General features: G+C 41.7%; 1 protein-coding gene and 2 pseudogenes across 1 annotated transcript; 1 reads left to right on the plus strand and 2 right to left on the minus strand.

Annotated features, from left to right (window-relative positions):
* Nucleotides 1-10,340: 10,340 nt before the first annotated feature.
* LOC147450395 (uncharacterized) lies at nt 10,341-31,913 on the minus strand (annotated as a pseudogene).
* A 22-nt stretch (nt 31,914-31,935) lies between these two features.
* Nucleotides 31,936-32,724, minus strand: LOC147450396 (uncharacterized; annotated as a pseudogene).
* Nucleotides 32,725-37,081: 4,357 nt separating this feature from the next.
* LOC147450397 (uncharacterized) lies at nt 37,082-38,510 on the plus strand. The gene has a single exon (XM_086519640.1). The coding sequence runs from the start codon at nt 37,578-37,580 to the stop codon at nt 38,118-38,120; it is 543 nt and encodes a 180-aa protein (XP_086375766.1). The 5' UTR covers nt 37,082-37,577; the 3' UTR covers nt 38,121-38,510.
* The last annotated feature ends 33,579 nt before the right edge of the window (nt 38,511-72,089 follow it).

The raw sequence follows: 72,089 nt of genomic DNA on the forward strand, positions 1-72,089 counted from the left end.
AGCTATCCATCATCAACGTTATTTGCTTCTAAGCTTGCATGCATTAGTAATCTTTGAAAAGTCAAATTTTTGAGATAACCTGCAATAAAAAGGCTTCAGTAGAAATTTATTCATGGTTGAGTGAGGCTAGGCATAAAAGAGCACATATGCAAGAGATCTGGATGAGAAATTTGTAATTTCTTTTTTGTAGACATCATACGCATGTGATGTCTTAGGTCCTAGAAGGAGATAGAATTTGACAAAAGAGACTGTACCAGAGTGTTCTGAAGGGGTGTTAAACCGTAAGTACACCTTGGGACTAAGATTTTGACCAACATTTGGTCCCCAAAAAGAAAAAATTCGAGTGTGGAAATAGAAAAAATAGGAAACTTGTGGTTCAATGCATATTTTTGTAGTAAAAATTTGTAAGAGTTACTTGGGGGCAGTACTGAAGACTTGGGGAAACCTGTGCTTGCGTTTTGGACCAAGTCTCCCCTACAGACATCATACACATATGATGTCTCAAGAGTACATCTGGCAACAAAAATGGGAATTTGACTTGACACCCCTAGTCTACATATTATATAGAGCTCATACACCAAGTTTCATCTCATTTGGGAATATGAACTAACTATTGAGGAGTTTTACTCTTTTCGAGAAACTTCTTGAGAAAAAGTGGTGGTAAGGTGCAATTTTGATATCTAAACTTTGTTGTAAGCTCTTTTGTAGGTTGACACCTCAAGGGACACCTAGGAGGGAAATAGAAATTCATTCTGACAATTTAGACATCATACACATATGATGTGTAGGACGCCGGATTTTGGGCCAAAAGGAACTTTTGTGTGAACCATTGTGTTTAAGAGTATCTATAGAGTAAATAGGTCAAGCTCCATTGAACTAGGAGTATTATAAAGCTAATAGAAACCAAGAGATGGAGTTAAGCAAAGTGGATGATTGATCTGACCATATCTAGCACAATAGGTATTGAGATAATTACATTCTTCAGGCAGTGAGTTTCTTATGTTCTCGGTATCCTCTGGAATGAGATTCACTCCATTTTGACTAGGTAAACATCATACACATTGTTAGCCTACAAATGAGAAGGAAAATGAATGCCCCTAAAGCCTTGCACGAGCTACACCGTCAGAACGAAGAACTATTGCACGGCCAAAAACACATGTGGTAAACACCTGTAGAGATTTATGCAAAACCCCCCAAGCATAGAACCCACTCAAAATTAGGAGAAATAAAGGACATAATGACGAAGCTCGCCTTGTGGAGATGTCCATAGAGTATCCCTAGGAAAAAGATAGAGAAGAAACGAAGAAGTTATGGCCGCTCGAACCTGGAGGTGTCCTTTTTCTTTCTAAAAAATGAGCTCTCTGGAAGTTTTTGTAGGTCTACGCAAAATTGCAGGTATTAAAAAGGGGAATTTTTTGGCTCTCATCCCAAGGGATTTTCTCTCTCCTCTTAGTCGACATGGTTCTCTCCTTGGGCGCCTTTTAATTGGTCCAATTTTGGTCTTTTTTGGGTGAAAAATGACATGTCGGTGACCCTTTCACCAAGAAATGGGGTGGGGGCAAGTGTTCGGGAACCAAAAAAAGTGGGAAGGTGCTTGGGTAGCTTGTGTGGACTGATAATTTTTCCATCCCCTTCCCCATGAGCCCACGAGCCCCCAAAGCCAAGCCTTGAGAGAGCTCCACTCACCTTTGATACACCATAATGGGCTCCCAAAGTTTCCTATGCACCCTCCACTTTCCCCTTTCCTCTTCCCATGTAGGAATACATCCATGCAACATGGAAACTCTTTCCAAGCTTCCCAACTTCCCCAAAAAATCCCAGCTTCTCCCAACACATGGGAGGACTTCCTGGACAATTTTCTCCGAGGCATACCTTGCTGCTCCGGTCACCGAATGATGCACCGTAACACACGGCTTGAAACCCATCACCTCAACTATCTCCAAAAATATAAAACTTTAGAATTTCTAATCTTAGATTCCCAAGTTGGCCTAGTTTTCCTTCTCACATGCACCTGCAATCACCTTCTAAGTTGATTCCGTCCGCTTTGGATGCTCATAACTCATGATGTACAAGTCCGATTCACAAGCTATGAAGCACGGCTGAAAATACTTATTAAAAACCATATTGTGGAGTCTTGAACAACCCAGAACATCAGCATTAAAGCTTGCCAAAATCACACCTTTGTACATGAATTTTTATAGATCCACTTCCAAAACTCGTAGGGCTATGTACACTTATACACATGAGGCTAGTGGGCAAGATTTTTAGCATGAGTTAGTGAGTTTATGCTCATCCAAAAAATTCCTGACATAGCTTGCCAACCCTTCGAGCGTGCTTAGTCATTCATGACAAGCAGAGGTTCCTAGGGTGAACAATTGTTGCATTTCATCCCCAGAAACCTCATCTACATCCTCAGATGTCTCCACATTGTCTCCCTCCATTGATAACATCTCATTTATCACAATTGTCATCAAATGCACCATATACTTCTTCAGTCTATAACTATTAACACGATATTTATATTGTGCACCGCTCAAATCTGCCAATTGATCTGTGCCATTTTCAAATTTGTTCACAACAGTAAAAGGACCTTCCTATTTGATTTGAAACTTCCTCTGAAAGGTATTGTCCAACTTACTATTGTATCACAACACCAAATCACCCTTTTCAATTTTCTTGTCCTCCACGCATTCATTGGATTTTAGCTGAGCCTTCTTTGATACTTCCTCATAGTAGCTCAAAGCTAAAACTCTGTCCAATTGCAAACATTGTAAATCCAAAAACCTTTTCTTCCAGGCATTTTCTTGCTCTTCATCTCCCAATGATAATAACTTGAGTGCAAGAATCTCCACTTCAACTGGCAATAAAGCTTCCTTGCCATAAACCAAGTGATCAGAAGAAAATCATGTGCTCGTTTTGATAGCAGTTCTATAGGCCCATAATGCACAGGGCAACTCTGAATCCCAAGTCTTCCCATGTGTCTGAATCATCTTTGTCAAGATCTTTATCAACTCTCCATTAAATCTCTCATTGAGACCATTGCATTTTGGATAATAAGGAGAACTGTTCCTATGCTGCATTTTGAGTTTCTCCCACAAGAAAGCAAACAGCTCTCCTCTAAATCCTGGTCCTCTATCAGAAAGTAGCTCTAGGGGTACACCAAATTTGCAACATATATGCTCATAAACAAATTTCCCCATCTCCTTACTGGTAATCTGTTTGATAGCTTTGTCTTTTGCCCATCGTGACAAGTAATCCACTGCTGTCAAAATGTAAGGATTTCTTTTGCTAGTCATAGGTAAGGGTCCAATAGCATCAAGACCCCATTTTTCAAACACATCAAAAGCTAGAATTGTATGTCGCAATTCGGGCTTTAAAATTCTCTTTCCCATCTTTTGGCAAGGCAAATATGACTTGCACCAATGATTAACATCCCGTTGAATGCTTGGCCATACATAGCCTTCTTGCAAAATTTTATGTAACATAATCTTCGTGGCAAAATGGCCTCCACAAAATCCCTCATGATTTTCTTCCAAAATTTTGTAAACTTCCTCTTTCCAGGGCACACGAAGCAAAACCAAATCACTTCCTTTTATGTAAAGCACATCATCAAGCAATTTGTATTTCTTGGATTTTCTTATAAATGCATACTTTTTGGAGGATGGTAAACCTTTAGGAAGAATACTTATCAACAGAAAATCCATCTCCTTTGATAAGACTTCTCTTTCATGATATAAAGGGGCATTTGCCTTCAATACATACACACAAGTGATCATTTCTTGGGCAGCATCATGAGCTTCTTCATTTTGAGACCTCTCAATATGCTGCAAACTCCATGCTTTGAACTTTTTGAGCAATGATTTCATCTTGAAGCATAAATTCTTCAGTTTGGGATTCTTATTCTTCCATACTCCCAATACTTGCTTTACAACCAACAAGGCATCTCCTTTGATCTGTAAGTGTCTAATTACCAATTGTAAGAAAACGTTCAAACCACCTTCAAGGGCCATGTACTCTGCTTCATTGTTACTCTTTGCATCAAGTTTTAGCCCTTGTTTTCTTACAAGCTTTCCTTGTGCATCATATATGACAATGCCTCCTGAAGCAGCATCATGAGTTCTTTGGTAAGAACCATCGAAGTATAACAATGAAGCATCAAAGATGGCAAGAGTCTCAATTTTCTTCTTTTACACTACTTCCTTTTTAACCAAAACAGGAGTATCTTTATAAGTGAGTAAATCTGCCAAGGTAGCTCAAGTACTCTCTTCCACCAAAAAGGTAAATTGAAACTCTTGAAGTTCAATAACCCATTTCATCATTGTTTTTGATATATTTGAATTATTGAACAGTTGGGAAAGCAATGAATAACTGGTAAGAAAGGTGAATGACTTTTGCGGCAAGTAGTGTCTCAATTGCCTGCAAGCATAAACCATACTAGTCGTCACCAATTGCCTACAAGCATAAACCATACTGGTCATCACCAATTCAGTTTTTAAAAATCCCTTTCATGAGGAGTCTTTACTCTGCTAGCATAATGAACAGGCTTCATATACTGAGATTCTTTTCCTTTTTGCAACAACATGGCCCCAATGGCATCATCTCCCACTAATGGGTTAACATAAAACTCCTTTTCCCAGTCAGGAGCTTGTATAGTAGGAAACATACTCAAAACCTCTTTAACTTTGTCAAAAAAATCATCACAATCACGAGACCATTCCAAGGGATCATTCTTAACTCTTTGATGCAATGGATACAATAGCTGTGATGCCAAAGGTATGAAACGAGACAAATATTCAGCCTTTTGTATGAAAGTGTCCAATTGTCTGGTATCTTTTGGAGATGACAGTAACAACAAAGCCTCCACTTTCTCTAGATCTAGTTCGATTCCATTTTTTGAAATCATATGTCCAAGAAACTTTACCCTTGGATGTGCCGAGGAAATTTTCTAGGATTGAGCTAACCCCCGCATTCATCATACCTTGCAAAATTCATTTCAAGCTTTTGAACATGCTCCTTTCTTAAACTGTATACACAAAAATCATCTATAAACCCTTTAAAAAACTTCTTGAGGAACAGGGTAAGGACCCAATCCACTTTCCTTTCAAAAGCACGAAGCCCATTTGTCAACCTAAAAAGAAGGCAACAAAAGCAAAAACAACCCCATGGCATGACAAAAGTGTTCTTTTTCCGGTCTTCAGGAGCAAGGATAAGCTGAAAATATCCCGAATAAACATCGTGGACACTGTATCTTTCAAGACCAGCCACTGCATCTAGAATTTGATCAATGGAAGGCAAAGGGTAAGGATCTTTCTTGTTCACTGCATTCAATGTCTTGTAATCAACACAAACTCTCCAATGCCCATCTTTCTTTGGAGTGACCACTACAGTCTCACCCATTCAGCATTATCAACTGGCACAATGAACCCTACATCCAATAGTTTATCCACTTCTTCTTTTAAAGCATTCATCTGCTCCTTACCCATTTCTTAATTTCTATCGTACTGGCTTGGCCCTTTCAACTAGCTCAATCTTCACAAGATCCCCAACAAAACCCCTTATTTCCTGGTATGAAGTGATGAAAAGATTTGAAAACCTGTCCAGCATTGTTAAGTAATTCCTTCTTTCTCCTTTTGTCAAATTAGTACTCGACATATTTTGAATTAAATCTTTCTTCACTGGCAATTTCTGTTTTGGTTGCATCAACTCTTCTAGTTTCTCTAAACAGCTTGAAGCTTTCATATTTCTTGATAATTGTAGCACTTCACTAACTTCTCCCTGTTCCTCGTCCAACAACAAAAATGACACTTCACCCTCATCACTGGAACTCAAAGGAGTGCTACTCTCTGAGTCTTCAGAACTATTATCTCTAGTAGTTTTGGATTCATCATTCTCACTCACATCTTCAAGTGCCATAGGTTGTTTGGTAGTCATATCAAACACTCTCTTTTCACCCTTCTTGCCATGCACACCAATTTTTCCCTTCCCCCAATCTTGCACGGCATCAATAGCTCTCAACCAAGGTCATCCCAGAATGAGAGGAAAGGCTCTCAGACCAGTTGGCATCACATGAAAGTTTACCATAACCTTCACGTTAAAGACTTCAACTTCCAAATTCTTGATCATTCCCAAACATTTCACTTTGTCGTGGTTTGCTAGTTGAATCCAAAACCCAGAGCTTCTGCATGTAATGAAACCCAGTCTCTCGACACATGACTATGTGATCACACAAACTTGAGCACCTCCATCAATGTAGGCTTCTCCCATGCCCACACCTTTGTGCCAAGCGTTCACCACAGGATATATGTTGGGTAACTCTCCCACAGAAAACACTCTAACTTATCCATGCTTCGGCTCTTTCTCTAGATTCACTAATGACTTCCGCTACCTTTTAAGTTTGGGCACCATATTCAATCATCAACTGTCCAAAAGTACAATCTACTTTCCTCCCAATCCGGTCTTCCTTTAAACTATAATCTGTTTGGCCTTCTCCCAAGGTAAAATCTGCCACTTCAAATCTTCTACGAGGTTTTCTTTTCCTCTTGGCTTTCACTTCTTCACCCTCCTTCTCCTTCACTTTCTTTCTGCTAGGCCCTGGTGCAGCATAGCCTTCCCTCTTTTTTTGGCCTACTGGCAACACATCTGCGTATTTGTTTTCTACCCGCACAATACCCACATGACCACCAGAGGTTGAGGCTTGATTTTCATGTTCAGCTACTTGATCTCCCAGTATATCCAACGCATAATCATTAGCCCTGCTAGGAATTTGTTGAGGAAGTGGAAACATATCACCTCCCATCCTTGTTGGCTTTGAACAATAAGTGCTAATATGACAAAGTTCACTGCAATTATAACAAGTGGGGATGAACCTCCTCTATGGCTCAAAACCGCCTTGACCACGACCAACATTTGCATTAGGCTGAGCTTCACATGCCTGAGCCATTCCTCTACTACGTCCACAACCATGTCCACGACCACGACCACCTCCTCCAAGAACACTAAGTCACAATTCTTGCATCATGGTCATCATGTCTTGCATATTTTGTCATAATTGTTCGGTATTAGCAGCCCTTTGAATAGCTTGGCCTCGAGCTTCTGGCTTATTCTCCTTCTTTTTGCTACCGTTATTTTGTACAGGGACCACTTTTCCATATTCATTAAGTCTTTGATCCTTCCATTCTTTCTCTCTGGCGATAGCGACTGCCTCTTCGAAGGTGACGGGTCTTTTTTAGCTTGACTTTGAACTTCAGGCTTTCTTTTAAGTTTTCCACAAAACAATCCTTCTCTAACATGGATGGAGGGATCTCATTTCCCAAAGCCCGAGCCCATTTACCCCATAAACAGGTGAACTGCATGAAAAAATCATCAACACTTTGATTAGCCCTCTGAGTGTACCCCATGATTTCATGCCAAACTTCATCAGGTACTTTGATGGATCGGTATTGTGCCAGGAAAGCTTGCTTCACAAGATTTTAGTCCAAAACTACCCTGGATTTTGTGCCTGCATCAACTCCTTATAATTGTGTAACCAAACTTTTGCCTCCTGTAAACTATATTGCAGCAGCAGCCACAACAATATAGCTTGGTCTAGTATATTTTGCAATAAGCAATTGATTTCCAATTTTCAATAAAATTATCTGCATTCTCATTAGGCAATCCATGAAACTGTGGGGATTCCTTTGCCATGTTTGATTGCCACAAAAACACTTACATGTGACGTCGAAACTCAAGGAATATCGATGGATTGCTACAGTACCTAATCCACCTCACACTGGGTAACACGATCCCCCAGTGCTTGGCTTCACAAAACCTCATGACCCTCCAAAGGCTGCAATCCAATTATACAACTACCTAAAGTGTTGTCCACAATTTGCACATACATAGGTGGTTGTCTGTAAAGGACCCACATCCTTTTTACATTCACTGCCTGCAGAATAAACATGTTTCATAGAAATGGGAGCAAAAGGGTGCTTTCTCCTTAGTTGTGGGCACCAAAACAATATTAGCATGCAAACAAGAGGTAAAATGAATTCCCCTATAGCCTTGCACGAGCTACATCGTCAAAACGAAGAACTATTGCACGACCAAAAACACATGTAGTAAACACTTGTAGAGATTTATGAAAAACCCTCCAAGCATGGAACCCACTCAAAACAAGGAGAAATAAAGGACATCATGACAAATCTGGTCTTGTAGAGATGTCCGTAGAGTATCCATAGGAAAAAAGTAGAGAAGAAACGAAGAAATTATGGTCGCTCGAGCATGGAGGTGTCCTTTTTCTTGCTCAAAAATGATCTCTCTGGAAGTTTTTGCAGGTCTATAGAGAATTGCAGCTATTTAAAAGGGGGATTTTTTGGCTCTTATCCCAAGATATTTTCTCTCTCCTCTTAGTCGACATGGTTCTGTCCTTGGGCACCTTTTAATTGGTCCAATTTTGGCATTTTTTGGGTGCAAAATATCATGTCGATGACCCTTTGACCAAGGAATGGGGTGGGGGCAAGTGTCCCACGTTAGGCACCTGAGCAGCTGGTGTGGACTAAAAATTTCACTGTACCCTTCCCCATGAGCCCACAGGACCCCATAGCCAAGCCTTGAGAGAGCTCCTCTCACCTTTGATACACCATAATGGGCTCCGAAAGTGCTCTATGTACCCTCAACTTTCCCCTTTCCTCTTCCAATGTGGTGTTGGAATGAGGGTTGCAGATAAACACACACAGCTTGGAGAAGATGAAGGAAGCTCAAGGCACACAATAGAGAGTGTGTTACTTAGTATGCAATGGAAAGATAGATAGCCCTAGAGTGATGGGCGTATATACAATGCTCGGGGGAAAAAACCTCCTAAAGAGGGAAAAAATGCCCCGGCGGTCCTAATGTGTTCACACACATCACTACCACATGTATATGGTAACAAATCCCCCCTGGAGTGATGCAGTGAACGAGAGTTGGCACATGAGTAGAGGGAAGTACCATGCCTTGAGGACATGATCAGTCCACAAAAGGAGTAAGCCCAAAGCTTTGCGGAAAGCTTCAAGCTTCTCACAAGATAATCCCTTTGTGAAAAGATCTGCAAGGTTGTCCTGTGTTGGTACATAACCAAGCTGATCTCTCCTGCTAAGAGCCTCTCCTTGACATAGTGGTAATGCACCTCAATGTGCTTTGTACGAGCATGAAAAACCGGGTTCCTTGCAACTGCCAATGCGCTTTCACTGTCAGTGTAGATAGTGTTGGCAATGTTGTGTCCAACATCCAAATCAACCATAAGGCGTCTGAGCCATACACACTCAACCGTAGCTGTGAAGACTGCCCTATACTCAGCCTCACAACTTGAAGTGGCCACAGTAGGTTGCTTCTTGCTCAACCATGATATACATGAACTGCCAAGCATGAAACAAAAACTAGTTGTGGACACTCGCGTGTCAAAACAACCAGCCCAATATGAGTTCGAAAAAGCATGTAAGTCTGGCGCCAATGAATAAATCATGTAAGCCTGGCAGCAATGATCCCCTCTTGGGATAAAACAAGCCAAGATGTAAAGTGCCACTAAGGTAGCGGAAAATCCTCTTGACAGCCTGCCAATGCTTAGACCCTGGGCTATGCATAAATCTTCTGACCTGTGAGACTGCAAACTGAATATCTGGCCTCATGTTGCATACATAAATGAGGCAACCAACAGCAGTTTGGTAAAGAGTGACAACAGCAGAATTGCCAGCATCATGTAGACTCAATTTCAAACCTGTTTCCATGGGAGTGACAATAGGTTTGCAATCCTCAAGTCCAAACTTACATAGCAATATCTCTATGTAACTTTTTTGACACAAGGCAATACCACCATCACACTGCTTAAACTGTATACCCAAGTAATGATGCAACAGCCCCAAATCTTTCATCTTGAAAGTAGCATTCAAATCAGCCTTAAATTCAGCAATATGTCTCTCATTTGGTCCAGTGATCAGCAAATCATCGACATAAAGAACCACAATGAGAAGTACATCATCCCCACGCTTTACATACAATGTGCTTTCTGTTTGAGTGTTACAAAAGCCTCATTTGACCAAATAAGTGTCAGCTTTCTCATACCAAGCACAAGGAGATTGCTTCAACCCATGGAAAGCCTTCTTACATTTGCACACTTTGTCCTCTTGTCCTTCTATGACAAAACCGCGGGGCTGCGTTACAGAAACTTCCTCAAATATGTCACCATTCAAGAAAGGAGTAACAATGTCTGATTGATGTACATCCCAACCAAAATAAGCTGCCAATGCACATAGAAAATGCACAGTAGAAATACGACAAGTGCGAGCAAAAGTCTCTTCATAATCTATGCCTTTTTGTTGTGCATAACCCTAGGCAACAAGTCGAGCCTTATGGCGATGGATATTACCATCCGGCTTGCGTTTCAACTTGTAACCCCACTTCGTACCAATGGCTTTTTTGCCAGGAGGAAAATCACATAAATTCCATGTGTCATTTTCTATAAGTGCATCATATTCTGATTGCATGGAAGCCATCCAATTTTTTGAATTCTCTACTTCATCAAACGATAGAGGCTCCTCAGCATCATGTAAGCTAGGCACAGCCAAAGCATAACAATCTGATGCATAAGATGCATGGCAAGAGCCTGAACGAGTACGACTAGACAAATGTGCATCCAATTTACTGTCACACAAAGTGTGCACCAGCCATTTTGGCATACCTCTAGCCTACTCATTTTCAGCCCTTTCCTCATCAAGTACATGATGTACATCTGCATCAGTAATAGGCTGATCTGTAACATTTTCAAAAACCTCCATAGGCTGTACATTTGTCTCATTGGAAATTACATTTGTATTTCTAGCATTGAAAAGAGGCAACAAAGTGTCATAAATGTCCTGTGAGCTTACATTACTGTCTCTAGTACATGATAGCAAGGGCTGAATAGAATCTTCCACAAACACTACATCCCGTGAAACCAGAATACATTTAGTTTGCGGATGATACAACCTGTAACCTTTGCTTTCAGCACTATAACCAACAAAAATACATTTGACAACCTTATCATCCAATTTTATCCGCTGTGTTTGTGGCATCAAAGCATATGCCAAACAGCCAAAAACATACACGTGTTCAACAGAAGGCTTTCTATCATGCCATGCTTTATATGGAGTAATAGACTGCAAAGCTTTCATAGGACACCTGTTAAGTACATAAGTGGCACACATGATGGCCTCAAGCCAAAAAGAATGCAGCAAAGCTTGACTTTTGACCATACATCGTGCAAGGAAAGTGTCCATATCATCTTCCTCATGCATAATCTTTGACTCCAGCTCTTTACACAACAAAGAAATTTTAGCCTCATTGTGGCTTGCATAAACACCTGCTAGAATATTGCAAGCTTGTTTTACATATTTTTCTGAACGAATGTGAGGAACAATGGTGTGCTTCACAGACAGCACAATAAATGATGTTGGTCTCCATAGCTTCCCGATCCCTTGGGGTCCTTGCCGTATCGTTTTTGTTGACTTTGGCTTCACCGAAGCTCCGTTTGGCAATTTGTCACTCTAAAAGCACCCGTGGTTGTGTTTACATGTCTTCGATGACTTGTGGTGGTCTACCACCATAGGACTTGGTTGTTGATGGTCTAGGAAAGCCACTCGTGAAGTTTGGTGGCAAACGGACATGTGGTTTGGCCGTGAGAGCTATTTGACGCTTTGTGTATCTGATGCCGTTTCTGAAGTTTAGTGCCACTTCGGGTCACCTTTTGGTCATGTGGGCTATATAGACTTTTCAAGCATGTCACGATGCTCCTACCCATGAATTTTGGTAGCATTTTGGCGCCTCTCCGCCGATTTCCCATTTGGTGGCCGCTTGCGGGGCTCTAGGAATTAGGGTTTTTTTCGATGGTTTTCTACTGCCTTTGGGCATCCAAGACTGGTCTCCTATGCTAGGGTAAGCTGCCGATGAAGTCTCATTGCTTTTGGGTTAGCCGTTAGGTGGCCACTTCTACTTGTAGGTCTCTACTGCCCGCTTTTTGTGTGAACCCTATGCTAGTTTTCGCGACAAAACCGACAAACATGCGCGAAAAGCTCAAGGTGGTGAGCCTAACTCTCATGTTTGAAGCCCGTCAGGTAGTCGTGCGCGTCGTAGAAGCTGCTGGAAGTTCCGTTCGCTCTAGGTGGCAGGAGCTCTCTCTCAAAGGTCAATAGTGGAAATGAGCTTAAAATGAAGTGAAAATTTCTTATAATGGGGGTCCCCGAACCACTTTTCATGAAAATTGACATGTGCTCCCAACTTCTTGCAAGATGGGGTTTAGGCTCAAAAAAAAATTTATTTGGACTCCATTTGCCCAATTTCCGAGAAATTTGACATTTCGGTCAAAATCTGGCCAAATCACGCTTTCCGCTTCATTCACATAATTGCACCCCCATTGTACCATAGGTTGTCCTATATTCACTGATCATCCCCATATTTTTTGTTTTTCATTACGAACATTTTTCACCTGCTTTTTGTATTTTTGAAGTCTTTCTGCCGAAAATTAGCAAAATTAAAAGGAAAATAGCAAATCAAACCCAAAAAATCTCCAAAAATCATAATAAATCAAAAACATCATCACAAAACATTATATACACTTACATGCAATTTTTATGGCCGGATTTCTCCGTTTTACCAATATTTTGCTCGAAAAATGGTTTTTTTACTTATATACACACACCTAGGGGTTTGATTTGGCGTTTGGCGCCATATACCTGTAGATTCATGCTGTATAAGGGCATATGTACTTGGGTTAGTCCAAAAAATTTTGCAATCAAACAACAACCCTTGAAAATAGTTGAAAAACATGCCCTTTTTTGCTCTTTCTGCCATTGGGTCCGCATTTGAGAATGCCTCCCCCCCTCCTAGCTGGAGTCCTCCCGGACGACAAGGAGTATGTGTCGTGCAGGGGTTGAAAAAATTTGTGCTAATGCTTGGCCATGTAATGTGGCCCTATATAATGCATACTCGGTCAATGCATGTAAATATTAATGTTGTGCAAGAGAAGGGTATAAGCAAGATGCTTATTGGCATTCGCCGTCGAGGTTTCCTGTTTGTTGTAGATTTGGTGGGCGGAGTTTCTTTGTAAGTAAAAGTTGTAACTCCACCGCTCTTTGTCTGATTATCTTTCTTGCAAAAGTTGCTTGCTTTGTTGCTACTATTGATATGGCCATAGTTGTCTCCTTGGAGAGAATTTGGTGGCGGAATCGGCCATAGACCTTGTTTTTTTTTCTTTCCATTTGTAGCTTTGCCTTGTCGGTTTCTGTAGGTTTATGTCTCCTTCCGCGGTTGTCATTGTTTTGTTGCTGATTCGCATCCACATAAGTCGGTTTGTTGGTTTCATATGCAGTTGTTTGCCTTTCGATGTTGCTTGTACTGAAGGGAGTTCCTTTTGCTTTGGTTTCGGAATCCAAATGCGAGTCGCATTTGAGTTGTTGCTGAGCATTTTCTTTGGGATCCATATCTGTTTTATTCCCTTGGTTTTTGGTTGAACTATCTGCTTCGGTTGAATTCTTCCGTTGTATTGTGGTTTTTCTGCCATGTCATTTCTATCCTTCCGCACCCATACTTGTTTTTCGTGTGTTGGTAACCTTGATGTTTTCAATGCTGTTGGTGACTTCTTATGCCTGTAGTGAACATGGTTGGGAGTTCTCTGTTTGTTAGCCGTCGGTATCTTGTTGTTCTTTAGTGGAACCCTTCCTTTTGGCTTTTTATCCAGTGATTGCATTGCTGGCAGCTGATTCTTTCGGGGTTGCTGAGCAAAGGCTACCACCTGTTGTTCTTGTGCATGCTGAATTTTGATTGCATTTGCACTCCAATCTATCTGCACATTGTACTCTTTTTGCCAAGGTTGTCCCAACAACATGGGATGTTGTGTGCTTTCATTCTCGACCACATAAAACTTGTGTGGGTAAATATATTGATGTATTTTCACATGCAATATAGTCCATCCCAATGTTTTCAACGAATATGATGTACTACTTTCCAGCACTTGTGGAGTAGGATGAAGTTGACCTATGGGCTTGAGCTGTTTGTATAATCTGTAAGAGATCAAATTTGCTTGAGCTCCAAAATCAAGCAATACCGTCGATTCAACTTGATTGCTACCCACTTTGAGTGCAAATATTGGCTCCACTGTGTCTTCATCAAAATTCGTTAGTCGAATGGCATTGATTCACAACGGTGTTCCAGTATGGTGTTGTTGTCGTAGAAGCCTTCTTTTTGCAATGCGTTCTTTTGCTTCTTCTTGAGCTTCTTCTCTTACCCTCTGTTTCTCCTTCATCCGTTGTTTTTCATGATGGATTTGTTGAAGCATATCCTGTGTTAGCGGTAAATGATATTTCTTCAATCGACACCCACTAATCCAATTTGTCATTTCTTCACCAGCTAATGTAGCAAGCTTCACAGCTCCTCTTTGTGATAGGTCACTAATCACAAAGGGTCCCATCCCTCGCTTTTTAAGTTTCTTGGCATGTTGCTTCAATGTATAAACAAGTACATAATCACCTATTTTGAACTCTTTCGTTCGCACATGCTTGTCAAAACACTCTTTTTGTCTTCTCTTTTTAGCATAGATCGAAGCTACAGCTCTCAAGCGAAGTTCATCTATCTTTTCAAGATCATCTATTCTTGAAGAGAGCTCATGTCCTGTCCATTCTAAGCGTCTCGCTACTCGTAGAGTTGGGATTGAAAACTCTATGGGTAATATAGCATTTAGGCCAAACACCATGTTGTACCGTTTCGTTCCTATGGATGTTTTGTAAGCTACCTTGTATGCCCATAGTGTTGAGTGTAGCTGCTAATCCCAAGCTATTCTTGACTCTAATACAATTTTAGTGAGAACCGTGTATAGTGTTTTATTTGTGGCCTCAGCTTGTCCATTTGCTTGTGGATGATATGGAGCAGATTTTCTATGTATGACCATGAATTCCTCTAGCAGATATTCAATGACTTCATTAAGAAAATGTGTTCCTCGATCACTGACAATTTCTATTGGTAATCCGTATTGTACAAAGACATTCTCATACAAAAATTGTGCAGTGGTTCGTGCATCTGCTTTTTGTGTTGCCTTGGCTTCCGCCCATTTCGTGAGATAGTCCGTAGCCACAATGATATATTGGGTATGGGTGCGATATGCAGGGGGTGAAATAGGTCCCACAAAATCAATGCCCCATTTTGCAAATGCCTTTGCTCCCATCATTGGCCGTAGTGGCATCTCATCCCTTTATTGGCACCTTGGTGCGCTGGCATGCATCACAACGCTTTACAAACTCGTCAGCATCCATATGCAATGTAGGCCACCATATTCCTACGGTGGTTAAGACAATTTTTTTCGTCTTATCGCTTGAAAAATGGCCTCCACTTATGCCTCCATGTGCGTGCTCTAGAATCAGCAGGTATTCACTTTCACTTGCACAGATTCTAATTTGATTTTCCTTTCCTTGCTTATAGAGTTGGTTTCCAATTAAGTGAAAGTCACTAGCCTCCAGCTCTATAGCCCTTTTCCGTGCTCTTGTTATGTTTTCAGGAAACGGCCTTGTGGTTAAGAAATCAATGATATATTGACTCCATGCAGGTGCAATGTTTACCTGAAACAATGTTGCATGATCCACTGGTCGTTTGGCACTACAAATAGTACAACTGTTAACATAAGCATGTGTGTCTGCGAACATAGTTGGCCAATAAACCCCTAACTGTTTTAGTCTCTGGTGTGTTTTCACTGTTGAACAATGAAATACACAATCCTGGACATGGGCTTCTTCAAGATAACACTCAAAATCCTCCGGATCTATACATAGTCGTAGAATTTGGTCCAAGCCTAGATGATACAGCCATCCTGCAATCAACTGGAAGTTTTTGGTTTGTCGAATTGCTTGTTGTTTGGATCTGTCTTCCGTGTTATCAAACCTACCTCCAAAGGAAAGAATGCTAACAATTTCTTGAGACCATTTGGGTATCATTTCAATATTGAAAAGATAAGCATCTGGTATGTCATCATCTACTCCTTCAGGAGCTTCCCCATTGTGTAGCCTTGAAAGATGATCGGTGAGTTTTACCCTTTTTGACCACCACTGTGAAATCAAACTCTAGCAATATAATAAACCAGTGTACAATTCTCCCAGTATTGCATGGTTTATTCACCAAATACAAAAGAGCTTGATGATCTGTGAAGAACACAAATTTGTTTGCGAGCAAATAATGCCGAAATTTCTTTACAGCATAAGTCATTCCTAACCCCTCTCTTTTGGTGGTTGTGTAGTTCTTTTCCGCACTATTTAACTGTCGGCTTGGATAACAAACTGGAAAATCCATTATTCCGTCTCCACGTTGAGCCAGAAATATCCTGATTGCATATGCAGATGCAATCAATGTGAACATGGAATATCTTTTCCAAATCCGGCTCTTTAAGTTCAGGTGCTGATACAAGGTTTTCCTTCATCTTTTGGAATGAAGTTTCACACTCCTCAGTCCAGTCAAAACTGACTAACAAACGATACAAAGGTTGTGCGATGATTGCATACATATATATGAATCTTCGATAATATCCCGCAGTGTCCCATGAAGGATTGCACTTGTTTCGCATTAGTAGGCCTGGGCAGGTCTACGATGACTTTGATTTTGTCTAGGTCAGTGGTTATGCTATTTCTTGAGACAATGTGTCCTAAGATGCGGCCTTGCCTAACCATAAAAATGCACTTTTTCGGGTTAAGACAGATTCGATATGTTCTATATTTTTCAAATACCTTTTGCAAATGGTCAATATGTTCCTCTCGTAGAAGAGAGTGTACACATAGATCATCCATGTATATTTTTAAGAATCATCTCATGTATTCTTTGAACGCATGCATCATTAACCTTTGAAAGGTAGCTGGGACATTAGTTAAGCCAAAAGGCATAACTCTATGCGCATAGATTCCCCATTCTGTGGCAAATGCTGTTTTGTGTTGATCCTCTATTGAAATTGCCAGTTGGTTGTATCTTGAAAACCCATCTAGAAAGGAATAAGCTCGTTTCCCGGCCACCATCTCAAGTACATGTTCTGTGATCGGCAAGGGATAATTATCCCTTATGGTGGCTGCATTTATCTTTTTGAGGTTTACACACACTCGCAGTTTTCCATTCATTTTGGGGACTACCACAATGGATGACACCCAATCTGTATGTTTGATTTCATAGATGAATTCAGCATCCATCAGCTTGTCAATCTCTTCTTTGTTTTGTTTAGCAAATGTGTCATTATATGTATAAGGACTCTGTTTGCTAGGTTTGGCATCTGATTTCAAAGGAATTGTATGTTGATATATCAATGGATCAACTCCTTTGAGGTCTTTGTAGGACCATGCAAACACACCTTTATACTTCTTGAGAAGTTGTGTTGGAAGTTCTTCTTCTTCAAGCTCTAAATCAGTTGCTATATAGACCGGCTGAGGCTTCTCACCTGGTTCAACGAGGTTTATCCTTTTTGCATTTTTTGGTCCATCGTAAGATTCCTGGTTTATTCTTTCCCTGACTGGTGGTGTCATTATGATTTTTTTGTCCTGGATGGTGAATTTCCGATAATGTGATGGTACATTCATGTTTCCTTCTTCTGACTCCCCCTTACCATCACTATCTCCCTCAGTAGTCCATACCTCTCGTAAAGACCGTTTTAATTCTTGGTATTCTTGTTTTTGGTCCACTTTGGGTCTTTTGTTGTTTCTTGTTTTGATTTTTGAGATTTTTGTGATTTTGTTTCTGTTTTGGCTTTCCGTACTTGTTTTATTTCCTCTCGCGTTCCTTCCCTTTGAACCCCATTTCTACCAATGCTTTAGACTGGAACCCGTCACTTGCCTCATCTGTCGTATTTGGTACTATGATAGGCTCTCCCCTAGACTCATAGGCATTCGTGAGTCTTTCCTTCGTTTGTACTTGTTCCTTTAAAGTTGGTTTGATAGGGGTTGGGCTGGTACTTCATGCCGATTTGCAGGTTTACCAAGCGGGTTTTCTATCAAGGATTGATCTCTTTCAATCATCCTTTTACACATTTTCAACCTCTGTTTTTCTATTTTAGCATATGGATAAGTCATCCATCTTTGCTCTTGGGTTTGGTTCTTTTTTAGTCTGGCTTCGTAAGCTTTTAAGATTGCATCTAACTGATCATTTACCTTGTCCGTCAGTACTCATCCGCATGATCCTGCACTATTGGGTTCTACTATTTCCTTGGGTGCTATGGTTGTCGCAGTGTGTGAGCTTAGGCTAGCTAGATCCTCTAACCGCTCTAATCTATCTTTTGTGTGTTTTAACTCCTCGGATAGAGCCGTTTGCTCTCGTTCTTTCCTGGCTTTCATACACGTCTTTCTAGCTTTCCAAGTGCTTCTCTAATTTTTCATTTTTGAACTTGGGGCATCGGTTTTTGGCTCTTCAATTATGGGTTCGTTCGTCATTCTTTGAGCTTGGGCTCGCGTCACTGCTTGAATAGGTATTATTGTCTCGTTTTTTGACCCTCCGCTGGAAGGCACTGCTTCCAGCATGTTCAAGGTAGTTTTTGCTCCTTTGCTCGGGTTCTTATGGCAATCAGGAATCAAATGAGTAACTTCACATTTGGTGCAATATGAGTTGACTCTAATGATTTCATCATGAGGACAGTCTCTTAGCCAATGGTCTCCACCACACTTGTAGCAGGGTCCTTTAGGCTCTTGAGGTGCTCCTTGAGCTCCTCTTTATTGGTATGCATGTCTCTGTCCGCCCATGCCTCCGTTGGCTATGAACAACAATGTTCGTTCATTCAAGCTATATCTTCCTTCTCCTGCCTATGCAGTAGTTGGTGGTCCTGTATTTCCTACAATGCTCCATGGTTCTAGTGTTGAGGGTTCTTTCGGTGGATAATAGGCAGTATTTGAAGCATATCCATTCGGATCTTCATAATATGCATGCATAGGTACCAAAGCCTTCTCTTCTGATTCGGTTACGGTTGGTGTGTATCTTATGCCGACTGGTCGTAATCCTGGTAGGGGTGGTTGTTGCCCCAACACTGGTTGTGGTCTTTCTACACCTACAGGTCCTGGTAGATTGCCTGCTTGATACCTAGGCATCGGTTGAATCTACGGACATGCTACCTGAGCTTGGGGAGCATAAGGTCTCTCTCTCACATATCCCTTGTTATAATAACATTCCTCCATCCCATGGTTTGTCCATTTTTATTCTATAGCACACCACTTGGGCTGTTTGCTGGGGTCTGGCATACAAGTTAATCTTTTTTAGCACTTCCTCTACAAGCTACTCCTGATTTGCAGCTACTTCTCCTTTCTGTGTTGTCTTAGAAGACTTGCTTCCACTTTGTTGTGAGGATGAATCATCGTCAAGATCCTTGAACTCACCCTCTTTGTAGACCGCACAATTGTCCACAAGGTAAAGATCATCCTTAGTTAACTCATTCCACGCCGTGCTCCTCTTCATATGTAAGTCCTTCTGGAGATCTGCATTCCTTAGTCCTTGGATAAATATAAGCATAAGTCTAGACTAAGTTGGCAGTTCTTCCACAAGACAGAACTTAACATATCTTTTTAGTCATATGGCTGCCTTTCGAACAGATTTCCCGTCTTTCTATTTGAATTTATGGATTTGTGAGACTGTATTATGAGCTATCCCCCTTTGCGAGAATTCCTCGATGAACTCGTCAAACACCTCCTCCATAGACTCAAAGTCTCTACGCTCCACAGAGTCAAACCAAGTAGCAGCGTCATCCTCTAGGGTTAGTCCAAACCCTGCCAATTGGGTAGGAAAGTTTAACACCTCTTCAGCTCTAATTACACGCACAAAGGCTGCTACATGATCTCTCGGATCTTTGTTTCCCGTGTATTTCTTGTTTACCCATTTTTGCACTTGAGAAGGTCTAATTCTACGATGGTCTACAAATCTCATCATTGGATCTCCTCATCCCAATCTATATATCTCCTCTGGTCTTCTGTAGTAGGTTGGTTCCTCTCCCAATGGTGCTCCTAAGCCATAATTTCTAACAGTTCTTGCAAGATATGGTTCATCTCTTCGAGCTTGTTCTATGGGTGGTCTTCCATTCTTGTAAATTCCTTAGCCCTCGTGCAGCTTGACAACCATCTCGGTTTTGGTCTTGCTCTAATGTTGCACTCTGTTGAATCCATGCCTGCAAAGATGGCTGGGTTGATGGTTCATTTTGGTTGTTGAATATCTGCGGTCGGGTAGAATGTGAAGTTTCGTCATACTCCTCTGAAAAGGGATTTGTCGACTTGCTAGGGGTGTAGGTGGCTCTTGGCACTTCATCGGGGGCATATGTTGATGCTCCTGGAACTGTTGCCTTTTCTACCTCCTCTAGGAGAATACGTTGATATTCTCGCCCGTACCTATCAACAAAAACGATATCCTTCCCCATAGCAATTTCATAACAGAATAAGTAGAGAACCTTGTCTTTGCTTAACTCGTTTGGGTATGGTTCTTTGCAATGAAAGTAAGAGACTATTCCCTCGCTCTCATGCTTATAAATTCCCACATTCTCCTTATAAGTTGAAACCTAGTTGTTTTCTTATCATACATAAAAATAGCTCCAGGTCGATCAATGTTTGGAGGTGGTTCTTGAGTTTCTGAAACCATTTTCCCCTTCGCCACGTTATCTCCATATCTATTGTAATCTTCAGGGTTACTAACTATCAGATAGTGGTTCCTCTTTTCATCTCGGAATCTATCTCCATCATCATAGACTCGAATTATCTCCAGTCTCTGAGTCAGCCTTTCTTCAATACAAATACACTTGCATCCTTGATAGTCATAATAAACTAGGGCTCCCCTCAAGTTTGTTCCTTCCAAGAAGATCACAGTGAACTTGGAATCATTCAATTGATTTAGGGAGGTGCTTCTTCCTGGCATTGGTCCGTCATAGGTGAAAATATTTAGACACTACTGCAAGTTCACTGGAGTTTTCTTTGATGATATCATCATCTACTCCAAGTCCTTGGAGGAACACAAACAACATCTCCAAGTGATTTTTCAAGCAATGAGGAAGAATAATCTTTTTCTCAACCAAAAGAAAATTGAATTTTTCCTTCAAGAGATTCAATACTTAGGTCATATTATCTCTCAAGATGGTATCCGTATGGATCCATCAAAGTAAGAGGTAATAAAAACATGGCCTAATCCAAGGAATCTACATGAGCTAAGAAGCTTTATTGGTATGTGTGCATACTAAAGACGCTTCATAGCAACATTTTCTCAAGTAGCAGGACCATTACATGAATTAACAAAGAAGAATGTTAAGTATTCATGGACTGCTACTAAGCAAAATGTTTTTGTCAAGATCAAAGAGAATCTTACCTCTCAACTAGTGCTCATGCTTCCGGATCTCTCAAATCCATTTGCGGTCCAATGTGATGCTTGTAGTGATTGCCTTGGTGCAATCTTTCTTCAAGAAGGTCATGCCATCTATATGAGAGCCAAAGGCTCAATACGGATGAACAGGTCTTGGGAATTTATGAGAAAGATATTTTAGCTATTCTACATGCCCTAGACACATGGAAGCACTATTTATTGGGGACTCAATTCATTTTACGAACAGACCACAAAGTCTCAAGTACTTCATGATGCAAACCAAGCTTTCCGACAAACAAGTGAGGTGGGAAATTTTTATTTTCATATTGCTCACATTGCTGGTAAGCACAATCAAGTGGCCGATGCACTTTCACGATGACCAAAAGTCAATGCGACGTCTATAGCGACTCACAATGATCTATCTTCTATGATAGATGAGTATGCTACTGCCCCTGACTTTAAAGATGTAATGTTAGCCCTTGCTTTGGGGAAGAAAGAGAAACCATTGACCTTGCAGTATGGTTATCTTCTCCATGGAAATAGGCTATGTGTTACCCACTCCATTCGTGAGAAAATCATGTATGAATCCCATGCTCCTCCCTATGCGGGGCATAGAGGAATTCAACCTACTCTTCGAGGAGTAGAGACGTACTTCTATTGGCCTACCATGAAAGTGGACATACAAGAGTATGTTTCAAAATGTGTGTATGCCAAAATACTAAGTATGACAGAGGGAAGAAACCTGGATTACTCCAGCATTTCCAATCCCTAATTCACCATGGGAGAGTATATCCATGGATGTAATCTTTGGATTACCCAAGTCTATCCATGGGATTGCGGGGACAATAGTCGACAGGTTTAGCAAGCAAGCACACTTTATTCCTTTCAAAAAGACTATTAAGGCACACCAAATGGCAACCCTCTTCATATCTCAGATTTTCAAACACCATGGATTACCAACATCCATCGTGTCAAATAGAGATCCTAGAATGACCAATAATTTTTGGAAAGGTTTCTTTGAAAATCTAGGTACAAGATTGAATTTCTCTTGGGCCTATCACCCACAAACGGATGGCCAAAGTGAGATAGCCAATCTTATGATACTCGATCTACTAGACTTATATTATAGAAGTAGATCAACGATCACAATGGGAGAATTACTTACCCCTTGTAGAGTATGCGTACAATAATATTGTCCATACTACTACAGGAAAAGAACCTTTTGAGATCATAGAGGGAAGACCGAAAAGTCTCTTGCTACTTAAAATACACGGGAAGATCTTTGTTGCTGATGAGTATAGCCGTGACCTACAAGAATCTTTTCAAAAGGTTAATGAGGGTATATCCATCTCTCAAAAAAGGAAAAAAATTGTTGCTGATAAGCACAAAAGGACCTTAACTTTCAAAGAAAATGTTTGGGTCTTACTTAAGTTTCCCAAGGCTCGATTGAGGAAAACAACGGGCAAAAATCCTTCGGGCCATCAAAAGTATTATGCTAAACTAGCAAAAAAGGTACTATGGTCCTTTTCGTGCTTGTCGTGCTTGCTAACTAAGGTGCTCAAGGTGTTTTTGGGAACCTTGCCCAAGCTTGAGGTGATTCTCATGCTTAAATGACTAAGGTTCTTGAAGTGTTCAATTCAAACATGATCCCCAAGAGGCATCAGCTATTTTCATGCTTAAATGACTAAGGTTCTTGAAGTGTTCAATTCAAACATGATATCTTAAGAAGCATAAAAGACACATGTCAAGATCCTCCCCATGTGGCCCTCATGATGTGCTTGAATCCTATTGGATATGCTTTAAAGGGGTCCAATGAGACTTTAGATGCATAAAAATATATAATTAATTTCTTTCTCACAAAGAGAAAAAAGAGGACACGTGTCCAAATGATATAATTAAATAATATAAGAGAGAGACAGAGAGGGGGGGGGGGTGTGGACCAAGCATAAGTGGGGGTATACTCTCCCCCCCCCCCCCCCCCCCCCCCTCACACACACACACATACACTCTCATGGTGTGAAGTGCAAATTGAAAGAGCTCCATCTCCTTCTCCAAGCTTGTTGAGAAGTGGAGAGCCTACACCAACACTCTTGGCTATGGAATGCAAATCCAACCAAGAACCATGCTTCAATGCTTAAGCTTACCATCTTCTTCATCTTCATTACTATGCTATTATGCTATGCTAATCAAGAAGATTGATGATAAGTGAGTAACCATTTCTTTCTCCTATGGATGATTTTTCTTCCTCTTCCCTACCCTCATTCCCCGCTAGCTCTCTCCACTTCGAAGGTGTTTGAGGTCTTGGGACTAAGGCTTGGGATAGTTACTACTTTTTGCAAAGTTTATGTTATGCTTTGATGCGTGAATCTTTCCATCTTAATTGCATCACCTATGGCACAAGGAACACAAAGATTGTATTGTATCAAGTCTCTCTTGATAGGAGAATCTATAATACAAACGGATTTTGGAGGGGGGACCGGCTCCAAGTAATCAACTATTGTCATGTTCTCTAATACTCTCTCCCTTGGAAAAGTATTGTTCATGCCAAGTTAGTTAAGTACTATGTTTATGTTGCTACCATCAATTAAGTTCACCCTCTATGTTCTCAAAGTAATCTCACAAAAATGCTCACTCTAATTCTCTTAATTCTTCTACTCTCAAGGTTTATAGGCCATTTCCATTACAGTATCCATTGTAGATATGATAGCTTATGCACATACATAGTGCGCCTTGAGTTGGTTTTCCTTGTTAGTGATTGTCCTTAGAAGGTTGAGAAGATGATTGACACCCATCTATTTATTTCCATGCGCATATGGGTCAAGCTCCATCCTTGGTTGAAATTTTGTTTGTTGGTCTAGTTCACACTTTGCTAACAACTGCAAGCAGTGAATCGGTCCAACAACAAAGGACATCCATGGGGAGCATCTATCTATTAAGCTTGATGGAGTGTCTGCATGCAAGTTAGTAGCATCTTTGCTATCTTGATAAACATTATGCAAGCTAGATCCGGTATCCTCTTGAAGACTTCAATTGCATCTATAAAGGTCTTCATCATATAATCTTCACTGGCCTTCGCTTTTGGTAGAGAGAGTTTGGGGTAGTTCAGCCAGATAGGATGTTTCTTTAGATATCGCTTCTTCTGCTTCTCTTGCTTGCTACTCCGAGCTCCTCGGACACAACCAGCCTTTGATACCATGTTAAGAGATAGAGAAGGAGAGATCTTGAGCTCTTGGTAGTACACACACACACACACACACACACACACACACATAGAGGGAGGCAAAACTTGCGTCTAATTCTTCTTTACTAACTCAAGGTAATAAGTCTATAATAATCCATAAAAGAAAAATTATAACATAAAATAAAACTAGTGCAATGGTCTAGTGTGAACCACTAGAGAGTGAGCTAGATGGATAAGTGTGCCATCACTCCATCGGGTAGAACAAGTTGATACATATAGGTGTACTATCACTGGCAAAGATATGTGTATCCACCAAGGGTGCTAGTGATGATGACTATTAGTGATAGTCATCCAAGAGCAGTATATGTTGAGCTTGGCATCTCAAGACAAGGAGGCCAATGAGTCACAAAATTCAAAGGTACAGAAACAAGGGCCGTACGAAGAGATTGAAGATCACTTGAAGAAAGATTCATGAAATGGCTATCACTGGGGGTGTAGCACCATTGAATCCTCTTCTGTCTCTCACTCTCAAAAAGTAATCCGATCCAAGTACTCATAGGAGGAGAAAAAAACTCACCAAAATCCACCCTTTGTACAAGAAGAAGCATCTCTGACCCCACTGTGGTACAATCCCAAATAGAAGCCCCCCAAAACCCTCTAGCAAAGGAGCTCAATCAATGGAGAGTGCCAAGGTACTCTCTTCCTTGCATGAAGAACATGAGGAAGATTTTTAATAAGGCTAATTTTTTTCCAAATGTGGTAGTACCTATCTAGGTCTATACACACTTATGGTGGAATACAACAATAAAGGAGAAGTGATTCTTTAGAGGATAAATCCACAGATAGAGCAAAGAATCGAGTTCTTCTTGGCTCTCAAGGTAAGCTATCCAATGAGATAGAGGCTTGGTCATGGGACAATCTACTCTCATTGGTGCCCCTAGTAGGTTACCCAATGGGATCAAAGTTTACCCATGGGATACTCTATTATTATTGGTTCTCTGTGTGGTCTATCCATTGAGATCAAAGGTTGTTCTAGGTAATTCTTAACTCTCATTGGTTTTGCATGATGGCTATCTAATGGGATTCAGGCTTGCTTGTAAGCGACATAGCTAGCTACTTGATATGTGTCCTTTATGCCTTAAGTGAAAGAATTGAGTTATAATTTTTGTGAGTGTTCTCTCTCTCATCTCTCTACAAGAAGGGCTCGCCCCATAGAAACCTTAGAGAACATATTGGATGGTCTAAACTACTTAGAGGTGGCAAGAGACTTTCCCATTAGTCCTAGGCCCAATGGACTCTAGTACTATCCTTTGGAGATTTCACTAAGCTTACCCTAAGTCCATTAAAACCTTCATTGAGTGCACTTTGCTTCTTGGTAGACTATCTCTCCTCTCGGTCCTCTATTGAGATAAGTTAGTAGCACATATTAATATCCTAACTCTTGCTCCCTTTAAGTTCCCAATTTAATGGTCAGTTTAATATGACAAAATCATTTGGGAAAGTTAGATATTAGATTTTATGGCATTACCTTGCCCTTCAAATCATAGTTGTCCTCGCCTATGAGGTATGAAAGATAAATCCTAGTCATTAGTCCATGGTTTCCTAGAGGTAGGATCCCTTTTTACCAAGTGACATCTTTCCAAAATGGATGACTAGTCCATGGTTTCCTAATGGCTAGAGGATCCCTTTTTACCTCAGCGAAAACTTTCCAAAATAAATGACTAGTCCATTTGGTGCTTGGGAGACTTAGCTACCACAAGCATGTCTACTCTATAGTCCATATCAATACTCCGAAGTAGATTGACAAGTTCTACTTGGTGCTTGAGAGACGTAGTCACCACAAATGTGATCATAAGAATGCATAATTTAAAATTTGTACGCAATAAAATAAATTGTCATATAAGACAAAAACTTTATACATTATATACATTTACATGTGCTTACTCAAGTGAGTCATTTTAAGTCTTGACAAGGTGCATACTACCATTAAGCTGGATTCCTTGAATCCATCTAGCATCTTCAAAAGGATAATTATTAAATTTAGTAGATATCGTCGGATAATCTTACCATCTTCAAGACTTTGTCTTCATGTGTCGTAGGATAGACTTAGGTTGGAGTACCTCTTCTTGACCTTCAAGTTTTGGAGGATCTTCATTGATGGCTTCTTGAGGTGGCTCTCGTTTGTAAGGCTTAAGTAAGCTCACATGGAAGGCATCATGAATGAGCCAATGATTGGGAAACTTCAATTGATAAGCCATCTCATTGATTGGCTTAAGAATTTGAAAGAGACCATAGTATCATATTGCTTGTTTAGCATAATACTTTTTGTGTCCCGTAGTATTCTTGGCCAAGGCATGCCTTAGACGAGCTTTGGGAACTTGAGCAAGACCCAATCATCTTGCTTGAATGTCGAGGCTCTTCTATGCTTATAAGAAATAGCCTTTTGTTTTTACTGAGAGATAAATATAGCTTCTTTAATCTTTTCAAAATATTCTTTTAAATATCATCTATATTTATCAATAACGAAGTTCTTCCCATTTTTGTAAGTAGCAAGGGACTTTTGGATCTTCCTTCAATAACCTCAAAGGGTGTTTTTCCTGTAGAAGTATGTACAGTGTTATTGTATGCGTACGAGTTAGGTACTTCTCCCATTGAGAACGTTGATCTACTTTTGTAACATAGGCTTTTAGTAGATAAAGTATCCTGGACTTGGCTATTTCACTTTGTCCATTTGATAGTGGGTGATAGACCGAAAAGAAATTTAATCTAGTACCTAGATTTTCAAAGAGACCCTTCCAAAAATTATTGGTCATTCAAGGATCTCTATCTCACACAATGTAGGCAAGCCATGGTACTTGAAAATTTGTGATATGAAGAGGGTCTCCATTTGATGGGCCTTCATAGTATTTTTGATAGGTATACAGTGAGCTTCGTCATTGAACCTGTCAACTATAGTCCATAGACTTGGACAATATAAAGATAAAATCCATGGATATGCTCTCCCATGGTGAGTCAAGGATTGGCAATGGCTAGAGTAATCCAGGTTGCTTCCCTTGATCATGTTTTGTCGTTTGGCATATCACACACTTTGAAACATAGTCTTGTATGTTTACTTTCATGGTAGGCCAATAGAAGTATGTTTCTACTCCACGTAGAGTAAATTGAATCCCTCTATGGGTATGTCCCGCACAAGGAGGAGCATGAGATTCATACATTACTTTCTCACAAAGTGAGTGAGTGACACATGGCCTATTGTCCTAGACAAGATAACCATCTTGCAAGGTAAATGATTCTTATTTCTTTTCTAACTGAGATGGTTTTGGGCCTTTAAGAATTGACATATTCATTCATGTCTTTGGGTAGCCAGGCACAAAATTGTTGCTTTTGCTCTCCAAAGCCTATCTTTTTGTAGAAAGTGGTTCTCTTTGCCTTGAGAAGGTGTCTTCACCTTGTCAAGATGAACTTCATTGAGGTGCAAGAGAGAGAGAGAAACCCATCGACCCCCCTTCTTGGGAATGCTTGAAGGCTATTGGACCTTGTAGTGTTAGCCAATGAATGGCTCACTTCATTTCGAGCAAGAGGGTTACCATTGTGACAAGTGTCCTTCATTCCCTATTTGAAAAGAGAGCTCAATTCTATAATTAAATAAAGCTAAATTCTCCTTGGCTCTCAAGGTAGGCTATCCACTGAGATTCAGGCTTGCTCATGGGATGATCTACTCTCATTGGTCCCCCTAGTAGGCTACCCAGTGGGATCAAAGCTTACCCATGGGATACTGTATTATTATTGGTTCTCTTTGTGGGCTATCCAATGAGATCAAAGGTTGTTCTAGGGAGTTGTTAATTCTCATTGGTTCTTCATGTTGCCTATCTAATGGAATCAAGGCTTGCTTGTGGGCGACATAGCTAGTTACCTGACATGTTTCCTTTATGCCTTAAGTGAAAGATTTGAGTTATAATGTGTGTGAGTGTTCTCTCTCTCATCTCCCTACAAGAAGGTCTTGCCCCATGCATGTGGGGGGTGCAACTTGGCCACTTGGAGGTCCATAGAAACCTTATAGAACATATTGGATGGTCTAAAATACTTAGAGTTGTCAATAGACTTTCCCATTAGTCCTAGGCCCACCAATGGACTCTAGTACTATCCTTTGGAGACTTAACTAAGATTACCCTTAAGGCCATTAAAACCTTAATTGAGTGCACTTTGCTTTTTGGTAGACTATCTCTCCTCTTCGTCCCGTATTGAGATAAGTTAGAAGCACATAGTGCTCCCTTTATCTTCCCATTTTAAATGGCCAGTTAATATGAGGAAATCATTTGGTAAAGTTAGATATTAGATTTATGACACAAGATTCTCTAAAAGAGGGCTCAAAGGCTAAATCCATGGGTCATTGGCAGAAATGGAATCCAAAGGGCGAAAGACAAAGCACCTCCACCTACATCGATGGCAACCCTTGTCGCATCTCCCGTCAAGGCCTAGCCAGTAATTACTCTACTATCCACCTCATGAGAACCCTCTATGGTTGACATTTGGAGACATTCTGTCCAAGTCTAGCCCTCTTCTAGTGTATGTTGGGATAAAGGTGGTTTGCCTCTTACCCCGATCGGATGTGCCAAAGGCGTCTAACCACCCATCACTTGTACACACCTTATTCTTTACTAGATAGAAGAATAAGGGGATCTCTCACACACATTGTGGTGAGTTTCTCCTCCCACATCATGTGTTCTCTCTCTCTCTGTCTCTCTCTCTCTCTCTCTCTCTCTCTCTCTCTCTCTCTCTCTCTCTCTCTCTCTCTCTCTCTCTCTCTCTTCACACACGCACCACATTTGCACACTCTTCAGTCTGGCTGCCTACTGTCCACTGACCACTATCCTTATTCTTGTATATAGACAAAGAATAAGGATCTCCTCATTACTTGGAGGTCTGCACACCACCTACACACCATGCAAAAAGAAATGGTGCAGACGAGCTTCTTGCAGTAATTATGAAATCACACTACATTTTTCTATGATTCCAAACCCATGCATTGACTTGAAGCCATGAACCAAGCCTTATAGAAATATCCCTCTACCCATATTGGAAGAAAGATGATTCTAGGAGAGTAGATATGATGAAATCAAAACAACTCTAGCATCTTGTGAGCCATCAGTCCCACCACCTACTCAAAAACTGATGGAGATTCTCAACAAGATACAATCATAGATACAAAGGCAAGGCCCACCATAAAGCTTAGCAATCAAAAAAGAGAGCGACCCAGAGAAGAGAAGCCTATATGCCTAAGTTGGCAAAGCGAACTAAACCACTTGTCAAGCCACCCACCATACTACCAAAGGAAGCCATTACAATGCAAAAAATGCTCACCCAACCTCCTCTTCCACCACCAAAAAGGCCACCCATTCCCACTAAAGATCCTTTTCCTCTTCCACAACCTCAAGAACCAAACCACATGAAGCACAGTACAAAGTAGTCCTCCCTCCAAGGATTAATGGCATTCAAGGATGGAGTGTCGGTATATCAAGGGGAATTTGTGTGCCCATAGGTACATACAAGAGATGCATGCCATAGCTTTGGAGTATTTGTTGGGAGTTTAAAGAGTTAAAGACCCAAAGGCGTTAAAGGAGACACCAAGGTCCAAAGATAGACACCAATTTTGCATTATTTAGCTTGCATGTCACTAAGTGTTTGTACCCATATGAGCCCATTTACCTAATCTTTTGTAAATGCATCTATGTAAAGGCCTGAATTTTGGTATAGAGAACCTTTAGAGTTGATCACAAATCTTGGGGGATTTTCCTTGTATTTATCTGGAACTTTTAGAGCCTTACCTCCTCTCCCTCCCTCTCTACCACCACGGCGTGCCATTTGTAAGTACTGCAGAAATAAGTCTCTCCCTCACACCCCCAAGGGTTTTCATCATTTGCAAATCTCTCTCTCTCTCTCTCTCTCTCTCTCTCTCTCTCTCTCTCTCTCTCTCTCTCTCTCTCTCTCTCTCTCTCTCCCCCCCCCCCCCCCTAGCCACTCAAAGCTAGGTGGTGCCCCCTGTTCTCTTTATCGTGATAGGCTCGAGGCGCACCATTCGGCCCCCGGCGTTTTAGAGTCCGTCGGGGTTCCGGGTCTGCTTTGGGTCCGTCACTATCCTAGTAGTAAGAAATCTAACAGTGGTGGTTAACAGAATAAAATCCTGGAAACAACCTGTATCTAAAACATCTTTCTTCTCAACATGTACCAACACCTTGAATTCTGTTCTGCACAATAAGAAATTAAGAACAAGTTTTCAAGTTACATGCAGGGTCAGCATGACAATAGAAGCTACCAGGAAAGCACTAATAAGCTATCAGTACTACCAAATGCTATCCTCGTAGCTACCTTGCCCCGTGCCATCATGGTAGCTACAGATGCTATCATGGTAGCTACCAATGTTATCCTGGTAGCTACCTTGTCACTTGCAGGACTTCCTTGGCAGAATGGCAGCTCATGGCAGAATGACAGCTACCAATGCAATCCTTGTAGCCACCTTGTCACTTGCAAGACTTCCTTGGCAGAATGGCAGCTCATGGTAGAATGGCAGCTACCAATGCAATCCTTGTAGCCACCTTGTCAATTGCAAGACTTCCTTGGCAGAATGGCAGCTCATGGAAAAATGGTAGCTACCACTATTATACTGGTAGCTACTAGGGTTGACAATGAGAACTTCCTTGTCACCAGCAGGAATAGTAGCTAATGGAAGAATGGTAGCTACCTTGCCACCAGCAAGACTTCCATGGGAGAAATAGTAGCTCATGGAAGAATGGTAGCCACAGCCATATTGGTAGCTAGCTCTACCAAGATTAGCATGACAGCTACCACTATGAGAGTGGTAGCTACCATTATTGTACTAGTAGCTACTAGTCTTGTATTAGTAGCTACAATTAACAGGGTTCCCTTGATAATAGAAACACAAAAAACAGATAAATTTAAGCTCAATGCTACAAAATGCAGTAGGGTGTATACCATGGTCCATGCTTAAGGGCATTGATGAAGCTTTGGTCTTTGATTGCACTCCTTGGAAATTGGCATTCGTACTGCTGAGGATCACCAAAGACCGCATGGTATGCAAAATCGATTTCATGCATCCCATCTCCATGCATGTTTCTTTGCTTGCAACAAGATGGCCAAAACAGTACATGTGAAAGGCATGATTGCAGGGCAGCAAAAACATGCCAAGTGCATCGTCGTCGTACATCGTCAACCCACAAGCACTGCAAACTTTGTCCAAAGGCAAGGTGCCCATATCCACAGGTGGAACTTTTGGCAGAGGTGCAGACAACAAAACTATACTTCTTTTGACCTGCATGGTCTTCACAAAATCCATCTGTGCCTGTGCACACTCCTTCACTTCCTGTGTAAAATCTCTCTCCTTTAGAGCACTATCCATAGCATCAAGTGGTGCCTTCTCCTCAACTACCACTTGCAATTTTTGGAGTGTTAGCAAAAACCTACCGATAGTATTTTTAAGCTGCTCCACCTTCATTGCATTCACAACATCGATGCTACCTTCTGACTTTAGTAATGCAGCCTCTGCATCTTTCAAGTGGCCTCTGTTGTTTTCCACTAGGAGGTTGGCATCTTCATTTTGGTGCACATCAGCCTAAAGCAATTCTAGCTTCTTAAAAGCTTCATTATACTCTGACAATGCAAAAGAATGCTTGCTTATAACCATGTTGTAAACAATATCTAACTCTGTAAGAGACGGTGGACCAAATAAATTATTTTTCTGCACATCATCCACTATATCGATCGGAGTTTCCTGGGGTGCCTCCAAATGATCTGGAGTCCTCGTCATTTGCCGCGAACTGTTAGGGGTAGAGGAGGAATGGAAAGCTGCCCATCGCTGAACTTCTTTGCATGTAATTTGCCTGGATCCATATTTGTGACAATACTTTCTGAAAACAAGGCCTAGTCAACCTGTCCCTTCAACTGCTCTTATAGAAGCCTCTAGCAAATCCTTTAGTCACCTCCATACCATAATTTCCAGGAGGTTCTTGATACACGAATGTGAACAATACATAAAACCTGCTCCAGAGATCTAGCTTGACATCTCTACATTTTACTTTGATGCCCCTCTTCGGCACCTCCTTAAAGCATTTCAACCAATCTTTGTTGGTGAAATTTGCCTCAGTCAGCAATCGAGCATCCACTCCAGAGTTGGGAAGGTCGTATACTTCATGTGCTTGACGCTTTGTCATGCAAAAAACTGTCTTCCTTTCAAATGGCACATATGGAGTGCACCAATGGCCTTTGCCCTGTAAAATACAGGGAAAAACATAAGACCATAGTTGTTTCCATACGGCAAACGCAAACGGGTATGGAAGTATGATTAGAGTATGGTTCAACACTTAAGCTTGAAACATACACAGCCATAAATTTACTAAAAACTTAGATAACTTATGCATGGTGAGAATTTATAATATCACAATTTTACAGAAGTTTTCACATTAAACATCAATTGTTGCATTGAGCAGGAGCAGAAGCAGGCTGGGCATGTGCATGAATAGGTGGTACAACGACCTGTGTCCCAGACAGATAGCTACCATGTAACTACCACCTTGGTATTTCTTTGCTAAATGAACTTTTTGATTGGTAGCTGGCTAACATAATGTTACCAACTTGTTATGTTTTTTGCAGAATGCTGAATGCTAAAATCTTGATGATCTCTGATGCACTTTTCCTATATTAAATGAGTGTTGCAGGTGGTAGATACCACACTGATAGAGTATCACTGATTCATGCTTCTTCATAGCACTATGATTTGCAATCCATACGAGTACGGTCCCAACTATACACAAGACATGAATGCATGTGCAGCCAGCCAATTGAAGTTCAGTAAAAAATGCAATGTGCACAAATATATCTGCTTGAATGCATGCATGCATGCATTCATGCCTCTACACAGGTTTTCAATGCAAGCTTGAATCCATGCATGCATGCCTCTACACGGGTTTTCAATGCAAGCTTGAATGCATGCACATTAGCTTATGGAGCTTGAATGCATCTACAAACATCTAGCCTCTAACTTAGGTTTGCTTCAAAGAAATCTTAAGAGAGCTTACATGGACCTTGGAAACAAGTTACAACAATAAATTGAGAAGAGACAGCCAGCAACACTAAGATGCAGTAGTACCTCCGTGTTGGGGGTTACAACATCTGCCATTTTTGAATGTTTCTTTGCTATAGGAGTGCAGGGCTTTGGTGAAGGAGTCAAGACCTTCTTCTTCCTCTTTCTAGCAGGGGAGTCCGAGGGTGGATCAGGCGAGGGAGATGAATGACGGGCCCTCTTCCGCCTCCCAGAAATTGTGGTTGATTTTTCATCAGTTGCAGGAGCTGCTTGGCCACTTGAGTTGCCCCCCCTCTGCAATCGTTGATGAGCAGGAGGTGTCGTGATTGTGGAGTAAGGTGGCCCCCCCGCACTACTTTCACACACAGTTGAAATTGAAAAGATAATTTTTAAAGTTTTTAAATTCAGCTCGCTGCTCAAGCCTTTTGATGAACAATTTTCAAATAAAACCTTATAAAAGATTCTCAATGTTTACTCACCTAGCTACCAACTAGCCCACCCCCTTGCCACCACCCCCAAAAATGGGTAGCTAGTGTACCACCTATTCATGCATCCACCCACCTACATCGATGGAAACCCTTGTCGCATCTCCCGTCAAGGCCTAGCCAGTAATTACTCTCCTATCCACCTCATGAGAACCCTCTACGGTTGACATTTGGAGACATTCTGTCCAAGTCTAGCCCTCTTCTAGTGTATGTTGGGATAAAGGTGGTTTGCCTCTGACCCCGATCGGATGTGCCAAAGGCATCCAACCACCCATCACTTGTACACACCTTATTCTTTACTAGATAGAAGAATAAGGGGCTCTCTCACACACATTATGGTGAGTTTCTCCTCCCACATCATGTGTTCTCTCTCTCTCTCTCTCTCTCTCTCTCTCTCTCTCTCTCTCTCTCTCTCTCTCTCTCTCTCTTCACACACGCACCACATTTGCACACTCTTCAGTCTGGCTGCCTACTGACCACTATCCTTATCCTTGTATATAGACAAAGAATAAGGATCTCCTCATTACTTGGAGGTTTGCACACCACCTACACACCACGCAAAAAGAAATGGTGCAGACGAGCTTCTTGCAGTAATTTTGCAATCACACTACATTTTTCTATGATTACAAACCCATGCATTGACTTGAAGCCATGAACCAAGCCTTATAGAAATATCCCTCTACCCATATTGGAAGAAAGATGATTCTAGGAGAGTAGATATGATGAAATCAAAACAACTCTAGCATCTTGTGAGCCATCAGTCCCACCACCTACTCAAAAACTGATGGAGATTCTCAACAAGATACAATCATAGATACAAAGGCAAGGCCCACCATAAAGCTTAGCAATCAAAAAAGAGAGCGACCAAGAGAAGAGAAGCCTATATGCCTAAGTTGGCAAAGCGAACTAAACCACTTGTCAAGCCACCCACCATACTACCAAAGGAAGCCATTACAATGCAAAAAATGCTCACCCAACCTCCTCTTCCACCACCAAAAAGGCCACCCATTCCCACTAAAGATCCTTTTCCTCTTCCACAACCTCAAGAACCAAACCAACTCTAAAACCACCTAAAGCACAAGACAAAGTAGTCCTCCCTCCAAGGATTAATGGCAGTCAAGGATGGAGTGTCGGCGTATCATGGGGAATTTGTGTGCCCATAGGTACATACAAGAGATGCATGCCATAGCTGTGGAGTATTTGTTGGGAGTTTAAAGAGTTAAAGACCCAGAGGTGTTAAAGGAGACACCAAGGTCCAAAGATAGACACCGATTTTGCATTATTTAGCTTGCATGTCACTAAGTGTTTGTACCCATATGAGCCCCTTTACCTAATCTTTTGTAAATGCATCTATGTAAAGGCATGAATTTTGGTATAGAGAACCTTTAGAGTTGATCACAAATCTTGGGGGATTTTCCTTGTATTTATCTGGAACTTTTAGAGCCTAAAAGTAGGCATTGGAACTATAATTAACCAGTTTTGGGTCTTAAATGCTCCATTATGTTAAATAGCCACTTTTAACTCATTTTCAAGGTTCCAAAATTTAAGTGCGGCGCTATACTACTGTGGCCACACAATGCGAGTTGCATTGTCATTCAAGAGATGGCCACAAGTCAAGAATTGGATCTTGGAAATCGTTTTGCCTTGCTCAAGCTCTTGCATGTAATTTCATTCCTTTCCTCACATGATATTCTTTTGAGCTTGACTGTTGCTTTAGTTTTACTTCTACTTCCTACATAGAGCTATTGGTTTACCAATGGTATCAACTATCTTTTGATATCAAAAAGAGATGGAGCTAGACTAAACGTTAAATCTCATCTTCTTTTAATATCGTGCAAGCCAAAAGCCCACAAACAAATTTTCTCATTTGGATTACGTTCTTGAGTTTAGCTCCCTACCTTTCACTACTTGATTTAACCTTGCAGATTGTAGAAGGTAAATGATGCTACGAAGGAAAAAATCTAACCTTTTTTTTTTATTTTTAATCCATACGCATCTTGATCAATTTGTAAGCGGATATACAAGTTTGTTAAAAATAATGATGTGTCATCGTATAATATGTTCAAATAATCAAGATGAACGTATAGGGTGGTAGGATGGTGGATCCGGCATCTCAGTCTCCTAGGTCTAACATGATAAAATCGTTATACTTTTGGCATTGATTTGTTGAGCATGTATGCAATCAGGAGCGTCATCTCTTGAGGGCATTATTTGTAGTATATGTGCACGGCAAGAGTGCATCACGAGCTGGGTTGTTGTTGGCAAACATAGATTGAAGATTTTTTCTAGATGCAATTATCTATGCTCACATCTTGAAGGCATGTTGCACCGTGCAAGAGAGCTTGATCAAACCTTCAACGATGTTTGCTCATATGGGCTTGCACAATGCAATGGTGAAGAAAGCAATGCATAGAAGTAGGAAGGCATGTGACACACATGCAACTCATCTTGCATATCTAAGGAACTTTGCTTACAAGACAACATGCCCCCCACAACAACCCAACTCCACGTAATTCCCCCTTTTCCCCATGGGCTCTTTCATTGGTGCATTCACTCGAGTTGGCTTTAAGTTTCTCCAGAAAATTTCTTAGAAAGAAGCTTAGGAATCTTATGCTCAAATAGAATGGTCGTCTATATATGAAAGAAGGGCACCTTGATTCTACTCTCTCTCTCTCTCTCTCTCTCTCTCTCTCTCTCTTCAAGCTACATATGAAAGAAGGGCACCTTGATTCTACTCTCTCTCTCTCTCTCTCTCTCTCTCTCTCTCTCTCTCTCTTCAAGCTACATATGAAAGAAGGGCACCTTGATTCTAAGGAAACTACATATGAAAGAAGGGCACCTTGATTCTACTCTCTCTCTCTCTCTCTCTCTCTCTCTCTCTCTCTCTCTCTTTTCAAGCCAATTCTTTTATATCTCTAATTGATAACTTTTAAGCTATATTTAACTATTTTCTCAAATACCAAAAGGAATTTCTTCTATTCACTCACTACTTTCTCGCCACAAAGAGGAGAAATGATCGAACTATTTTGTGTCGACTTGCAACAAGTATGCACTTTGTCAAAAAAGTATGCACTTTGTCAAAAAATTTGGAGAGGAGAGCAAATGTGATCATTTTAAAGCACTTCTTTGTGGAGGAGGTGTGGATTTTCACTTAGGAGAGAGGAGGCATGATTAGGAATAGGATAAGAGGAGAGTAAAAGTGACCAGATCATTGGTTAGAAGTTATTGACTTTCACGCAGGAAAGAAGTTATTGATTGAAGGAATTGACTATTGATTGAAGGGGAAGATACTAATAGGAATTGATTATTGACTTAAGGGGAAAAGAGCGAAGTCAAGAGGAAGAGGAAGTGCCTGAAGATTTAAGATTTAAGTGGCTGAAGCGAAAAAAGATTTAAGGATTCAGGAATCCTCCGTTTCTCCTCTCTTATATATAAAGGGCACAGCTCGAGGAGGACGCCTTAAGCTCCAAAACTGCAATCTAGCTGCAGAGAGCCGGAGATGAGAAAGGATCCTCCTGCACCTGTAAATGGTGATGTTGCCATATCAATCGACCCAGCAGGCATTACCAATCATGATGCAACTTCCCTCATTATGCAGCCTGCTGCAGCTTCCCTTCAATGTTGTAATTCTGATGCTCATGAGAACCTGCTCGAGGCAGGTGTCTCCGATCACCCACCACCGCCTCATTTAGACTGCCCATTTGGGCAGACACATCCACATGAATGTCTTCCCGATCAAACCCCGCCTCCCCCAATCGTAAAACCCTGCAAGTACTTGTTCCAATTTGCCCTTGTATGCTTTGCAGCTTCAATCAGCGGTATCTTTCAAGGAGTCATCACCAAGCATACCTTCATTTGCTTGTGTGTCTCGTCCATTGCATCCCTCCTGCACATGGCACTATCTCTATCTCTAGGACACAATCATCTGCGGTACGTGAAGAGCAGATCGAGTGTGGCTATATTCTGCACCCTCTTCCCAATCATGGTTTCCCCATTATCCATTCTCCTTGCACTATTCTTCCTTCCGCAACCTCCCCCCTAGTATAACGTCAAGGTTACGTACTTCTCAAACACCCTGCACCCATCAGAGCTTGTTACATCAAGCTTTCATCAGAGCTTGTTACATAGCATATTCTATCCAAGCAGTTAAACCTACCCTTGTTCACGTCACTCAGTGTTGTATCGCTGGAGCCTGTCACACAATATGTGTCACACAATAACGTCCCATATGCCAGTTTCGATCCCCGTTTTGTATGACAGTCGTGGGTTGCGGTCTCAGGGAATGACAATTCTGCATTGTTCTGGTTCCTTGTTCCCCTTTTTGTATTCCCTGAATAGATTTACTTTCATTTTGTACCTTTTGTCGTTCGAACAATGAAGTAGCACATACTTGCACTTTGAAATTAACTGTCGTTCAATTAACTGGCAATTCGTATCAGTCATTGGCATTTGCACTGCTTCCTTCTCCTACGGGCAGCACAGGTATGTTGAGCACATAAAACATTTGGGTGCATCCCTTTAGATTGTGAGTTTGCTTGATACATGGCTTCTGTAGGAGGATCAACCATTTGGCATGGCTCTTTGATATTGTTGCAAGAAACCAGAAATGGGGGGATGCCACACGCCCTATTCTGTAGCGACAGTGAGAGTGAAGTATGCGAATACAAGATACCTTGTTCAGAGAAAAATGATGAGGCCAAGGCTTTCTGTTGGGTTGAGATAGGTATGCTCCAAAAAACAGTGATGTTGATTTTTGAAGGCCGCCGACACACAGATCATGCAAGCCATCTTGGCTTGTTCCAAACATCTGCAGATAGCCTAAGCTGCTCAATAAGACAGCATCCTCATGAATTGCATAATCTTCTTTTTGACTAACCAGTGCAATGGCAAGCTCTGATTGTGGCACAGGCTCCCAACGCACATGCATAGGTCACAACACCTGGGAGAATGTCCTCGTGTTGCAGATAGCCTAAGCTGCTCAATAAGACAGCATCCTCATGAATTGCATAATCTTCTTTTTGACTAACCAGTGCAATGGCAAGCTCTGATTGTGGCACAGGCTCCCAACGCACATGCATAGGTCACAACACCTGGGAGAATGTCCTCGTGTTGCATATCCACACCACCTGCATGTGCACACATTTTCAGAAGCCCGCTGCCCCCGCATTTAAGCAGTTTCTCTCATGTTACAGTTGTTCTGGGCCCTTCAGTGCCTGCTGAAAGTCACCTGCATGTGGCTCGATTAGCACACTCCAAAGGACAACGTACATACAAGGAAGTGATGATCTGTAGTTGCATTGGAAGAATTTGCTCATGCACATTGTTCCGGTTTGATTTTGTTCGCATACTGAAGTTAACCCATCCTAGAAGACAGCATCCCAAGGAAGAGCACTTGTCATAAATTGTCCTCATGATGAATTTATTCACCCCCTGTCCGTAGGTTAGATCGCGACACGAACTTTAGGTTATACGCAAATGTACCAGAAAGATTCCCCTCATTCTGCATCTGTTCAAGCGCTTACGCAGCCTCAGTGCCCTCTTGTGGGATGATCATCGCATTCCAAGAGATGCCAATCCAAAATACAGGTTGTTCGATAGTTTGCCCTGCCTTAATTAGCTGCCCACCTAATTGATGCAGGATTGTCCCCCCAGCGACGGCGAGCTAGCACTGCATTTCTCTAAACAGCCAGTGCGCAGATCGGGGGCTGCTGGCAAGGTAAATTAGAAAACCCACGAGCCCAGAGGCATCATGCAGGGGTTTTCTTGCCCTTGGGCACCCGAGGAGGAGTTCTCTCCGTTGTTCCCAGCATGGCTGGGAAGATCATGACAGAAAAACCGAGTAAAAACCTCTGACGCATCTGCAGAGAGAAGGGGAAACCACAACACACACAAAATCGCAGACGATGGCAGGAAGATAAGAGCATCTAACATTTATAATAGACACGTTCTTTAGGCCGGGTTCAGACGGGGCAGCGGCCTGGGGACTATCTAACACGGGCATTGAGGGGGTGGGATCTACGGTGGGATGAAGGAGAGCCGTAGATCGTGGCAAAGTAATCTCGGACGCGGCAAAGTAATCTCGGGTACAAAATTACTTTGCACCCGAGATTACTTCGTGGCCGACCCTCGAACCCTTGACCTCACCTTTGCGACTCCCATGCCCTAACCACGAGCACCCGCGTGTTTATTGTGATGGTATGTGATCAAAAGTAATCTCGGGTACAAAAAGTAATCTCGAGTACCCGGGATTACTTTTTATCCCCGAGATTACTTTTTGCGGTGCCAACAAGATCTACAGCGCTCGATGCTCTCACCATAGATCCCATGCCCCCATGCCCGTGTCATATAGCCCTGAGGAACGCCGGACATCTTGAAAGGAGACGCCAGAGCAATTAAACATTAAATTTTTATGGACAAGATTTTGAACTTTAAAGCTGTATGAGACACATTTTTGAGGCCAAAATCAGACCATAAATATCATAGTAAATCCATATACAAAAACAAAGAACAAACACAATCTATCCATCAAGGGAGAGCATTGACCTTACAAGTGATGTGTCCATTTAAAAAAGTTTGCAATCCAAAATCTTGCCATTGAGAAACTATGTGTGAGACCACGAAGTCTACAACCTACCTCACCTTCGAGCCTTTTGCCCCTTATCTAGGCAAATCCCTGAGCTCGGTTTAAACTGGCCCTTGCCTCTTGCCCCTCGTATAGGCAAATCTCTAAGCTTGGTTTAAAGTGGCCCCTTGTCTCTAGACCCTTGGCCAAATATTACTTCCCCCTTTGAGAAGCATTTTCATCGTCAAAATAAAAGTGGAAAATTTCTTCTTAAGAACACTAATGTTTTTCCAAGTGACACCTTCCTCAGGTGTGTCTTTCTACACATGATGGGAGGTTGTTACACGGTTACAAGGTTCATGTGATTCATGGGGATTCAAGCCGTTTGACATCTGATGACATGGATGGATGATGTGGATTAATGTGCCCACACGCCCCCATAAGACACATCGTCCATACAGAGGCATGTGTAGGTGCATACTGGGAGATGCAATCTACATGCTTTGGGTAGATACAATATGCTTATGCAATTAGGCAATTTCCTAATAGCATCTTGGTGTGACTACCAAGGTCTTCAACCTGGAACAAGATTCTCCTTCATTAGGATGTTGAGGTCCCACATCTTGTGAATCGATGAAGCTCAAATATCAAGGAGGTCAACTTTGAAATCAGCATCAATAGTTTTAGTTCTTGAAACTTGAACATCAGCATAACGCCCCCGCAAGTGAAAGAAGTAGACTGCTTCATGGTTGCTGATTTTGCACCCCTACAAGTGAAATGAAAGCATGAACTCATCATTGAGGGTCAGAGTTGATATCGAGGATAAGGTGAACTGATTGTAGAGACTTGCCAGCTGATAGAAGAGAATGATGATGTGTATCAGCTGAGCGAAAAGGTAGACAACCCTTTGTAGTTTGTCGAGGAGTGGGACTGGAGGCTCCGACAAGGCAATGTGGGGGCTAGAGGGGAGCAGCTGATGATGAGGTTGGGTATGCACTGGAAGGAGAGATAAGAGATGAGCCTCGACATGCCGACCAAGAGGAACTTCACCAACAAGTACAAATGGATAGTTAGAGATGAGGGGCGAAGGATGACTGAACTGTTGCATTGCATGTGTGTTGGGAAACCAATCAGCATCGAATAGTGAAGTAGCAAGTTGATGCTCATTAGACAAAGAGTGGAAGGGGCACTCAAGAGGAAGAGTTGTCTCAATGTAAGCACCAAGTAAATGAAGGTTCCACGGGAAGCGTGTGCGAGTGCAAGTGAGTGAGAGAGAGAGAGGGAGAGAGGGAGAGAGACCTGCTTTGGGTGGAGCGCACAGAGCAACGTAATCCTGTTGAGCTCCTTATTCTGTTGTATTAAAGAATAAGTGTATAATGGTTAAGTTAATAGATGGGTTAGTAGTAAGTGGGATGTCCGGCCAGTTGGCCTGAATCCCAACAAACTCCCACTTGAAGGCCAACGTAGCCCAAGTAACCTGGTATGTACAGCCGTGAAGCAATCTAGTGGCTTCAACCTATACCCATCAACTCACTACAATGTGTAAATGGCTCCAAAGCTAAGACTTGTCAAAGCATCTACTGGGTTGTCGTCAGTGTGTACCTTAACCAAATCAATGAGCTTTTTGGCCAAGAAATCTCTCACAAGATGTAATGGGACCAATTTTTGAAGTTCTTAAAGTTTTTTTTTAATTTTTTTTTAAAAGAATGTAGTAGGACATATCTTTCGTTTAGCACGATTTGAAAGATTGTTGAATAGTATATTAAATAGAGCTTATATAAATGAGTTTGAGATATTAAGAGAAAACATATATTATTTTTTTAAATAATACACTAAAGACGTATTTGATAAAGATTAATGAATAACAGATAGTCTGTCTATGAACCGTAAAATTGAGATTTTTATTAATATCAGTATTTTATATTTATGTGTTTTAGCTTAAAATGCATGGGTAATCTTAAAATAAGTTGAAACAGTAGTGGAGACCTAAAAATAGAGGTTGTATGAGTCGCGACCTAAAAGTTACGTTTTCAGCCAAAGAAAGACGTTTTTTACAATTATGTCCGCGATGTCTTGTAGACCATACCTATTCTCGTCGTTTTGAGTACCTGGATTGCTCTGTTCTGAGTTCGTTTGTAAAAGTTATGATGAAAACAAATAGAAGGCAGCAGCAGTGTAGTATACATAGGGATAGGCAGACATACAACATCATACAGCTCTCCCTGCTATCAACCAAGAAGTGGATTTGTTTCTTCATGGTGGACTATTGCAATTGACATTATGAAGGTATACTTGGTGCGAAAATCCAGTTGACTGAACGCCTAAAAAGTAGCTATTTTGAGAAGTCGCAGGCTTTTCGAGGAAAATAAGGATAAAAGCACGACGGATGGTGCGTTTGGTGATCATCCACAAATTTCTTCTTCTGCCAGTGCGAGTGCGAGTGCGAGTGAGACGCTGCATGCAAGCGAACTGAAGCTCGGGGGTGGTCGGGAGGTTCGAGCTCCGTACAACGGAGTGCGCCTATATATTTTATTGCTCCTCTATTGTATCAAAACTCTACAAAAATCCATCAATACAAAGATCTCTTTCTCTATCTTTTGCTGTCTAGCTCTATTATTATGTTCCTGTGACAATTGGTATCAGCGCAAGCGGTTGATTCTGGACATGGACGGATACAAGAAGAAGATGAAGGAGCAAGAAGACCTGATTCGGCGACTATGAGAAGATCTAGAAATTACAAATCGGGAGCGTGCTGAGGCTGTGCGGGGCAAAACAGCACGAGAGCCTGATATCTATGTGGGCCTTCATGGCGAACAAGAAGACGAAAACCATGCTACTTCACCAGGACACATATAATCATCGTGGCGGCGCTGGGGCACCTGGCAGTGGTGATGATGGGAACGGTGGTGGACGTAGAGGTCGTCAATGCGAAAAAAAGAAACGATGACGCTATGGAAGAAGCGACAATCAAATCATTCTTAACAAAGGCTAAGTTTAAAGAGTTTGATGGCATAAGAAAGATATGCGAAGATTTAGAAGCGTGGATTGAAGAACTCAAAGATTTGGATAATACTTTCAATATCAAGAACATGACCACCAGACTTTCGAACGCTCGAGCAAGGTGATTGATAAGACAATACGTACCACGATGGCTCAATTGGAGACTTTTGGTGATGCGTATGATAAAGGTAAGTCATCTACCCCTTCTTTGTGATGTTTTATGTCTTTGATACGTCCTTTGAAAGCTTCTGTGATCGAATTTATGCGTAAAAGTTGAGATTTAAATTTGAATTTCTTAATTGATTTGGATAGTATTCGTTGCTTCTTATCGTCTAAATTGATTGAGAAATTAAACTTGAAATTAAATCAATAAGTTATAAGACTTCTGGACTTAACCAGTGGTAATAATAGTTTCACGAAAGAGTTAGTAGAATTTTTTTTTTCTTTGAAGAGTAGGAAGCATAAAGATGATTTCTATATCATAAGCATTGATATGCATGATGTTATCATTGGTATCAATTAGATGATTGAAAATCATGTTTTGATTGATTGTTAAGAAAGAAAAATATATCTTTAATCATTTGATGATGATAAGTCACACTCTTCATAGAAAGAAAGAGATTCTAAATCTAGTTTTGGCCATGGAATTGATAAGGTGACTTAGATAAGGGTGTGAGACGTTTCTTGTGTTGCTAATGAGATTAAAGAAGAATCTGGAGATAAACAGAAAGAGACAAATCCAAAATTTGTAGAGGATCTCTTACATGAATTTAAGGATGTGTTTCCGGACGATCTTCCTGGTATACCTCCGCCTAGAGCGGTAGACCACGCCATAGATCTATATCTAGGAGCAACACCTTATTCAAGAGCTCCATACAGGTTCAATATTGATGAGCTTAAAGAGCTCAAGATACAACTTGATGATCTTTTGAAAAAGGGTTTCATTAAACCTAGTGTATCTCCTTGGGGTAGTCCTGTGTTGTTCCAAAAGAAAAAGGATGGTACATATAGGCTATGCATTGACTACAGGGGATTAAACAAACAGACCATTAAGAACAAATATCCTCTTCCTCACATAGATGAATTGCTTAGCTATTTGAGTGGTGCCACAATATTTTCAAAGGTCGACCTTCGTTCTGTCCGCATTAAGGCCGAGGATATTCCAAAGACTGCTTTTCGTACACGTTATGTGCATTATGAATTTACAGTTCTTGCTTTTGGTTTGGCATTTGGTTTGACTAATACACCAGCAACTTTCATGTGCTTAATGAATAATATTTTTCACCCATATCTTGATGACTTCATTCTGGTATTCTTGGATGATATTTTTGTGTATTCTAAGAATGAAGAAGATCATGCATTGCACTTAAAGAAAACATTTGAGGTTTTGCGTGAACATAAATTGTATGCCAAAGCAAGTAAGTGTTCTTTTGCAAAGGATCATATTGTGTATTTGGGAAGAGTGATTTCTAAAGAGGGGATTCACATTGATCTTTACAAAGTTAAGACTATTGTGGAGTGGCCAACACCTAAGTCATTAAGGGATGTGAGAAGCTTTATGGGTCTAGCACAATATGAGAGAGCACACATTAAAGATTTCTCTAAGATAGCAAGTCCTTTGACCGAATTGACCAAGAAAGACAAGGGTTTTGTGTGGACTTCTACCTGTGAGACTATTTTTGAGACCTTGAAGGCTAAAATAGCGGAAAATTGTGTTTTAAAAGTTCTTGAGATGGGAAAACCATTTGTTGTGTCATGTGACACTAGTGGTGAACAATTAGGTTGTGTTTTGACACAAGAAGGAAGAGTGGTTGCATGTGAGTCTAGGAAATTAAGACGACATGAATTGAACTATGCAACACATGATCTAGAATTGCTTAGCATCATCTTTTGCTTGGTGTCAAATTTGAATTGCGTACTGATCATCAAAGTTTGAATTATATTTTCACTCAGCCATTGTTAAACAACAGACAAAGGAGATGGATTGAATTGTTGGCTGAGTATGATTTTGATTTGAAGTATTTGTGTGGAAAAGAAAATAAAGTTGCAGATGCATTGAGTCGTATGTCCATGTGTAATTTGTTGACTGTTGTGCGGTCCAATTTGATTGATGAGATACATGCTGAAGTTGAAAATGATTCTTTTTATATGCCTATTTTGAAATTTTTGCATGAGAATATTGGTGAGATGTATGAGAACAGATATCACTTGTATAAGGGAAATCTGTATTATTATGATCGCTTGTGTATTCCTGCAAATTCTGCTTTTAAGAGTCAAATTCTGCATGAGTGTCATAATTGATCTTTTTCTGGTCATCCTGGATTGAATAAGACATATGAAAAGATTAAAACTTCATTTTTTTAGCCGCGTATGAAATTGGATGTTAAGAATTATATGCGTGAATGCTTTCAATGTCAGCAAGTTAAGATTGAACATAAGAGGATGCCTGGTGACCTTCAATCCTTAGACATTCCTTTACAGAAGTGGGAGTCTATATCCATGGACTTTATCATTAGACTTCCTACTACTCGTGGAGGGTATGACTCGATCTTTGTGGTGGTAGATAGACTCACAAAACAAGCTCACTTCTTTCCTGTAAAAATAACTGATACTGCATTGACCATTGTACGCTTATTTGTGAAAGAGATATTTTGTTTGCATGGCATGCCTAAGACTATAGTGTCTGACAGAGATTCTAAGTTCACTTCTCATTTTTGGAGAGCGACTTTTGACTCTATAGGTACCCAGTTACGCATATCTATTGCTTTTCATCCTCAAACAGATGGGGAAACGGAGAGAGTGAATCGTATTTTAGAAGATATGTTACGAATGTATGTCAATGAAAACCAATCTAATTGGAATGAATATTTGCCTTTGGTTGAATTTGCATACAACAGTTCATATCATTCATCTATTAGGATGACTCCGTTTGAGGTAGTGTATGGTTATAACTGTCCCACACCTATTAATTTTCTTAACTCGAGGAATAAGGTAGAACTGTCACCTGAGATGCTTGAGAAAATGGATAACGAGTTGGCCAAAATTAGGGGGAATATTAGAGAAGCTCAAAAGAGACATAAATTGTATTATGACAAGAAACATCGGGTTGTGTAGTATAAAACTGGTGATATGGTTTTCTTAAAGGTTATTCCTGAAAAGTCTCATTTGATTCGTGGAAAGGATAGAAGATTGTCTCCACGATTTGCTGGGCCGTTTAAAATTTTGAAGCACATTGGTTCATTAGCTTACAAACTGGAATTGCCTTCTCATGTTAAAGTGCATCCTATATTTCATGTGAGTTTATTGAAAAAGTATATTCCTAATTTACAAAACAACTCTAAGTTGAAAGATAACGGACCATTGACTGTAGAACCAAACTTAGTGCTAGATAGGCGTGTTAAACATCTGAGAAATAGAGACATTGTGAAAGTTTTGGTTAAGAAGCAGAACTATCCAGTAGAGGATGCATCATGGGTTGATCTTAGTGTTTTGCAAAGAAAATTTTCCTCCTTCCAACTCTGAGGACAGAGTTAATTTTGATAAGGGGAGAATGTAATGGGACTAATTTTTGAAGTTCTTAAAGTAAAAAAAAAAAAAAAAGAATGTAGTAGGACATATCTTTCGTTTAGCACGATTTGAAAGATTGTTGAATAGTATATTAAATAGAGCTTATATGAATGAGTTTGAGATATTAAGAGAAAACAAATATTATTTTTTTAAATAATACACTAAAGACGTATTTGATAAAGATTAATGAATAACAGATAGTTTGTCTATGAACCGTAAAATTGAGATTTTTATTAATATCAGTATTTTATATTTATGTGTTTTAGCTTAAAATAAGTTGAAAAAGTAGTGGAGACCTAAGAATAGAGGTTTTATGAGTCGCGACCTAAAAGTTGCATTTTCAACCAAAGAAAGACGTTTTTCGCAATTGTGTCCACGTTGTCTTGTAGATCATACCTATTCCCGTCGTTTTGAGTACCTAGATTGCTATGTTCTGAGTTCGTTTGTAAAAGTTATGATGGAAACAAATAGAAGACAACAGTAGTGTAGTATACACAGGGACAGGCAGACATACAACATCATACAGCTCTCCCTGCTATCAACCAAGAAGTGGATTTGTTTCTTCATGGTGGACTATTTCAATCGAGATTATGAAGGTATACTTGGTACAAAAATCCAGTTGACTGAACGCCTAAAAAGCAACTATTTTGAGAAGTCGCAGGCTTTTCGAGGAAAATAAGGATAAAAGCACGACGGATGGTACGTTTGGTGATCATCCACATATTTCTTCTTCTGCGAGTGCGAGTGCGAGTGAGACGCTGCATGCAAGCGAACTGAAGCTCGCGGGTGGTCGGGAGGTTCGAGCTTCATACAACGGAGTGCGCCTATATATTTTATTACTCCTCTGTTGTATCAAAACTCTACAAAAATCCATCAATACAAAGATCTCTTTCTCTATCTTTTGCTGCCTATCTCTATTATTTTGTTCCTGTGACACAAGATGATATCTGACTTCAATGTGTTTCGATTTGGAGTGAAACACGGGATTCCTTGCCAATGCAAGAGCACTCTGACTATCACAATATATCACTGGAGTCTCATCAATGCCAAGATTTTTGACTAAGGGAGATAACCATACAGCCTCTTTACTTGCATCCGACAATGCAATGTACTCTCCTTCTATAGTGGAAGACGACGTACAATCTTGAAGACATGACCTCCAAGATACTGCTGCTCCAGCAAATATGAAGACATAGCCAAATGTCGATCTCCTATTGTCGACACAACCCGCATAGTCTGCATCCTCATAACCCACGATGGATGCATCACTGTTCCCGAAGCGTAAACACCTGCCGACTGTACCTTTGAGGTACCTAAGAATGTGCTTCACTGCTTCCCAATGCTTGCTAACAGGATTTGCCATATATCGGCTCACCACTCCCACTACAAAAGAAATGTCTAGCCTTGTGGCTACCATAGCATACATGAGACTACCCATTGCCAAAGAATATGGTACCTTAGCCATTTCTGCTCTCTCAACATCAGATTTGGGTGCATCTTCCTTGCTGAGTTTCAAGAATGCCTGCATTGGGGTACTCAATGCTTTTCCCCCCTGCATATTGAAACGTTGCAAAACTTTCTCAATGTATGTTTCCTAAGATAACTCAAGAAAATACGACGTTTGTGATCTCTTTTGATTCGCATGCCAAGAAAGTGTGTAGCATCTCCCAAATCTTTGATCATTGAGCCATCATCTAGCTTTCTTGTGTACAAGCAGTGATCCTCTTCGCTCCTTTTATATCCTTGAGACCTCATACATGCATCAAATTTATGATACCACTGCCGCCTTTTTGAGCTTACATACTAGCTCCTCACGAGATGCGTTCTCCTGAACAAACCCTTCAGGCTGTTGCATGTAAACATCCTCATCAAGATCCCCGTGAAGAAATGGTGTCTTCACATCCATCTGGACAAGTTCCATGTCCTCACTCGCTACAAGACCAAGTACGGTTCTAATCGTTGTCATCTTGACCACAGGCCAGAAGATTTCATCAAAATTGACTCCCTTTTGCTGTTCGAACCCTTTGGCTACAAGTCTAGCCTTGTACTTTGGGTTTGGATCACCTGAGGTAAATTTCTTCTTGTAAACCCATTTGTAAGGTAAAGCTTTCACATAAGTTGGTAGTTCTACCAAGAATCAAGTGTCATTAGCCAGAATCGAGTTATACTCAGATTCCATAGCCTGCTCCCACTTCACCACATCATCCGTCATCATAGCTTCTTAGTAGCAGCTTGGCTCAACACAATCGGTCAACATGATGTAATCAAGACCTGGCTCGAAACGTGTAGGTGGACGAGAGACTCTAGTAGACCATCTCACTCCTTGACCATTGCTATCTGCTCCCTTTGGAGCATTGCTAGTGGAAGGTACATCACTAGCCCGCTGAGTTGATTTCATTGTCTCTGAGGCAACATCCTCAAAAGTGACTCTCCGAATCTCTATTTCTTTGATAGGTTGTTTATGCATCTCACATATGAACTATGGATGAATCGACAAGATTCCGGGTGCCAGAGACGATATCCCATCTCTCCATCTGCACCATATCCAATGAAAATACATTTGTGTGACTTTGGCTCTAACTTCCGTCGAAGTTGTTTAGGCACGTGAGCATAAGCTTCACAACCAAAAATATGTAGATGGTCATAGTGGGGCTTACGTTTAGACCATAACTCTTTTGGAATCTCATAATTCAATGGCATACTAGGCGAACGATTTATAATGTGCACTGCAGTCAAGACGGCTTCTGCCCAATAGCCTTGGGTGAGATTTGCTCTTCCTGAACCGTATGATTCATGCGCTCAGTAACTCCATTCTGAGTTGGTGTGTATGGTGCAGTAAGCTATCTTTTAATCCCCCTTTTAGCACATAAATTGTCAAACTCCTTGGAGACATACTCTCAACCGTTGTTAGTCTGCAACCTCTTGAGTTTCTTGCCAGACTGATTCTCAACAAGTGCTAAGAATTTTTGGAACACAGGAAGAACGTGATCCTTATGTTTCAAAGGATATGCCCACACCTTTCGAGTAGAGTCATCTATGAATGTCACAAAATAGCTACCCCCCCTTAGAGATTTGGTTGACATAGGACCACAAACATCACTATGTACTAAATCTAGAGGTTCAGCTCGCTTTTGACCCAATGGTAAGTGAACGGACCTAGTATATTTGCCATAGATACAGTGCTCACAAACAAGAAAGTCAACATAAGACAAGACAGGTAAGTAGCCAAAACGAGTTAGAGTTCTCATTCCTTTTGGCTAATATGACCTAGTCGGCAATGCCACAACTCAGTAGATGGTAGATCGCTATAGATATGTAATCATGACCAACATCTGACACATGCATGGAATACAAGGTACCATGCTTCTAACCTCTGAGTACAACAATATTACCTTGCATACTATCCATGAACCATTGCCAAATGTGGTGTTGTAGCCCAAATCATCAAGTTGACCAACAGAAATCAAGCTTTTAGTCAACTTGGGCACATGTCTGACATTGCATAAAGTAAAGTGCGTGCCATTCCTTAGATGCAATTTGATGTTTCTGACACCATCAATGTCTAGTTCATAAGAATCACCAAGTCTCACTTTGCCACAAGAGTGAGAATAAGAAGAGAACCACTCTCTATGTGGTGTCACATGGAAACTCGCACTAGAATCTACTATCCAATTCTGTGCATATTGTGCATCTTCTGTAACAAGAGCCTTGATAGGTAGATCTGCTGTGAAGACCAATACGTCAGAGGTAAGTGGCATAACAACCACTGGAAGAGTCTCTACAATAGGAGAATTTGAAGACTCTAGCACATTGATCTCCTCTAGCTTTTCTTTGCCCTTGTTTGAATCATCAGACTTAGAAGTTTCACCGGATTGTTTATCCTTTTTGCTTTGCTGCCATTTCCTGCAACCCTTCTTCACATGCCCTTCTTTATGGTAGTGATAACACTCGACATTACACATAGAACCCCGAGACTTGCTGTGTGAGCCTCCACGTTCCTTGCTTTTGATATGACTTTGAGTGCGACCCCTCTGTCTATCACTAGCAACATACACATCACCATCCTTCTTGCCTTTGAGAGATTTCCTACGAATCTCCTCGGTAAATAGACTCCCAAGGACGTCATTGTACACTAGACCGGTACCAGGTGCTAAGTTGCTAATCGCAGTATAGAACGTATCCCAAGATGAGGGTAAACTGTATAGCAAGAATATACATTTGATTTCCTCATTGAAGACCAAACCCTGAGTGGTCAACTGAGTGAAAATGATATTGAACTCATTAATGTGAGTAGAAATAGTGCCCTCTTCCTTCATACGAAGGTCAAATAGCTTCTTCATCAAGAAAACCTTATTAGTGGCACTTTTGTTCTCATAACTGGAACACAACTTATCCCATACATCTCTAGCAGTCCTTTCTCCACCTATAGTAAAGTACACAGATTCGGCCAAATGCAAACGGAGGGTAGATTTGGCCTTAGCATTAAGTTTCTCCCACTCAACATCTGTATACTCGCCCTTTGGGTGCTCCATGATAGGATCCAACTAGCCTTTTTGTATAAGAGCATCTTGAATTTGCTCTTTCCAGATAGCAAAATTCGTCCCATCAAATTTCCGGATATTGTAAATATCCTTCCACCACTAGATGACATGGATGCAAACTAAAGATAATATGGCGATAAACACTGGTAATTCTGGGAAAACTGACAGAATCTCAATCCAAAACTGTCACAAGAGATCAGTAACGCATCGAAAGTAATGCTCTCAGAGCATAAGATAGACGCATCAACCACTAAATGTGCATAAAAAGTCAAAAGCTGGCCCAATACTGCGAACACGGCATCAAATGCACCTAGCCCTCTCTATACATGTCCTATGGCGAGGCCATGAAAAAAGGGATACTCCAGCAACTTGTATCACTGAAAGGATCTCAACATTCGAGAATCCCCCAGCTCATAAAAACCTCACGCTATCAACCTTCACAAAAGGTTATGCAGACAAGAAACCAGCCCAGTCTCAGAAAGGGTCTCCAAACCGAGTCTCAGAAACGGTCGGGACTGCCAGAAACAAGCCAAATAGTCTCCACAAGAGGTACATATGGCAGTTTCTGCAACTCAGCGTACATCCACTATCAACAATACTGCAAGGTGCAGTATGCGCACTCAAACAGGCACCAAACGAGTTATGCAAGCAGTAAACAAATCCTTGTGGGGAGTAGAACAGCTCTCAAAAGAGCTCAAGCACTATCAAAAGTGCCAAAACAATGCATGTGTGCATCAAGTACTCCCACTGAAATCTGTGATGATGCTAAACACTGCAATTTTCAAGGAACCTGGATGTCTTGTATGTATGCAAGAACCTGTGAGGAGATGGATGTCTGACAAACCGAGACAATGTTGATGCCGAAAAGTGCTCTTAATCAGCCCATAAACACCATTTCAATAACACATAATAGCCATAAAACGGCTATATACCATCCCAAAATAGTCTCTGAACAACATGCACCTGTGTCCTGTACTTGTACCTGTAGCTGTAGCAAAAGTGGAGTTGAAAAATACAACTCCTGAAGCGTAGCTCGGTGTCGTGCAGCTCCGCTGCCATGATGAGAAAAAGAGCAGAGAAATGCAAGCTAAGCTTCTTTGAAGCCTACACATTTAATGGTCAGTGATCAGGGCTTGTTAACAGGCCAAGTCTAATGATTAATGTATGCCAGATGCGGCTTTAAAGGGCCAATTGATGCCTTAATGATGCCAAAAAGGAGTATGCTTGAAGTGAGCACATATGTGAGTTTATGATCTAGAACTGCAGTGCTTGAAGTGCTCTACCGGCCTGTCTTTACGGCTCGTCGATTGGAGTCACGGTGAAGAAGTAATGGCACTTTGAAGTTTAAGTCGATTGCAAATATGTACCGGATTGGGAAACTGCAGCTGAGTTGACAGAATTGAAATGAATGCATGGGCCTGAAGTGCTCACTTTGTGGAGCACGTCGGTCTTTTCAGATCAGTGATCGGAGTTTCGGTCGCCAAGATATTATCCGGTAAAGATTCACCAGGGGCCTGCTCCGTGACAGTTCGGTCCGCTTGATCGGAGTGCCATCTAGGAATTTTACAGCCTCGACAGGGTTTGTATGCATTTTATGCAGTTTAAGAAGTCTAATGGGATTTACGGCTTGGTAGGCAGAGTCCAGTGTCAGTTGTTGGCATGTTGAGCTGGGTAATTTTTGCATTATTCGGGATGCTGTTATGGACAATAAGATTCTCGAAGATATTGTTAGTCAAGGCTTACTGGAGAACAATATCGTGCTTGACATTGCTTGGCCGACATATGTAGCAAACATGATGCCTTTTATTTGTTGCTTAACATTGCCCGGATGATATGCATGCCAGTTGTGGTGCCGTTACGAAAGCACAAAAAGTTATTGTTGAGGTCTTAGTCGAGAATGTCATCTTTTGGAATGCGATGATTGCCGGCGGTGCCTAGGTTGATATGCATGCCAAATGTTCTGCCTTTATGAAGTTTAAGGGCCGAGAGGCCTCTCATATGCACCAAAGGCCAAGGGGCATGGCCGTCCGCCCCAAACCAAACAAAATGGGCGCCCAAAGGCCACCCAAAAGGTTAAATGAAAGTGGGAAAGAGAGAAAATAAAAATGGAAAGAGGAGGCATGGCGGGCGAGCAGGGAAGGCAGCGCAGAGAGGAAGGAAGGGAGTCATAGCTCCTTGAGAGGCGCTCAAACGAGCAGGTCCAAGAAGCGAAAAATGCTTAGGAGGTCGGGGTGCCAAAGTTCGGCACTGTCGGAGTCAACTTTTGCGTTGGTCTGAGGCCCGACCTGCCACATCATTCGGTCTTGATCCCGCGCCACGTCATCAACGCCCGGCACCACTGCATATGAAAAGCATGCTATTAATAGTGAGGGGTTATTGCATGCGAGAGAAAGGAAGGGCACGAAGCCAAGGAGGAGAAGGCAAGCTCCTTGAGCTCTCCAAGGAAGCAAGCTTCTCGATCGCCATCGAAGCTAAGCAAGAGGCAAGAAGCAAAAGCTTTCTCTCTGGAACTCCATCGAACCAAGGGGCAAGAGCTTCTCCTTGAACTCCATCAAAGAAAAAGGGAAGAGATTACTTCTCTCGCTCTCTCTCGCTCTCATGTTGGAGAAGGGGAAGCAAGGAGAGGAACGAAGTCTCTTTCTTTCTTCCGACCTCGGCTACCAAAGAAGGAACGAAAAAGGCTAATCAAGGGCTCTATCTCTCTCGGCCTTCTGGTAAACTGGAGGAGACTCGCTCTCGAGTAAGCAAGGACAGAGTTTAAACTCTCTCTACTGTATTTGAAAGATACAAGGGTATCAAGCAGGGGATTTTGTCGGATACTTACCTCCTAATCAGTTTATAAAGACTCTAATGGCGAGTATAAGTGGAAATTTTACAGTTTTGATCTAATTCGAGAGCATTAAACTCTCGTAACTCCATCAGTGCCGTTAACGGCGCACATTTGTAATCGAATTCCACTTCGGCTAATCATTAGCAGTTTAAACCATTTCGATTGTCGAGTTTTAAGTATTTAAAGTGTTGACAGGGATGTGTTGCCTTGTGGCGTGCGTCTTGTCTCTCCTCTTTCCCACAGCAAGCAGCCCGGTGCTGACCCGGCTCACCTCGCGAACCCATATCCCCCGACACTTGGTGAACCCGACGCGAAACCACAAGAAGCAGCCATGCAGCAGTTTACAGCATACATGCAACAACAACAGGCTGCCCAACAACAACATAATTTGCAAGAGCGGATTCGTAAAGCTCATCAAAATGTTACGGAAAAGCTGCAACGGTTTGAAGGCTGAGATATTTCAAAATTTTGCAATTTGTATGAGCAGTCTATGAAAGATAATGGTATTGAAGACCAGGATTCACTGTCAGGATTTCATCTGATTGCAGTGCCAGAACTTAGGGCCCGGATTAAAGAAATTCAAGCGGCTCAAGGGCCGAACTGGCAGGATTTTAAGAAGGCGTTGCAAGAGGAATATTTTCTGGAGGATTCTCAACGGGTGACCAGACAGAGTTTTACGAAGTGGGTGCAGAAGAAGGGTAAAAATTTATCTGTACGAGAACTGTTGCGAGAGTTTGAAAAGAAGTTTGATCAGTTATATCGTCAGCAGAACAACGTTCTTTGAAGGATCAAAAGGTGGAATTGTTTATTCAAGCTGTTGATCCGCGACTACAAAAGAATTTGGTGCAATTATTGGAGGATCCGGCGGGAGAATTGGGATTGACATCAGATTGGAAAATAGTATCTGAAGCGGTGAACATGATCGTAAAACGACATAAGCGGGTTGATAAGCAAATCGTGATCGAGATACTGGATGATGATGAAGAAGAGCTTAAAGAGAAGTTGCCCTCTACATTACCCAAAGTGGAGGGGCCTGTTCTTGACGATCTCGTTAAAGGTATTCAAGAACTAAATTTTAATTTCCCTGCTGCAGTGGATGATGGTGACGTTGCCCGAACAATTGCCACAGATGGCGGTGCCCATGTTTGAGCCCGACACCTCGCAAAAAATGTTGGCGCACTTCCTGCCAACTTGGTTGAGTGAGTGGTCCAACCACCTATGGCACGGCATGCAGCTGCAGACGCTAGCTACAGACGGTGCACACTTAACCCACCCTTGTCATGCTGCCGAAAGGCTTGGTCTAAATAACGGACTCTATGCACATGTGGCACACGCCACAGTCCGCCACATGTTATGCTCCACAAACGTTTATGCCACATGTGCATAGAGTCCATTATTTAGACCCAGCCTTGCTGAAATCAGTGTCACAGTTCAATCCAACCAAACCGAGCCAACTGAAGCCCTCTATGGAGAATGTCCACTACTCATCTCGCCTCTGTTGGCAGCACACCAAAGGAATCACTAGCTGAGTGCATTGCTGCCCTGCTTGATAGCACCTCACTTCGCCTCCAGGAGGTACCTATCCGGTGCCATGGAGTTCCCCCTATCTGCTACTCCTGCAACAACACCACTCTGGAAAACGCTAAATTTTCCTGATGGAAATGCTCTCGAAACGCTAAATTTTTCATGAGGTTTTACCCCCCTTTTGAAGTTGTTCGTGCAGTCGAAAGTTTCATCCGATGTCGGGGGATATGGGTTCGCGAGGTGAGCAGGGTCAGCACCGGGCTGCTTGCTGTGGAAAATAGGAGAGACAAGACGCACGCCACAAGGCAACAAATCCCTGTCATCACTTTAAATACTTAAAACTCAACAATCAAAATGGTTTAAAATGCTAATGATTAGTCGAAGTGGAATTCGATTACAAATGTGTGCCGTTAACGGCACTGATGGAGTTACGAGAGTTTAATGCTCTCGAATTAGATCAAAACTGTAAAATTTCCACTTATACTCGCCATTAGAGTCTTTATAAACTGATTAGGAGGTAAGTATCCGACAAAATCCCCTGCTTGATACCCTTGTATCTTTCAAATACAGTAGAGAGAGTTTATCCTCTGTCCTTGCTTACTCGAGAGCGAGTCTCCTCCAGTTTACCAGAAGGCCGAGAGAGATAGAGCCCTTGATTAGCCTTTTTCTTTCCTTCTTTGGTAGCCGAGGTCGGAAGAAAGAAAGAGACTTCGTTCCTCTCCTTGCTTCCCCTTCTCCAACATGAGAGCGAGAGAGAGCGAGAGAAGTAATCTCTTGCCTTTTTCTTCGATGGAGTTCAAGGAGAAGCTCTTGCCCCTTGGTTCGATGGAGTTCCAGAGAGAAAGCTTTTGCTTCTTGCCTCTTGCTTAGCTTCGATGGCGATCGAGAAGCTTGCTTCGATGGAGATCGAGAAGCTTGCTTCCTTGGAGAGCTCAAGGAGCTTGCCTTGTCCTCCTTGGCTTCGTGCCCTTCCTTTCTCTCGCATGCAATAACCCCTCACTATTAATAGCATGCTTTTCATATGCAGTGGCGCCGGGCGCTAATGATGTGGCGCGGGATCAAGACCGAATGACGTGGCAGGTCAGGCCTCAGACCAGCGCAAAAGTTGACTCCGATAGTGCTGAACTTTGGCGCCCCAACCTCCTAAGCATTTTTCACTTTTGGACCTGCTTGTTTGAGCACCTCTCAAGGAGCTATGACTCCCTTCCTTCCTCTCTGCGCTGCCTTCCCTGCTCGCCCGCCATGCCTCCTCTTTCCATTTTTATTTTTGTCTCTTTCCCACTTTCATTTAACCTTTTGGGTGGCCTTTGGGCGCCCATTTAGTTTGGTTTGGGGCGGGCGGCCATGCCCCTTGGCCTTTGGTGCATATGGGAGGCCTCTCGACCCTTAAACTTCATAAAGGCAGAACATTTGGAATGCATATCAACCTAGGCACCACCGGCAATCATGGCATTCCAAAAGACGACATTCTCGACTAAGACCTCAACAATAACTTTTTGTGCTTTCGTAACGGCACCACAACTGGCATGCATATCATCCGGGCAATGTTAAGCAACAAATAAAAGGCATCATGTTTGGTACACATGTCGGACAAGCAATGTCAAGCACGATATTGTTCTCCAGTAAGCCTTGACTAACAATATCTTCAAGAATCTTATTGTCCATAACAACATCCAGAATAATGCAAAAATTACCCAGCTCAACGTGCCAACAACTGACACCGGACTCTGCTTGCCAAGCCGTAAATCCCATTAGACTTCTTAAACTGCTTAAAATGCATACAAACCCTGTCGAGGCTGTAAAATTCCCAGATGGCACTCTGATCAAGCGGACCGAACTGGCACGGAGCCGGCCCCCGATGAATCTTTAACGGATAGTATCTTGGCGACCGGAACTCCGATCACTGATCTGAAAAGACCAACGCGCTCCACAAAGTGAGCACTTCAGGCCCATGCATTCATTTCAATTCTGTCAACTCAGCTGCAGTTTCCCAATCCGGTACAGATCTGCAATCGACTTAAACTTCAAAGTGCCATAACTTCGTCACCGTGACTCCAATCGACGAGCCGTAAAGACATGCCGGTAGAGCACTTCAAGCACTGCAGTTCTAGATCATAAACTCACATATGTGCTCACTTCAAGCATACTCCTTTTTGGCATCATTAAGGCATCAATTGGCCCTTTAAAGCCGCATCTGGCATACATTAATCATTAGACTTGGCCTGTTAACCAGCCCTGATCACTGACCATTAAATGTGTAGGCTTCAAAGAAGCTTAGCTTGCATTTCTCTGCTCTTTTTCTCATCATGGAAGCGGAGATGCACGACATCCACCCCCTCTGAACCTGCATAGCCTCCGATCTGTGCCAATAGCACTTCAATCTGCATCTGCAACAGCTACAGTATCTTAAGCTCCTTACCATCATCAGACTCACGTAACTAGTAAACTTTACAAAAACTGAAATAAGGCTTATACCCTATCATCAATGTCCTAGCTTAATCATTAGGTAGCTGTCCATAAAAAATCTCTGAACCACATCTGTCGTATCTACAAAGCATTCAATTATGGATAACATGTTTAGTAAACCCCGCCAGACTCAAGTGCTCCAGTTAATGATGCACACAGCTTGACCATTAAGCTCGCCTTAAGGAACCTTGTCAAGATCAAGTATGCCTTACTCTGTCTGCACACGGAATGGCCATCAAGTCCTTTACTTCAAGTTCTGTTAGCAGAACCAATCTCAAAAAAAAAGTGAAGATACTTCATCAATTGTCCAAAGAAGTCAGCTGGAAGCCAGTCATGTAAGCTTATTGACCGCATAACAAAAACTCTTTTGACTTAGCATAAATCTAGAGCATCATCAGACTCGTCGTCTGATGCATACATAACATTGTCTTCAGGAGGTTGGTCTGTGTTGAAGTCTCCAATATTAATCTCACCATCTCGTTGCTTAAATAGCGTAACTCTTTTCCCTGAAATAGGCACCTTGAGCTCAGTGCCATCAAGCTCGCATAACTTGTAGGTCGCATTATCATAAACATGAAGTACTACATATGGTCCAAACCATCGTTTAACCATTTTCCGCATAGCATTGTACTGGTTCTCCAGGCTACTATCATATACAAGGACCCAATCCCCGTCTTTAATGGCACGAGGTTGTAGTCTGTGCTTATCATCAAACGCTACCTTGTTCTTCAACCTTGCTTCCTTAAGCATTACTTTAGCCTGCTCAATATCTCCTTGACGTCTCTCAAGTTGCCGTATGCGCAATGCAAGCAAATCTTCTGTAGACATACCTTCTTCCCATGGCATTATGGGTTTTTGCCCGTACATTAGCTCAAATGGCATAACCTGGAACAGAACTATGTGTAGTTCGATCAGCCCATAAAGCAAATGGTAGGAGTTTAGGCCAATCACCAATATGTCCCTGGAATGCCTTTGCTAAAGCTTTAACAATAGGCGGATGCCCTCTTTCACTTTTACCATTACCCTCTGGATCATTAGAAAATTTCGGAGGTCATTTGGAGGGCCTTGTAAGAAATTGTATTTCTCTCTGTAGAAACTTTTTTTAAAATGCACTTGCACCTTGTGAGTACGTCCAAAAGGACAACCAGACACTCTGAAAAGTAGATTTATATTCCCAATCGTCCTTGAAAACGGTCACTTTTTTATTTAATGCGAGCGTCTTTTTCAGGAGGCAGGTGCGGCGCATTCAATGCAGCTTACGTCATCACTGAAAGTTGAAAAGTCACAAACTGTAAAATAGTGATAGATTTTGAGGATTTTGACACCACCAATGCATCCGAAACGCCAAAATACCTTAAAAACGAATGTCTACTTGTCTCATTCCAACATCCGGAGAGGCAAAAAATGTCAAAAAACCCCCAAAAATGGGCTTTTTACTAAAGGCGCGTGAGGAGGCATTCTAAAATTTTAGAATGCCCCTCTGCGCGCCGTTAGTGCAAAGCCCATTTTTGGGGGTTTTTGGACACTTATCTTTCCAAAAAGCCCCTTTTTAGAGGTTTTGGACATTTTCCTCTCAACAAGCTCCCTAAAAAAAAGAAAAAAGGGCCTTTTTACTAACGGCGCGCGAGGGGGCATTCCAAAATTTTGGAATGCCCCCTCGCGCGCCGTTAGTACAAAGCTTTTTTTAGTGATTTTTGGACACTAATCTTTCCAAAAAGCCCCTTTTTAGAGGTTTTTGGACATTTTCCTCTCAAAAAGCTCCCTAAAAAGAGGAAAAAAGGGCCTTTTTACTAACGGCGTGCGAGGAGGCATTCCAAAATTTTGGAATGCCCCCTCGCGCGCCGTTAGTACAAAGCTCTTTTTATTGATTTTTGGAAACTTATCTTTCCAAAAAGCCCCTTTTTAGAGGTTTTTGGACATTTTCCTCTCAAAAAGCTCCCTAAAAAGAGGAAAAAAAGGCCTTTTTACCAATGGCGCGCGAGGAGGCATTCCAAAATTTTGAAATGCCCCCTCGAGCGCCGTTAGTAAAATGTTCTTTTAGGGGTGTTTGACATTTTTGGCCTCTTTGGATGTCTAAGCGAGGCAATTGGACATTCATTTCTAGGAGATATGTGTGTTCCGGACACATTGGCAGTATCAAAAGTTTCAAAATCTTCCACCACTTGATAGTTTTGTGACTTTTTGAGTTCTAGTGATGACGTATCCCGTATCAAATGCACCGCATCTACCTTTTGAAAAAGGTGCTCGCATTAAATAAAAGAGAGCGCTCGTCTTCAAGGACCACTAGATTATTAAATGAGGAGAGGGACACCTTTTATATTTTTGTTAATATCAATCTATTTTTCTACGTAACGTAGGCTCTTCTCTCATTGGAGGAGCTTATTTTCCTCTCTCTACCAAAAGGCCCTCCAAAAGACCTCCGAAATCTCCTAATGTGTATGCTGTAGTGAGAGCCAATTTAATGCCCAAGCGAGCAAACAAATCCCGAGCTTCATCTGCATCCAGCTCTCCTCTATCAACAGTAATTCTACCAACACATCCATACCTGGAAATAACATCCTCAAGCAAGAACTTGCATATGGAACTGGTAGCTTTGGTACGCAAAGCTCTAACTTCCACGTGATTAGTAAGATCCTCTCTTGCAAGAACAATATACCGCATCTGCCAGACACCTACTGGCATGGTAATTAGGTCCACTACCCACTTGTAGTGCATAGCTAGTGGATAGGTGGGATGCAATCCATCTCGATGTCGCACATTAGAATATTGTTGGCATATTAGGCATGTCTCCACAAACTGAGCCACATCTTTATACATACCTTTCCACCAGTAACGATCCTTAATCTTAACAAAAGTTTCCCAGACCCCTCTGTGTCCAGCCCATAAAGTTTCATGAAACTCTTTGATAACTTGCTATTGAGTCGCTTTATCACAAACAACTCGCTGCGGTACTCCTTTAAAGCATTTTGGCTGCTTCCATAAATGGCCATCCTTCAGAAAATAGCCGTAAGCTTTCTTCCTTGATTTTTGTACTCTTGATCCGTCCACCCTTCATGCTTAGTAAGAGTGCTAAGGTAGAGACCAATCAAAATCCATTCTCCTTCATAGAACTCTTCAAAAAATACCTCAAAAGTATGAGCAATATTGCCACAATTTGCATGCAGATAAGAAGACGAATAGAACTTCAAGCCAACATCATCACTTGTGGTCAGCATCTCTTCTTCATCTTCAAATCTAGCTCTTGATAACATATCTGCAACAGGATTATCTCTACCTGCAATATGACAAAATTCAGGATTAAGAGATTTAATGTAGGCTATCCATCGCAGCATAGCAATATCCGGGGGAGAGCAATTTGCAATCATCCCTATCAGTGGCAAGAAATCTGCCTCTACCATGACTGAAGCTCCAATAAAGTATTCTTTATCAGACCTTAGAGCAGTAGCAATGCCCCAAAGTTCTCTCTTAACTTGTGGGTAGCCTCTTTGGCGAGCATTGAGCACTTTAGCTCCAAATCGGACCGCATACCTATTACCTTCTTCATCATCTTGACCTATAGCCCAGCCAATATCTGTCGGGCTAGTGTCAACTGTTAAGATTACTAGCCTTCCGCATTTGTAGTCAACTTTCCTCAAGGTCGGAGCCTCAAGGAGCATCTTCTTTAATTTCTTCATAGCTCGTGTGTGAACTTCTTCCCAAACAAATCTTTTACCTTTGCTCAACAACTGATAAAGCACTTCTACAACATGAGCAAAATGTGGCAGCCAAATAAGATAGAATACACATGCACCCAGAAACCGACGAACTTCAGTAACCGAAGAGCACGTTTCCTTCATCTTTTGAATAGCTTCAACTTTAGCCGGACTTGGCCTTCTACCTTCCGGCCTGCACATGCACTACAACACTACATGAAGATATCGACGCGTATATATCGACGGCCATGCTTTTCCACGTGTATATTGACGTAATTAGCGTGCATTGCTATACGCGTCGATATACCCATCGCAGTGTGCATCGATATACGCGTGGAAAGGCTTTATTTGCCACGCATATATCCACGCGTATAGCGACGCAAAAAAAATTGGGGGAAAAAAAGAAAAACCCGCACGCAGGGGCCATTTTTGCCTGCTCAGATCTTGGCCAAAACCTGCTGCGCAGGTATTATGTCCATCTCCGCCCCCCCCAACCCCTCCCTCTCTCTCTCTCTACATCGTGTGTGTGTGTGTGTGTAGGAAAGAGAGAGAGAGAGAGAGAGAGAGAGAGAGAGAGAGAGAGAGAGAGAGAGAGAGAGAGAGAGAGAGAGAGAGAGAGAGAGAGAGAGAGAGAGAGAGAATTAATGTATGCTTAGGAAATTAAAATTAAAGAAAAAAAAATAAAGAGAGAAATGAAATGAAATGTTATATTAACGTCTTCGAAAGGCCAAAGTGACCTATGAGACATGAGACAAGAAAGTTACAATGTGATGGATCTGATACAAAGTCAGAGTAAGAAGATGACAAAATAAAATATTATGGAATCTTAAACTGCTAGGTGTGGACTAAACGGCTAAACCAGCTAGCTGGGATAGGTAGATCATAGGAGATCCAGCATCTGTCGCTGGCGGATCTCATCAATCTCCTCCATGGTCAGTAGTATGATCGGGCGTTGTGCATGTCGAGCCAAAGTGACCTAGCTAAATCCTCTGATGCAGCCTCTGTCGATGTTGTGTAGTCCTCCGCAGTCGTGGGCATCTAGATCTCCCTAGCTCAGTCGCTCGTTCGATCAGTAGAGAGATAAGGAAGTAGAGAGCGAGAGAGAGAGAGAGAGAGAGAGAGAGAGAGAGAGAGAGAGAGAGAGAGAGAGAGAGAGAGAGAGAGAGAGAGAGAGAGAGAGAGAGAGAGAGAGATAGGAAATAGAGAGATAGAGAAAGAGAGTTATATATATATATATATATATATATATATATATAGAGAGAGAGAGAGAGAGAGAGAGAGAGATAGGGAAGTGGAGAGAGAGATAGGAAAATAGGGAAATAGAGAGAGAAAGAGAGATAGCGAGAGCGAGATCGAGAGAGAGAGAGAGAAAGAGAGATAGCGAGAGCGAGATAGAGAGAGAAAGAACGAGAGATAGGGTACGTAGACAGAGAAGAAACAGCTGAAACTAAAAGAGGCAAAGGGGTTTTGCCTGCTACAAGCATTGCCATGTACACCTGGGAGTGCACGTATGTGTCTACCCATATAGGATTTGACCAATAAAGATGAGATTTTGACGTGGTGGTCCTGATCTCCGTACACCTCTGGACCAAGGTGTACGGAGATTGGGCAAGACTAGAGAATGCGAGGTAGTTTACATTGTGAGGAGTATTTATATATATATTAAAACAACATTCATAATCATTGTAGATGGCAACGTCATCAACTAACATGGAGGAAAAGATTGCATGCTCATGCACGCTCTGCAAGTATCAAATCCTGCGTAAGCGTAGGATATGTAATGAGCATGTGCACAAGTACGAAGAGTTTGCTAGAGAAACCGTACAGAATCTGCGATACGACTCCTACGGAACGGGCATTGATTTCTGCGACATAGCACCTACATCTGAGAGAGAGAGAAAAAATATTATGCTTGAAGGTCCGACCAATATAGAGCCACGGATGGAAGCAAAAAAGGGCTTACAGACAGAAGACGACGGCATGGAGGAGATGCTGGATGCCTTCTTCTAGACAAGCGAGGAGAACGCGAACGAAGCAGCACCAGAAGCCGTGCGCCTATCTCCTGAAGACATGTTGAGGAAGTTGTCACGTCAACCAATCTATGAAGGTGCCAAAATATCTGTGCTTCGTACTTGTCTGGCGTTTTTGAATCTTCAGTCAGTGTACGGGTGGTCAGATGCAAGCGTCACTGCTTTGTTTAGGTACGTAATTTACAAAAGAGATTTTCCGATTGCAACGGTGATGTGCTCGGAGAGCTTTTTAATTTAGTGTGGCTTAAACAGGTTATTGCGGGAGCAACTTCTCCCGGCTGGCAATGAAATGCCCCCCTCCAGGCTAGACGCAAAGCAACTTCTGACCTCAGTTGGCTTGGACTACAACAAGATTCATGCATGTCCAAATGATTGCATTCTTTTTCGCAATGAATTCGTAGATTGTCTATCATGTCCTAAGTGCAGAGCAATGCGCTACAAACAAGATGCAGTTGGCGAGACAGTGCCAACTAAAGTGTTGCGGCATTTCCCTATTATTACTAGGATAAAAAGAATGTTTCGTTGTGGTTCCATTGCAAAGTTGATGCGGTGGCATTCTACGAATAGATCCACTGACGCAACATTTAGGGTGCCCGCTGATTCAAAGGCTTGGAGGCACATTGAAGATACCTGGCCACATTTTAAGAGTGAACCACGCAATTTGCGTTTGGGCATGGCAATGGATGGAGTCAATCCATTTGGCTTGAGAAGCTCATCATGGAGCACTTGGCCAGTGTGCCTTATCAATTACAACCTCCCGTCATGGCTTGCTACAGACGGGAGCGTGGAGAACCCTGCAACATATCGAGAATCGTGCACTATAGACCATAAACGATAAATATTGCATACCTGGAAGATCCACAAGGACGAAATAGAAGCTGCACGTGAACATAGAGAGACAGCAAGCGAGAGAGAGGAAGAGAACATGCGCGGACGCACCTCCTAGAGCGGAGTGCTACGCTTGGCACGGCGAGAGAGGAGAGAAGAATGAAACGGACACTGGGTACAATCTCCCCCCGTGCAAGAGTGACCATTTCCCTCTTGCACGTATTTCATTTATAGATTTCTTGAATGGTCAAATTGAGTACAAACTGGCCGGCCGGTCATAAATGGCCGAAGCTCATAAAGAGCACTTGAATAATACATGAAATATATTTCCATATGCATAGGCCTAGCTCGGTCAAGCCTTTTCCACCTGTCACAACTGCAATAAATAATAAAATATCAATTCCATAACATACCTCTCCGTTGGAAAGCAACTGTCCTCAGTTGCGAAGATAAAAATCTGCAAACAATACTTTTCAAAAACAATGATTAGATATTTGTATTAAATAGTAAAAGAAAAATCCATAAAATTAGACACATTGGTTATGCCTGCCGTCATCCACATACTATCTATTCTAGTGTCCCATACCACTAGAATAAGCAGTATATGTCATACCCTGGTGAATCAGGATATCATTGGTCACACTCATCGTCAATCTCATAATATCAAGTCTCATCACATAAACACTGCCGTAATAATCACCAGATACCAAATCCCAATCCAATTCCAATTCCGCAATATAAGTCCAAATCCAAATCACTTTCAGTATGTGCCCGGGTAACAAAATCATACCAGTTATAGTGGTGGCTAGCCACTGCAGCATGATTTTGTGATTGGTATTGCCTAAATCGGCGAATCTACACCAATAAGACGTGCTGCCTAAATCGGCGAATCTACATTTACTCTTGTGTATCTGTAATTTTTCAGTGTACTGCCTAAATCGGCGGATCTGCATTTACTCTTGTGAATCTGTAATTTTTCAGTGTGCGCCTAAATCGGCGGATCTGCACAGATTACTAGTGTTGCCTAAATCGGCGAATCTACACCAAGATGAGCATTTACACACTGCCTAAATCGGCGAATTTGTGTGCATGTGACCAATGGACCTGACAAGACATAAAAGAGGAAAATATGTACTAATTGTTGGACACCACATCAGAGTATAGAAAATCAATTCCAAATTGTTTGTTCATTAATGCAAAGTATCGTAGCTCGTGGGAGTAGCTTAATGGTAAATGTTCTCAGTAAAAACTCCATTTAGTGCAGAGTTCAAGTCACCATAAAAAATAGCGAGGTGCATAGCTTGAAAGATAGGAAAGCAAGGAGTTATTGGATATACGTACCTGGTTGTTATACTGCATTGGAAAATAGATATATCAATGTGTGCATGTGGAGAGAGGCACCAGGAGGAGAAAGTTGCAACTATCAAACTTACAACAAAACGTAGCTAAAAAATCCAAAATGTGTTAAGTTCTGTGTGAATAATTTGGCCATGAAATAAAACAATGTTTCATCCTGTTCAAGATAAAGCAATACGTAACTATTAAACTATGGTAAAAGGGAAAAAAAAAGCAGTGTGATGTAACTTCGAGAATTGTACATAGATAAAGCTAGAGACTTAGTTGAAGAGTGATTGTAGTTATTGATGATAAGATTCTTGCTTTACGTCCTCCTAAGTGATACAAGATAGATTAATTACAGTGAAGAAGTTAATTGTAGTTATAAGGGAACTTTTAACTTAATTTCAATTTGAGAATTTACTATATTATCAAATATTAATAATGTCATAGCGTATGTCGTGAAAAAGTCTTAAAGTTTATAATACTCTCGAATTATATAATGTTTCTTTGAATATTGTTGCATAATATATTTTTGACTACACTCGCTATATTTAGCAAACAATAAAATTTAAACTTGAAGTTTTCACAATGATACTGTGTAACAAACACGCTAGTAGAATGTCTAGGAGCAAGGGATAAGATTATAAAATATCTATAGTAGGGTGAGAAGTGCATGCTAATAATTCAGTATATTGGTAATTCTTTACAGGAAAATAGTCATATATATGCATGATCGCTGATGAAACTCATTCTTTATTTGGTTTTGTGTAATACAAATTATGCGATAAAATCATACTAATAAATTCATTTGATCAAGAGTTTCCTGACACTACTTTGTCCGAGAAAGTATTGCATGTGTCGCTTAAGAGCGTCGTCAATGTCTGCGGTTTGTAAGGAGTCGTGGTGGGAGGGGGAAGAGAGAAAGAGAAATGAAATGAAATGTTATATGAACCTGCTGCAAAAGGCCTACGTGACCAAACTAGTATAATCCTTGTGGATCGAAACCAATGCTTGGTGATGAAATTAAAATGAAGTAAAGTGAAAGACTGACGAATTAAAAGCTAGCATCATCATCATCAATGCCTAGCAATGCATTGTCGAAGAAAGGATTACAGCGGTCACGTAAGAGCTCTGTGAATGTGCGCCTCTAGAGGGAGTCGTAGTGGGGGGGGGGGGGGGGGGGGGGAGACAGAGAAAGCGAAATGAAATGAAATGCTATATTACGCGTCTTCAAAAAGCCAAACTTACATATGTTGTGAAACTGATACAATCAGTGTGAATCTACTCCAATGCTGGGGTAGAAATTAAAATGAAGTAAAGTGGAAAAAACATAAAACTGCAAGTCTGAGACGTGATCAGACTAAAAGCATCGTCGTCTGGCCTGTGGATGCATGGTAGCGGGCGATTTGCCTGAGAAAGTATTGCAGCGATCACTAAAGAGGTTCGTCAATGTCCACCTCTATCGGGAGTCAGAAAGGGTGGGGAAAAAGAGATAGAGAAAAAGCTGCCATCCCCTTCAAGCCTAGCGCTCTGCACCTATTGAAGAAGCCTTAATGGTCGTTGCAGTTTCGAAAGTTGTTATCAACGTCGTGGTTGTGGTCGTGGCTTTGCTGCGCTTGTTCCTACTTGCGAGATTGCTTCAGCAGTGCCTGAAGCTGCCTTCCTTGCTTCCCTTTGAGCAGAACCCTCCTCATCCTCTTCGTGGGAAGGTTCAAGAAGCGAACTTGAAAAATGTCCACAACTCCACCTAGATAGGTTTGAGGAAGGTAAACGCTGGCACAGATGAAGGTCCACCACCAACTACATCTGTATCTTCCAAACCTGTCCTATACGTGTCCGCATGTGAGGACTGAATTCCCAAGAGCACACACGCCTCATTCCATGTCCAAGAGCTAAGAAGCTTTGTCCTGTTGCTGGACTACCCGGCGGAGTGCGAAAAGTCACGAAATGTTTTTCCTAAAGGTGAATCTATCCAGGAAAATGAACGTAGAAGCCCTGATAAAACAGGTAGAGGATTTATGTATGCTTCTAGAGAAGTATCTTCTATCAGGGTTTGGGATTTGAGTAAAGAGATGGTGGCATACAACATTGAGTCGCAGTCATAGAGTAGTGTATCAGCTTTGTCTGCATCTCAAGGACAATGCCAATATTTCAGAGCTGGTTATCATGATGCATATGGATCATTGAAGGTGTTTGATTTAAGGAGTCAGACGTCAACCCCACACAAACAATAGGTTGTAAATGAGAAAACTCTTGACGTGGGGCAACCAGCTGGAACGGCATTGGAGTTTGCGACAGGTCTGTGATCGTGAAGGGTTGAAGATGACGTCACGTATTTGAAAGCTGCATTCCAAGCAGGGCTCGCATTGGACCCATCATCCATGTGATCTCCTACCAGGGTTGATGATTACAGCTCCAGTACTCTCCAAAGGGCTCATGCATGCAGCGTGATAAAGTGAGAGAAAAAGAAAATAAAATTTTAAAAAAGACCTCACGATGCATGGCGGATGTTGAAGTACAGAGTGAAAGAAAAGGTTTTCAAAGTGAGAGGAAGGGTGTTTGACTGGTCGTCAAAGACACAGTAGGAGAGTTGGTGGGTGGTGGGAGTTGGCTGCATGGCAATTACTACATGAGAGGGAGAGAGAAATCTGGTTCACCAGTCAAGAGAGAGAGGGTTGATAGGGTAGGCAGCCGCCCTGTGCATGTAGGCGTGGGCAACAAACAAGAGAGGGAGAGGGAGAAAGAGACTCGGAGTTTCTGTGGCGGCTGAGAGGAGGGAGAGAGAGAGAGAGAGAATTGGTCACCTCATGAGAGAGAGGGGTGGAGACTTAAAAAAATCCAGAGAGAGAGACAGAGGCGGCGAGAGGGTTTGCAAGTGGAGGCAACTATCTGTGTGGTTTGTGGTTGGCAAGAGAGAATTGAGAGAAAGACATGCGGTGTGTGTGTGGGACTGGGCGACTCCATGCACATGCCACGAAAAAAAGTGGCCACGATAATTGGAAGGCGACGTCCAAGAAGGTAGGCTGCGTGTGAAGGGGAGGGAGAGAGAGAGAGAGTGTGTGTGTAGCTAGTTGTTGATGAGGGATAGAGAGAAAGACGCTGCATGGGATCTACAGTTTGCGCTATTGTTTTTTTTTAATGTTGCTTCTACCCCCGCCAACATCGCCACACCACCATAGCTGCGTTGTTTATACTGGTCAAGCTAGTGATGAGGTGCTATCACACGACCATCTCCCTCTTACCCGCCATGGCCTGCTGTCCGCCTCATGGTATCCCTTTACTGTTCGATTTTGTGGTGACGACGTTCCTTCTATCGCTAAGCCTTCCTAAGTTTAATATGTATAACCTGAATATGCTGCCTTTGTTTATAGTAGTCACTGTTAAGGTTTACTCCCATTGCATTACAAGAGAACTTGGTTGTAGACCTATTGCGGTCATTGTTCGGTTGCTTCATGAAGCTCATCAGATCTTGCCATGATTGCATTGTCATCAGGTTGTGTTGATTATGAGATGATTTGAGGTGCAATTACAATAGTTGCTCACTTGTTTATCAACCGAGCAAAGTCTTAATACCTTCTATTATCAAGTCTCTCCTATTTAAACAAAATGTTTGATTAATAAAGTGAACTTTTAGCCATTAATTTTCCACGATTTAAGTATGCGTGTAATACCTCTTCCTCTTCTCTATCCAGCAATGTAAAGACCCTACCAAATTCTTTTCTTCTACCTTTTACAAGTATTCTCACCTACATCCTTATTCTCTATATGGGAATGATATCCTCTATATCTTCCTCTCTATCAGTGCCTACTAATCAAATCATGCACACACACTCAAATCAAGCCGCACTCATAAACTACTCAATACTTGCATGAATGCATCTTCATATCTTTGAAAGAGAAGAACCATGAAATATAATTATAGGTAATCAAGAAGAGGAAAACTTATCTTCATGTCGGCTGTGCATAGAGATCCATGACGCCATGATCCAGGTGCCACCATGAGCGGTGATCTGTGCTCTGATACCACTGCTATAGACGGGAGCGTGGAGAACCCTGCAACATACCGAGAATCGTGCACTATAGACCATAAACGATAAATATTGCATACTTGGAAGATCCACAAGGACAAAATAGAAGCTGCACGTGACCATAGAGAGACTGCAAGCGAGAGAGAGGAAGAGAACATGCGCAGACGCACCTCCTAGAGCGGAGTGCTACGCATGGCACGGCGAGAGAGGAGAGAAGAATGAAATGGACACTGGGTGCAATCTCCCCCAGTGCAAGAGTGACCATTTCCCTCTTGCACGTATTTCATTTATAGATTTCTTGAATGGTCAAATTGAGTACAAACTGGCCGGCCCGTCATAAATGGCCGAAGCTCATAAAGAGCACTTGAATAATACATGAAATATATTTCCATATGCATAGGCCTAGCGCGGTCAAGCCTTTTCCACCTATCACAACTGCAATAAATAATAAAATATCAATTCCATAACATGGCTTGCCATCAAGAAGGGTCATTTGATATTAAGCTTGATTGTACTTGGTAAGTTCAAGGCAAAAAACATGGATGTTTATCTAGCTCTACTAGTTGACGAGCTCCAGGATTTATGGCATGGGATCGACATAGCAGATGCGGTTGAACCAGTAGGACAACAGCAAGCAAGGATCTATGGACTTCTTATGTGGACTATGCATGATTGGCAAGGATACAGAGAAGCTTCTGGTAATGGTTATTGATTTACAAAATTCTCCCTATTCGCAAGCCCTTTGCCTTGGCCTAATTCATGATTTAATATATGCAGGGCTAACAACTTCGGGATACAATGCATGTCCAATTTGCGGGAAGTCTTTGGATGTGCACTATTCTGCCTCTCTTCAAAAGACAATTTATCAAGGCCACCACCGTTATCTTCCAGAAGCCATCACTTGTGCAAAGGTCAGCTTGGTCACGTCGAATGTCGTCCTATGCATGTTCAAGAGTGGCGTCGCCGATGGGAGCAACATGAGGGGCAACCTGTTCCAGGAATGAAACGTTTGTCCATTCTCCATACGTTGCCGTACTGGGGTGATCTACTAATTAACTATTTGATGGATCCAATGCATATATTCAAGAATGTGAGAGAGCTCCTCTGGAAGACAATCATGGGAATGAAAGACAATCGAGCTTCACGAGATGATTTGCAGTCAGTTGGAAAGATGCCAGAGCTATGGCCTTTCACCAATGCAGCTGGCCAAACAAAACTTCCAAGAGCGCCATGGGTATTGCTAAAAAACAAAGAGCGACAAGTGAAAAGGGTGATTTCAGAGTTCAGGACGCCAACAAGATATATGCGATGTCTCAAGACAGCATTCACCCGTGACGATCAACTGTTAGGATTGAAATCGCACGACTGGCATAAGTTCTTGCAATTCATTCTTCCAATTGCGATCAAGGGGTGTTTAATGGAGGAAGTGCGGACCTGCATATACAAGATTTCAAAGCTAGTGCGGTGGATCTCTTCCAAGGAGATACGGGAGGAATCTTTTGCAGTCGCAAGGGCTAACTCCATTGAGACAGTTGGCATGATTGAGAAGTATCTACCCATGAGCTGCCTAACTATCCAAATGCACTTGCTTGTCCATGTAGTAGA

The sequence above is a fragment of the Adiantum capillus-veneris genome, chromosome 9 (assembly GCF_014529385.1).
Source record: "Adiantum capillus-veneris isolate H3 chromosome 9, ASM1452938v2, whole genome shotgun sequence".
NCBI classification, from domain to species: domain Eukaryota; kingdom Viridiplantae; phylum Streptophyta; class Polypodiopsida; order Polypodiales; family Pteridaceae; genus Adiantum; species Adiantum capillus-veneris.

What these genes read in the sequence shown, in the direction of transcription:
- LOC147450397 (XM_086519640.1), top strand. Translation starts at nt 37,578, where the DNA reads ATGAGAAAGGATCCTCCTGCACCTGTAAATGGTGATGTTGCCATATCA.